This window comes from Heterodontus francisci, chromosome 10 (assembly GCF_036365525.1).
Source record: "Heterodontus francisci isolate sHetFra1 chromosome 10, sHetFra1.hap1, whole genome shotgun sequence".
In the NCBI taxonomy this organism is placed as follows: domain Eukaryota; kingdom Metazoa; phylum Chordata; class Chondrichthyes; order Heterodontiformes; family Heterodontidae; genus Heterodontus; species Heterodontus francisci.
This window is the reverse complement of record NC_090380.1, coordinates 86931588-87003676: the sequence shown is the minus strand read 5'-3', so window position 1 is coordinate 87003676 and position 72089 is coordinate 86931588. Positions and strand designations below refer to the sequence as shown.

Genomic DNA, 72089 nt, shown 5'->3' with positions numbered 1-72089 from the left:
GCAAGCAAAAAAATGCCAGGTATCTCACTAAATCCGTGTCCAACATATTGAAGAGAAAGTAAATCAAATAAATTAATCTTCTCATTTAAAGCTTCTTCACAAAAATGCACATACGTTATTATTTTGGTTAATCATAAGATAAATTTTTAATGTCCTTATCTTTCCAAAATTGTCTCACTGGCCTCCCATTTAAGACAAAATTTGTAATGTGGCTCCCCACGTGAAAATGTTGGGCAACCCTGATCTACAAGATGCACTGCAACAACTCACCAAGCCTCCTTCGACAGCACCTTTCAAATCTACGATCTCTACTATAGAACATAGAACATAGAACAGTACAGCACAGTACAGGCCCTTCGGCCCATGATGTTGTGCCGAACCTTTAACCTACTCTAAGATCAAACTAACTACCTACCCTTCATTCTACTATCATCCATGTACCTATCCAAGAGTCGCTTAAATGCCCCTAATGTATCTGCTTCTACTACCACCGCTGGCAGCGCATTCCACGCACCCACCACTCTCTGTGTAAAGAACCTACCTCTGACATCTCCCCGAAACCTTCCTCCAATCATCTTAAAATTATGCCCCCTGATGATAGCCCTTTCCACCCTCGGAAAAAGTCTCTGGCTATCCACTCTATCTATGCCTCTCATCATCTTGTACCCCTCTATCAAGTCACCTCTCATCCTTCTTCGCTCCAATGAGAAAAGCTCTAGCTCCCTCAATCGTTCTTCGTAGGACATGCCCTCCAGTCCAGGCAGCATCCTGGTAAATCTCCTCTGCACCCCCTCTAAAGCTTCCACATCCTTCCTATAATGAGGCGACCAGAACCGAACCCAATATTCCAAGTGTGGTCGAACCAGGGCCTTATAGAACTGCAGCATAACCTCACGGCTCTTAAACTCAATCCCCCTGTTAATGAAAGCCAACACACCATACGCCTTCTTAACAACCCTATCAACTTGGGTGGCAACTTTGAGCGATCTATGGACATGGACCCCAAGATCCCTCTGTTCCTCCACACTACCAAGAATCCTGTCTTTAAGCCTGTATCCCACATTCAAATTCGACCTTCCAAAATGAATCACTTCACACTTTTCCAGGTTGAACTCCATCTGCCACTTCTCAGCCCAGCTCTGCATCCTGTCAATGTCCTGTTGCAACCTACAACAGCCTTCCACACTATCCACAACTGCAGCAACTTTCGTGTCATCGGCAACCTTGCTAACCCAGCCTTCCACTTCCTCATCCAAGTCATTTATAAAAATCACAAAGAACAGAGGTCCCAGAACAGATCCTTGTGGAACACCACTGGTCACCGAACTCCATGCTGAATACTTTCCATCTACTACCACCCTCTGACTTCTATGGGCCAGCCAATTTTGTATCCAGACAGCCAACTTTCCCTGAATCCCATGCCTCCTTACTTTCTGAATGTGCCTACCATGGGGAACCTTATCAAACACCTTGCTAAAATCCATATACACCACATCCACTGCTCTTCCTTCATCAATGTGTTTTGTCACATCTTCAAAGAATTCAATAAGGCTTGTGAGGCATGACTTGCCCCTTACAAAGCCATGCTGACTGTCGCTAATCAAACCATGCTTTTCCAAATAATCATAAATCCTGTCTCTCAGAATCCTCTCCAATAATTTGCCCACTACCGACGTAAGACTGACTGGTCTATAATTCCCAGGATTATCCCTATTCCCTTTCTTGAACAAGGGAACAACATTTGCCACCCTCCAATCATCTGGTACTACTCCAGTGGACAGTGAAGACGCAAAGATCATCTCCAAAGGCGCAGCAATCTCTTCCCTCGCTTCCCGTAATATCCTTGGGTATATCCCGTCTGGCCCCGGGGACTTATCTGTCCTCATATCATTCAAAATTTCCAGCACATCCTCCCTCTTAACCTCAACCTGTTCGAGCATATCAGCCTGTTCCACGCTGTCCTCACAAACGACCAGGTCCCTCTCACTAGTGAATACTGAAGCAAAGTATTCATTTAGGACCTCCCCTACCTCCTCTGACTCCAGGCACCAGTTCCCTCCACTATCCCTGATCGGCCCTACCCTCACTCTGGCCATCCTCTTGTTCCTCACATAAGTGTAGAATGCCTTGGGATTTTCCTTAATCCTACCCGCCAAGACTTTTTCATGTCCCCTTCTAGCTCTCCTAAGTCCATTCTTCAGTTCCTTCCTGGCTACCTTGTAACCCTCTAGAGCCCTGTCTGATCCTTGCTTCCTCACCCTTAAGTAAGCTTCCGTCTTCCTCTTGACTAGCTGTTCCACATCTCTTGTCATCCAAGGTTCCTTCACCCTACCATCCCTTCCCTGCCTCATCGGGACAAACCTATCCAGCAGTCGCAGCAAGTGCTCCCTAAACAACCTCCACATTTCTGTCGTGCATTTCCCTGAGAACATCTGTTCCCATTTTATGCTCCCCAGTTCCTGCCTAATAGCATTGTAAATCCCCCTCCCCCAATTAAATATTTTCCCATCCCGTCTGCTCCTGTCCCTCTCCATGACTATAGTAAAGGTCAGGGAGTTGTGATCACTATCACCGAAATGCTCTCCCACCCAGAGATCTGCCACCTGGCCTGGTTCGTTGCCAAGCACCAAGTCCAACATAGCCTCCCCTCTCGTCGGCCTATCTACATATTGAGTCAGGAAACCTTCCTGGACACACCTGACAAAAACTGCTCCATCCAAACTATTTACATTAAGGAGGTTCCAATCAATATTAGGGAAGTTGAAGTCACCCATGACAACAACCCTGTTACTTCTGCACCTTTGCAAAATCTGCCTCCCAATCTGTTCCTCCGTGTCTCTGTTGCCATCTAGAAGGACAAGGGTAGGAGATGCTACAAGTTCCCCTCCAAGCCACATACCATCCTGACTTAGAACTATATAGCCTATTCTTCACTGTTGCTGGGTCAAAATCTTGGCAGTCCCTCCCTTACAGCACTGTTGGTATACCTACGCCAAATGGACTGCAGTGGTTCAAAAAGCCGGCTTACTGCCACCTTATCAAGGGCAATTAGGGATGGGCAACCAATGCTGCCAGTGATGCTCACAGCACATGAATGAATAAAAAAATGAATGAGAAGGGAATGGAATGATATGTTGGTGGGGTTAGCTGGAGAGGGCTGGGTCGAAGCTCATGTGGAGCATAATTACTGGCATGGATCTGTTGTGCCAAATGGCCTGTTTCTGTTCTGTAAATACTTGGTAATTGTAACACTTAGCAACTTTGTAATTGAATCTAGTTACTTCCTCTCCTTGGTCTATATTTATTTTTCCTTGTATCTCTGCTAGTTCATACACATCCTGTACTGTGATGTCCGATACATATAGCTTTTTAGTAAGTCTGTCATTTCCAAATACAATATTACCTACATCTGTCATTAACAGCCCACTGGTTCTTTCGTTCGAAAATCTGTGTCTTCTGGCTACCGACCCTTCTGCTACTGGAAACAGTTTCTTAATTTATTTTATTCAAACCCTTCATGATTGTGAACACCTCTATTAAATATCCTCTTAACCATCTCTGCTCTAAAGAGAACAACCCCAGCTTCTCCAGTCTCTCCACATAAGTGAAGTTGCTCATCCCTGGTACTATTCTAGCAAATTTCTTCTGCACTCTCTTCAAAACCTTGGCATCCTTCTGAAAGTGTGGTATCCATAATTGAACACAATACTCCAGCTTAGGCGTAACCAGTGATTTATAAAGCTTTAGCACATTTTTTTCCCTTTTGTACTTTATTCCTCTATTAATAAGGCCAAAGAACCTATATGCTATTTTAACAGTCTTCTCAACTTGTCCTGCACCCTTTACAGATTTATGTACACATACCCTCTCTGTTCCTGCATTCATATTGCCTCTCCTCAATCTTCCAACCAAAATGTGCCACTTCACACTTCTCTGTGTTAAATTTCATCGGCCATGTGTCTGCCTATTTCACCAGTCTGTCTTTGTCTTCCCGAAATCTGTTACTATGCTCCCCATTGTTTACTACATTTTCAAGTTTCGTGTGATCTGCAAATTTTGAAATTATGCCATGGATACCCTGGTTATTAATACATGTCAAAAAGAGCAGTGGTCCTAATAATGGCCCCGAGGGATCGGTGTTCCCGGGACTGAAGTAAGACTTAGCCAAGTTTAGTAAAAGATATGAGACTGCATGCTGTTGAAAACAATGGATTCTTCTTTATTCTTTTACTTTCACTTTTAGCTCCTCTGGTAGCCTCAAGTGCACAAAATGCACAATGCAATTTTCACAACATTACATTGGAGCTGCGGGCTGACAAGTCCCTGGGTCCTGATGGACTTTTTCCTAGGGTCCTAAAAGAAGTGGCTAGTGAGATAGATGATGTTATTTATTATTTATTTATTTAGAGATACAGCACTGAAACAGGCCCTTCGGCCCACCAAGTCTGTGCCGACTATCAACCACCCATTTATACTAATCCTACACTAATCCCATATTCCTACCACATCCCCACCTGTCCCTATATTCCCCTACCACCTACCTATACTAGGGGCAATTTATAATGGCCAATTTACCTATCAACCTGCAAGTCTTTGGCTGTGGGAGGAAACTGGAGCACCCGGCGAAAACTCACGCAGAAACAGAGAGAACTTGCAAACTCCACACAGGCAGTACCCAGAATTGAACCCGGGTCGCTGGAGCTGTGAGGCTGCGGTGCTAACCACTGCGCCGCAACACTGTGTGTTGGTTTTAATTTATCCGAAATTCCCTAGATTCGGGGAAGATTCCATTAGATTGGAAAATAGCGAATGTAACTCCTGAGGGGAGATCTGATTGAAATCTAAAAAATTTTGAGGGGCCTGGCTAGAGGGGAGGTGAAGGGTCTATTCACCTTAGCAGAGAGGTCAGTGACGAGGCGGCATAGATTTAAAGTGATTGGTAGGAAAATTGGAGGGGAGGAGGAAAAACTTTTTCACCCAGAGGGTGGTGGGGGTCTGAAACTCACTGCCTGAAAGGGTAGTTGAGGCAGAGACTCTCAACTCATTCAAAAGGAGTCTGGATATGCACCTCAAGTGCCATAAGCTGCAGGGCTACGAACCAAATGCTGGAAGGTGGGATTAGAATAGGTGGATCGCTTTTCGGCTGGCACAGACATGATGGGCCAAGTGGCCTCTTTCTGTGCCTTAAACTTTCTATGATTCTATGATTCCTTTATTCAAAAAGGAAGGGAGACAGAAAGCAGGAAACTACAGGCCAGTTAGCTTAACATCTGTCATCAGGAAAATGTTAGAAGCGAATATTAAAGATGTTATAGCTGTTAGAAAAATTCAAGGTAATCAGGTGGAGTCGACATGGTTTTGTGAAAGGGAAATCTTGGATTTCTTTGAAGAGTGTAACATGTGCTGAGGATAAAGGGGAGCCAGTGGATGCATTGTGCTTAGATTTCCAGAAGGCATTTGATAAGGTGTCACATCAATGGTTATTGCGGAAAATAAAAGCTCATGGTGTAGGGGGTAAAATATTGGCGTGGATAGAAGATTGGCTAGCTAACAGGAAACTATAAGATGCACTGCAGCAACTTGTCAAGCCTCCTTCGACAGCACTTTTCAAACCGCCTAGAAGGACACATGGGAACACATCATCTGCAAGTTCCCCTACAAGCCACAGACCATCCTGTCTTGGAACTGTATCACTGCTTCTTCACTGTCGCTGGATCAAATACAGAATCACAGAATTGTTACAGTGCAGAAGGAGGCCATTTGGCCCACCGTGTCCACACTGGCTCTCTGAAAGAGCAACTCCCTCAGTTCCATTTCCCTGCCTTCTTCCCGTAACTATGTATATTCTTCCTTTTCATATAACTATCCAATTCCCTTTTGAATGCTACAATTGAACCTGCCTCCACCACGTTCTCAGGCAGCGCATTCCAGACCTTAACCACTCGCTGCATGAAAAAGTTTTTCCTCATGTCACTTTTGCTTCTTTTACCAAATACTTTAAATCTGTGCCCTCTCATTTTCGATCCTTTCACGGGTGGGAACAGTTTCTCTCTATCTACTCTGTCCACATCCCTCATGATTTTGAATACCTCCATCAAATCACCTCTCAGCCTTCTCTTCTCCAAGGAAAACAGTCCTAACTTCTCCAAACTATCTTCATAACTGAAATTCCTCATCCCTGGAACCATTCTCGTGAATCTTTTCTGTACTCTCTCCAACGCCCTTATGTCTTTCCTAAAGTGTGGTGCCCAGAACTGGACGCAATACTTCAGCTGAGGGCGAACTAGTGTCTTATACAAGTTCAACATAACTTCCTTGCTCTTGTACTCTATGCCCCTGTTAATAAAGCCCAGCATACTGTATGCTTTGTGAATACACACTCTAAGTCCCCCTGTTATAGAGTCATAGAGTCATATTGTACCGTTTACATTATATTTCCTCTCCATGTTATTTCTTCCAAAATGCACCATTCTATATTTATCGACATTAAATTGCATCTGCCATGCGTCTATGTTCTCCTGAAGTTTGCTACTATCATGCTGATTTTGAATATGCTTTGTACGATTTGCAAACTTTGAAATTGTACTCCCTGTACTCAAATCCAGGTTATTTTTAGGTGGAGAAATATAACCTGTCTTAAAGCAGAGCCACATTAAGACCTTAGGAATGTGAGTTGTTGTAGTCCGATTCATAATGTAAAGCAAGCCAGGAGTGGAGCAATGTGAAGCAGGCAGTCTCTCAGGCTGAGTCTGAACTGAACTAGAGAATAAAAATTGTGAGGCGAAATCACAGGTCAAGGGGTGAGGTGGGGTGAGGATACTGGTAAGCTTTTAATAAAATCAAAATTAATCAACTATAAAGACCAGATCAATTAATTAGTATAAAAACTACAAACTAAAGCCTATTTGGTAATTTATCATATAATTAAACTCAGTGCTCAATTAATCAATCAGATATAGGGGACAAAGTAAAAATTAAATGGCAGGGTTTAAGTAACACTAATGAGTTCTGAATTTTTCAGTAAATTAGAACCCAAGGTTTTTAGATAATAAGAGTTAAGTAAAAACATTTCAGTTAACTGCCCTACAAAATAGTGATGTCAGCACAAGAGAAGCAGCTGATTGGTGAGTAGTTGGTGAGCCTTTATTTAGTTAAGTGGTAACTTTAATAGTCTGATAAATGGAGGCATGGCAGGGCAGGGCAGCTCGGTCCTGGAAAGTTCGCATCCTGTTCCATGTGGGATCTCCAGGGAACTTCTTGTGTAACCACAGGTGCAGGAAGTGTTGTCAGCTCAAGCTCCAGTTTTTGGAGGTTGAGCAGCAGATGGCGTCACTGCGGCGCATCCATGAGGCTGAGAGTTTCGTATGTAGCACGTTTCTAGAAGTGGTCACCCCACAGCTTACGGTTATGCAGCCAGAGAGGGTTCTGAATACTGGTAAGGGTTATGGTTCCTCTGGGGAGTACAGCCAGAGTCATGTCAATGGCACCACGGCTGGCTCAGCTCTTCAGGGAGGAAGAAGGGAAGACTGGGAAAGCAACAGTTATAGGGGATCCGATAGAAAGAGTTACAGACAGGCGTTTCTGTGGCCACAGATGTGAATCCAGGATTGTATGTTGCTTCCCTTGTGCCAGGGTCGACTTTGAGGGGGGATGGTGAACAGCTAGCGGTCGTGGTCCATATAGGTACCAACAACATAGATAGGAAGAGGGATGAGGTACTTTAGGCAAGGTTTAGGGAGCTAGGAAAGAAATTAGCAAGCAAGACCTCAAAGGTAGTAATTTCTGGATTACTCCTGGTACCATGCGCCAGTGAGTATGGAAATAGGAGAATTCAGCAAATGAATGTGTGACTGGACAGATAGTGCAGGAGGGAGGGATTTTGAACCCTGGAATATTTGGACAGGTTCTGGGGGAGATGGGACCTGTACAAGCTGGATGGGTTGCTCCTGAACAGAGCTGGGACCAATTCCCTTGCAGGGCAATTTGCTAGTGCTATTGGGAGGGTTTAAAGTGAATTGGCAGGAGTGTGGAAACCAGGGGATAATATTAGAGAGGAAAAACAAGGTGCACAGAGAATTGGGAGAGATGATAGTAGGCAAGAGTAAGGTGTTAGGTGTCATAGAATCATAGAGTCATTTACGGCATAGAAGACACTTCTTTTAAAAGCACAATACCTAATTATATTCTGCACCCTTTGTTTAAATCATATGGTTTGAATCTGCCCAGAAAGCTGTCCATCTTTCTTTTGCTTTCTCCGGTAATTTTCCATGATAAAACACTGGTTAGGCCTCAACTGGAGTATTGTGTCCAGTTCTGGGCACTGCACTTTAGGAAAGATGTGAAACCATTGGAGGGAATGCAGAAAAGATTCACAAGAATGGTTCCACTTGCAGGGCAATGGGGATTGAGCCAGGTTGTGGGACTGACTGCATAGCTCTGTTAGAGTAAGAGGGAATACAATAAAGTCTAAATTAGGTTTACTGTGCATGTATGTGAATGTGTGGAATGTGGTAAGTAAGGTGGGTGATCTACAGGGTGCAGATAGCCACGTTGGAATATGATGTCCTGTTGTTAATGGAGACCTGGCTCACAAAAGGGCAGGACTGGGTACCGAATATTCCTGGATACAGGGAGTTCAGAAAGATAATGAAGGAAAGAAAGGAGGAGGTGTAGCAGTATTAATTAAGAACATTGCAGTGCTGAGAGAGAGGATGTCCGAGAGGGGTCAAGAGCAGAATCTATCTGGTTAGAGCTAAGAAACAATATAGGTACCATTATATTACTGGGTGTATTTTACAGGCCACCAGCTAGTGGGAAAGATATGAAGGAACAAATTTGCAAGGAAATTACAGAGAAGTGCAAGAATTACAGAGCAGTTATGATGAGGGACTTTAATTATCCTAATATAAACTGGGACAGTAATTGTGTAAATGGCAGAGAGGGAGAAGAGTTTCTGAAGTGTGGTCAGGAGAATTTTCTACATCAGTATGTTTCCAGTCCAACGAGGAAGGAGGCATTGCTGGATCTGGTTCTGGAGAATGTGGTGGGTCATGTGTCAGTAAGGGAACATTTAGAGTACACTGATCTTAGTATCACGAGGTTTACGATGGCTACAGCAAAGGAGAAGCAGCAATCCAGAGTAAAAATAATTAATTGGGGGATAGCCAACTTCAACACGGTGAGAACAGATCTGGCAAAGGTAAATTGAACTCAAAGATTGGCAGGCAAGTCTGTAATTGAACAATGGGCAATTTTTAAAGAGGTGATAGTTTGGGTACAGTCAAGGTACATTCTCCTGAGGGGGAAAGGTAGGACAAAGAAATCCAGAGCTCCCTGGATGATGAAAGAGATAGAGAGTAAGATGAGGCAGAAAAGGGGTCCACATGACAGATTTCAGGTGGATAATACAATTAAGAACCAGGCTGAATATAGAAAGTTCACAGGGGTAGTGAAAAGAGAAATAAGATCAGCAAACATGGACTAAAGAGCTGAACTCCAGAGGTCGGGTGAGAGTGACTGCCCTTGACATCAAGGCAGCATTTGATCGAGTATGGCATCAATGAGCCCTAGCAAATCTGGAGTCAATGGGAATCAGGGGGGAAACTCTCCACTGGTTGGAGTCATATCTAGCACTAAGGAAGATGGTTGTGGTTGTTGGAAGTCAATCATCTCAGTCCCAGGACATCCCTGCAGGAGTTCCTCAGGGTAGTGTCCTAGGCCCAACCATCTTCAGCTGCTTCATCAATAACCTTCCCTCCGTCATAAGGTCAGAAGTGGGGATGTTTGTTGATGATTGTACAATGTTCAGCATTATTCATGACTCCTCAGATACTGAAGCAGCCCGTGTCCAGATGCAGCCAGACCTGGACAACAGCCAGGCTTGGGCTGACAAGTGGCAAGTAACATACATGCCACACAAGTGCCAGGCAATGACCATCTCAAACAAGAGAGAATCTAACCATCTCCCCTTGATGCTCAAAGGCATTACCATCACTGAATCCCCCACTATCAACATCCTGGGAGGTTACCATTGACCAGAAACTGAACTGAACCAGCCTCATAAATGCTGTGGCTACAAGACTAGGTCAGAGGCTAGGAATTCTGAGGCGAGTAACTCACCTCCTCTCTCCCCAATTTCTGTCCACCATCTACAAGGTACAGGTTAGGAGTGTGATGGAATACTCTGCACTTGCCTGGATGGGTGCAGCTCCAACAACACTCAAGAATTTCAACGCCATCCAGGACAAAGTAACCTGCTTGATTGGCACCCCATCCACGACCTTCAACATTCACTCTCTCCACCACCGACGCACAGTGGCAGCAGTGTGTACCACCTACAAAATGCACTGCAGTAATTCACCAAGGCTCCTTGGACAGCACCTTCCAAATCTGTGACCTCTACCACCTAGGAGGACAAGATGCATGGGAACACCACAATCTGCAAGTTCCCCTCCAAACCACACTCCATCCTGACTTGGAACTATATCGCTGTTCCTTCACTGTCGCTGGGTCAAAATCCTGGAACTCCCTTCCTAACAGCACTGTGGGTGTACCTACACCCCAAGGATTCTAGTGGTTCAAGAAGGCAGCTCATCACCACCATCTGAAGGGCAATTATTGATGGGCAATAAAATGCTGGCCTAGCCAGCGACACCCACATCCCACGAACGAATAAAAAAAGGTATGAGAAGAGACTGATAGCCAACAATAAAAGGAAATTCAAAAGTCTTCTATAGGCATATAAATAATGAAGGTGGTAAAAGGAGGAGAGGGGCCGATTAGAGAGGAAAAAGGGGATTTACGCATGGAAGCAGGGGACATGACTGAAGTACCAGATCACTACTTTGCAACTGTCTTTACCGAAGAAGATGCTGCCCAAATCATAGTGAAAGAGGAGGTAGTTGATAAGTCAGCAGGACAGATGAGATATATCCAAGGACACTGTGGGAAGGGTGGAAATTGCAGAGGCATTGGCCATAATCTTCTAATCCTCCTTGGATACAGGAGTGGTGGCAGAGGACTGAAGAATTGCAAATGTTACAGCCTCATTCAATCAAGGGTGTAAGGATAAGCCCAGCAGCTACAGGCCAGTCAGTTTAACTTTGGTGGTGGGAAAACTTTTAAAAATGATAATTCGGGAGAAAGTTAACAGTCACTTGGACAAATGTGGATTAATTAAGGAAAGTAAGCTAGGATTTGTTAAGGGCAAATTGTGTTTAACTAACTTGCTTGAGTTTTTTGATGATGTAACAGAGAAGGTTGATGAGGATAAAGCGGTGTGTTGTGGTCTACATGGGCTTCCAAAAGGCATTTGATAAAGTGCTACATTACAGGCTTGTCAGCAAAGTTAGATTCCATGGAATAAAAGGGACAGTAGTAGCATGGATATGAAGTTGGCTGAGTGGCAGGAAATAGAGAGTAGTGGTGAATGGTTGTTTTCCAGACTGGAGGAAGGTATATTGTGGGGCTCCCCCTGCTTTTCTTGATATATATTAATGACCTAGATTTGGGTGTGCAGGGCAGAATTTCAAAATTTGTGAATGACACAAAACTTGGAAGTATTGTGAACTGTGAGAATAGTGATATACTTGAAGAGGACTTAGGCAGGCTGCTAGAATGGGTAGACAAGTGGCAGATCAAATTGAATGCAGAGAAGTGTGAAGTGATTCATTTTGGTAGGAAGGTGCAATTCTAAAGGGGCTCCGGGAGCAAATGGACCTGGAGGGTACATGTGCACAAGTCATTCAAGCTAGCAGGGTTTAATAAAGCAAACGGGATCCTGGGCCTTATAAATAGGTTGCATTTGCTGACAACACAACCACAAGGTGGCACAGTACTAGCACATGTGCAAATGCAGCCTCTTCCATGAAGCGTCACTGTCTGGGACGTCTCAGGTAGCTGCCAGGATTAAAGATGGTACTGCTCAATTTATCACAGAAAACAACTTCAACCTGAAAATCCCCTAAAAGGCTGCCATCGCAGCCTCCATCCCACCTCCAACAGTCCCCCACTGCTCCTGCCATTGCTTCATTTGTATAATTTCTTGGATATCTCCTACTCAACTGTTCTGATTTTTTTGACAAAGAAAGAACTCTGGTAAGATACTGCTCCTCGCTCCCCCACCCCCCCACACTCCAGGCTCTGACCGCTCACTCCCCACTCCTTGTTTTCTCCCCCCTCCCATCCTGCTCTCTGGCCGCTTGCACCCCGCTTCCCCCCCGCACTCCCTCCCGCCGCTATGTCCAGGCCGCGCCACTTCCCTCTTCTCAGCCACTCGCTCCCACATTCTATCGTTCCCCACTGCACCGCCTGAAGAAATAAGGTGGGTCGTCAGGGGTGATGGGGCGACGTGGGGTGAGTGGCTGAGAGGAGGGAAGTGGCGCGGCCAAGAGCTAGCAGCTGGAGAGCGGGCTGGTGGGGGTGGGGCAGGCAAGGAATGAACAGCTGGAGATCAGGGTGGTGGGGAGGAGCGGGGGGGGGGTGGGGGGGGGGTGGTGGAGGCGGGAGGTGGGAGCATGGAGCAATCAGCCGAGGGAGAGGGGGAGAAAGCGTCGAGGCTTGGAGGGAGTGGCTGAGGGGGGAGAGCGGCCAGTGGGGTGGGAGCGAGTAGGGGAAGCGAGTACCTGATAATGTTTTCCTGTGCATGCCCAATTAGTCCTGGCAAGTGGGAAGCTGTGCATGCACAGCATCTCACTGAGTGCAGGAGACCGTTTGCACATGTGCGCAGCTTGGAGCGTTCTGAAGACGTCGGCGGGCCGCTGCATTGTCAGGAGTCACTTTGTTATAAATAAGGGCAAGGAGTACAAAAGCAAGGAAGAAATGAGGAACCTGTATAAAACATTGGTTAGGCCTCAACTGAAGTATTGTGCCCAACTCTGGGCACCATACTTTAGGAAGGATGTGACGGTGCAGAAAATACGCACGAAAATGGTTCCAGAGATGAGGATCAGTAACATGGATAGATTGTAAAAATTGGGACTGTTTTCCTTGGAGAAGGGATTAGGAGATTTGATGGAGGTTTTCAAAATTATGAGGGGCCTGGATAGGGTAGATAGGGAGAAGCTGTTCCCATTGGCAGAAGGGTTGAGAACCAGAGGTCACCCATTTAAGGTCAATAGCAAAAGTAGCAATGGCAGCCTGAGGAAAAACTTCTTTTTTGTGCAGCGAATGGTTAGGATCTGGGAGTGTGGTGAAGGCAGACTCAATTGGGGGCCTTCAAAGGAGAATTGGACAATTATCTAAAGAGGTAAAATTCTGCAAGAATATGGGGAAAAGGCGCAGGAGTGGGACGAGGTGCGTCGCTGGTGCAGAGAGTCGGCAGGGGCAGGACGGGCCGAATGACCTTCTCTTCTCCGCCGCAGCCCCTCTATGAAAACAGAAGAAGAACCCGGTACCGAGCTCGATGAATAAATGGAGGGCAATGCAAACTGCTATAATTATGATTCGATAAACCCCGATTAACTTTTCGGATGCTTGCAATCTCCGCATAGCTCTTGCTTGCATGCAAACAGCAGCAGCCAATGCGCAGAAGCCGGTTGCAGGGACCAGCTCCCGCATCCGACTGCAGAACGGTGTGAATTATATTCCGCTGCTTGCAATCTGGTTATTACCCAGCTGGTGAGCAAACGGCGAGGATACAAACGGACGCTTTCAGACGGCTATGATTTTGTTTTTCTGCAGTGGGATAATGAATGAACTGGAGAGAGATTAGCGGTTCCAACACATTATTCAATGTTTCTAGTCGCTGCGGGCACATCCATCCCAAATAAACGCGAGTAGAGCACGGAAGAGCATTACGATCGGCCACTGCCACTGTCAGTCATCCTGCCGGGCCCGCCCCTTATCTGCGGGGGAGATCATGCCTGTCGATCATGATTTAAGACCGCTCTCCCATTGTCGGATTGGCTCGCTGTTGGGACCAACTGCGCACTGATTGGATAAGGGAAAATAACTGTCCAGAGAACCAATCGACGCCGAGCTATTAAAGCGTGATTGGACGAAGCTGTTGCTGTCAATCATCCTTCTTGAGGATGTGGTGCTGGTATAAGATATTGTCGCATGGATTGTAGCTGGTGTGGTTTTAAACGAATATACAAGGAGCTTCCTATTGCAAAGCTTTTATTATTATCATGTGATAAGCAGCACTCTTAGTGCTCCGGGTTTGAAGTTTTATTCCCCATTATTCAGGTCAAATGGGGGAAACATGACTTGAGTTCCGATGATTGCCTTGGTCTGTCTTATCATGGTAAAGTATTCGAGCAAGTGGAAGAAAAACATGTGCTTCTATCTTTCTGTAAATAAAGCTGGGCATTTGGTATCTGGCGGATAAATTTGGACTGTTGACTTCATGCCTGGGTTGGTGACAGTCTTGCTTCGGCTATCTAGGTTCTTCCTTCAGTCTTTCCATCCAACAAGCATTGATTTGTGCATCTGAAAGGATTATGTGCACCCCAAGTTGATTTTAAGTAAGTATTTTCTATTTTTACTGCTAGCCAGCTAAATGTTTTATTTCCATATATGTTTATGTTTGGTTAACTGTCCTCATGTTTTCTGGTCAAAATCACCTGCAATGGCTTCTCTTCCTGCACTGTTACCTCTGGTGCCTCCCAACGATCTATTCATGGCCCTCTCCTATTTCTCTTCTACACGCTGCCCCACAACAACACTATCCAGAAATGTCAGGTTCCGTGTGCAAGCTGACAACGCACAGCTTTACATCACCACTGCCTCTCTTGACACCCCTACTTGCCTCCAATTTAGCACCTAACTTGTCTGACATCCAGTACTGGAGCAGAAATTTCCTCCAATTTAATATTGGGAAGACTGAGGCCCTTGACTTCTGTACCTACCGCAAACTTTGTTCTCTAGCCACCAACTCATTCTTTCTGTCTGTCCAGTATGAGATTAAAGCAAACCTTTTGTAACCTTGGAATCCTGTTTGACCCTCAGATGAGCTACGGACCCCATATCCACTAAAGGCCTGCTCAGGTCAGGGAAAAAAAAACAACCTGAACCCAACAGGACCACATCGTTCCTGAGTCCGACCCAGCCCGACCTGACCACTGGAATGTTCCCTTTACCTACCTTGCGACTCCCAATCTTCAGGAAGCTACAGCATGAGCATGATGATGTCATAGAGACGCTCACTTGCTCATTGTGCAGGCTCAGAGTTTCACTGCTTGACTTCCCGGACTCTCAGCTCAGGTAGGTTTTTTACTTTTAACGCTTCTTGCTGTGTGTGCCCAACCCGGACCTGGCCCGGCCCGGCCCGTCCCGACCTTGAAAGCTGGACCCGGAAGAGTGACCCGACCCGACCCTGCCACATGTCGTCGGGTTTGGGTTGGGTAGCAGGCCTTTAATATCCACCACCCGCTTCCACCTCCTGCCTTTCCCTCTGTCTCAGCTCACCTGCTGCTGATAACTTAATTCATGCATTTGTTACATCCTAGACGTGACCATCCCAATACTGTCCTCTCTGGCCCCCCATCTTCTGTCCTCTAAACTTGATTGCCCATCAAATAGTGTGACAAATTAGAGACAGTGGAGGGGTCGAGTGAAGTGGTGGTGGAGTAAAGCTGGGTGTCATCACTGTAAGAGGACAACATTTCGTAAGTGAATCAGGCTCAAATTAGTTGGGCAGGAAAGCTAGCAAACTGGTGGCTGGCAGTGTGAAATCTTCAAATGTGAGCTGCATCTTGTTAGGTGAAAAGTGCTACACCAAAGAATAGTGTTCCATGGATAAATAGAGAGATGAAAACTAAATTAATAACTATATGGAATGTATTTTAAAAATTAATGCAGGTAAAGTGGATGAAGATGTAGAGTAATAACTGTAGAAAAGGACAATTTTCTGTTTTTAAAAATTAGAGGAACTTATAGTGAATACAGGTGTGGCTGGCCAATTAAGAATTTGGAAGATTTCAAATGTCAATGTGAATGGTTTCATTAGTGTTACGACTGACTGCTCCAGTCAAAGCCCCCAATCAAAATATATGATTCTGATTGTAGTGGGAGAAACGCACTGTTAATTCAATCCCATCACTCCACAGATCGCCTAACATATCATTTAAAACTTTCCAAATTAAAGAAAGACCCAGCCAAATTGTACCATCAGTGTAACCCCCAAATGGCGCTAACCAAACCAGGTCTCTTTAAATCAATAAATTAACTCTTTAATTAGAACTAAATTTTTAAACACTATGAAGATATAAACAACATTTAAAATAGAAAAAATTAGAGTCCTTGCAAATTTACCATCCAGTGTTGCTTGACGTCCTCACAGAATGTTGCTTGAAGTCCTCACAGCCGTCCGATGCGAAAAAAGGGTCTTCCACAGTAGAACAGTCCACAGGCTAACTCCAGCAGTAGGTGATGCTTTCCTTCTTCCGCGATGGATTTCAACAATTAACTTCCGAACTCTTTCAAGAGAATCAATTTGACTTTAGAGTTTTTGAGGGATAAAAAATTGTCACAGTCTAACTTCCCTTCCCTCAGTTTAAATTATCAGAGATCTCTGTTTTGGCTTGACCTTTTTAGAATTTTGAGGGATAATAATTAAACAGACAAAAATCCTATTCCTTCAGTTTAAATGGTTGAGAGCTCTTTTTTCAGGTGCTAAACACCACAGTTGTCTGTCTGTGTCCTCTGTGTCTGTGTTCTGTTAGAACAAACTGTCTTCAACTAAAGCCAGTTCAAAATTGAATTGTAACAAATGTATTGCTTGATACTCACTCCCAGTGGCTGTATCTACAGTAACGAGAATGCACCCTTTGAATTGCAGTCTCCAAATGGTTGTTTTTAGGGCAACAAAAATGCACCTTCCTATAAGTCCTGAGGCTTGCTGGTTCTTAAAGCAATACTGATTCTTTGCAAGCCTTAAAGGCAAACCGCATATTCCCAGAAAAAAAAACTACCGGACCATGACATTAGCACTAGATTATCAGTGTCCCTCCTTTTCCATGTGAATCCCGAAGAATCCTGCATCCTTTCAGAGGAGTCACTCCATTATGGGTGGATATCTTGTGAGCTGGTGGCAAGCACTTGAGGCTGCTGCAGAAAGTAAGAAAGGAGATAATGGAGGCTCTGGTCACAATTTTTCAATTCTCAAATATGTAATTTGTATCATGGTGTTAGGGGTATGAAACAATTGCATTTGTAATATGGCACCCTAAGTCCAGCTCTCTAATATAATCCTAGATCTCACACCGAGACAACCACACCAGACCACAGTATCCTGTAAAACAACACTTATTCATTTTGTCCGAACAAATTTAATGATAAAACCTTAATTATTTGGTTAGCATGAATATCATGACTATATTTAATCAACTCTCACAGTCACATATTTTGACCAGAGACTATATCTTCAATAGAAGTTTAGAATCAAGTGTAACATAAATGACTGAGTGTGGGAAGCCATTTCCTGTTCAGCAGCTGAATTTTCCACTGAATGTCACGGCAATCCAACCTTGTTTTTGTTGAACAGACTTATCTGTGGCTTCAGCTGAGAGCTTTCCTTTATGGTGACGCAAGATACAATGACTGGCCGACCCACCCAGCTAGCAATGTTGGAGAACTTCCTGTTGAGACAAGATGCAAGTGCTGCTACGAGTCGCAATTTTAATAGTTTGTTCTTTTGATTTCAGTTAGGTTACTAGTATCTATTAATAGATGCAGATGACTGAGCACTTAGACAAAAATGAACTAATCTGCAAGCATTTTGGATTTTTATAAATACTCACACAGGCTTATAGTTTGTGTTGCCCTGCGACTTACAAGAGAACAAATTTATGACTTGCTCAAAAAGTTATGCTTAATGGGGTTAGTTTATTCAGGCCAATTGTCATGCAAGCCCCCACTGCCAAGACTGAGGCAAATATTATTTCACCACATGAACATTAAAACTTAAAATTGTGGCTGGGAAGAAAAGAGGGCCTATCCCTAGGAATTGCCAGGCTCCTGACTGGAAATACATTTGCATAGTAACGGACAAAGGGGTCACTCCTGCTCTTATTTAATCCACAATGGACTTTTGATAACCTGGTTTGCTTCAGCGTCTGGTAAACTGCTGAGATGGCCGAATACACAAGAAGACATGGTCAGACCAGTTTAGTCACATGATTGTTGGAGTTTTTTGAATTTGAACTTGCCACAGAGTTAAACCTCAAAGCTGTTTGCTCCTGGACTGAGAACATCTCTGCTGACTCCTCCCATCTCTTTCTCATGGAACTGAAGACCCATTGAGGACACGTGAGCTCAGAGAGAAAAGTGTCCGCGTGAACAAGGTTTAAGAAGAATACTGGGCCTCAACGAAAAGTAAGAGCTGTCTACAATCAAAGAATCTATGGTGAGCTAGAAACACAAACCATAACAAGAAACCCCCTTCAGAGATTGTCTCAAACTTCTCTATTTTTCTTCCCTTTTCTGTCGCTATTTGCTGTGTGATCACGTGGGCATGCTAGTGTGGGCATGTCGTATATCCTTAGGCACTAACTGAATTAGAGTTTAAGTAAGTTTTTAATAAATTTCTCTTTTCTTCTTTAAACCTGAGAAAACCTTTGCCTTATACTTGGAAAGTGGTGAACAAAGATTCACCGAGGGGAAACTCAAAACACAGTGTGTTTAAAAATTAAACCCTGTTACAATAAGACCAGGTGAAGACAGTAAAAGACCCCTAGACACCTTTCTCAATTGGCAAAAGAATCTGTCAGACATGAGCAAAAACCTTTTTACGCAGCAAGTGGTTCGGATCTGTAATGCACTGCTAGAGTGTGTTGCAGGCAGGTATAACCTAGGCATTCAGAAGGGAATTAGATAGTTATGTGAAAAGGAAGAATGTGTTAAGTGATCGGATGAAGTCAGGGGAATTGCACTAAGTGAATCGCTCATTTGGAGAGCCGGTGCAATCTTGCAGAAAAAGATATTTGTATTTTGCTGGAACACTATGTTGTCTAAGCTGTGCTGTCTTCCAAGACCTAATTCCATGTTTTTCCTGATAGTTTGGTTTAGTCTCACAGCTCAAAGTTCAGCAGGTTTATTTTAGAAAGACTGAAATTTGCCCAACAGATTTTGTTTTCAGTCCAGTTCGGTTCGTGTAGGACATGGCAGGTAATATGGTCAAGCTTTTGTTTTGTTGTAAATATGTTTAAAAGAAGCTTTTTTTTTGTCCTACAAATCAGAGGAAGCCAGCAGTCATGTCTAACGAACCTAGTTAAAGATTTGAGGAATTAACTCACATGATAGATAGGGAAGTAGCAATAGATGTTAATTCTAGAACAATGGCTTGAATTTATATAGTACCTTTTAGCATAATAAAACATCCCAAGGAGCGTTATAAGGCAAATTTAACTCCAAGCCAAATAAGGAGATATTCGGGCAGGTTACCAAAAGCTTGGCCAAAGAGAGGGGTTTTAAGGAGCCTTAAAGGAGGGAAGCTAGGTAGAGAGATTTATGGTGGGAATTCTAGAGCTTGGGGCCTTGGTAGGTGAAGGCATGGCCATCAGTGGTGGAGCGATTTTTAAAATCGGGGTTGCTCAAGAGGCTGGAATTAGAGGAGTGCTAAAATCTCCAGAGGGCTGTAGGGCTGGAGAACATTAGAGGTAGGAAGGGGCGAAGCTATGGAAGGATTTGTAAAGCAAAGATACAAATTTTAAACTCAATGTGTTGCTTAACTGGGAGCCAATGTAGATCAGCAAGCACAAGGATGATGGGTAAACAGGACTTGGTGTGAGTTAGGACAAAGGCAGCAGAGTTTTGGATGATATCGTTCACAGTTCACAGGAGTGTGGCTCAGCATGTGTTGGAATAGTTAAGTCTAGAAGTAACAAAGGCATGGATGATGGTTTCAGCAGGGGAGAGCTAGGTGATGTGGAGGTGGAGGCTTGGAAATAGGTGGTCTTAGTGATGGCATGGATATGTGCTCGGAAGCTCATCTCGGCCTGAAATATGACATTAGCGTTGCTAACAGTTTGGTTTAGCCTCTGACGTTTGCCAGGGAGAGGGATGGAGTCGGTGTCTCGGGAACGGAGTTTGTACCCATTTGTTAAGTACAGCAACTTCACATCCTTGAATTTCAGCATTTAAAGTGCACATGCATGGACGCTGGAAGTTGCTGTCTGACTTACTGCATAATAACGGTGAGTGCTGAAAGCCTCACTGCTATTCTTAGCACACAATCTGGGACATGGACTTCAAGAAAGCATCCAATAAGGTTCCATATCAGAGACTGCTCGCAAACATGAGAGCACGTGGGATTGGAGGCAACCTATTGATTGGGGTAGAGAATTGGTTAGGAGGTAGGAGGTTATAGCAGTGCACTCCAGATGGAAGGATGTGACTAATGCTGCCCCTCGGGAATCCGTACTAGAAGCTCAACTTTTCACTATCTTTATAAATGATCCGAATGAAGGAATAGGAGGCCATAACCTGACAACACTAAGTTAGTTGCATACTAAATAGTGTAGATGGGAGTCAGAAAATTGTAAAGGGACATGGATAGATTAAGTGAGCAGGCAAAACTGTGGCAGATGGAGTTCATTATGGGGAAATGTGAGGTCATCCACTTTGTATCTGAAGAAAGATATATAAAAATATTTTTCTAAATGCCGAGAAGCTAGAATCTGTGGAGTGGCAAAGAGATTGGGGTGTGTGTGTGCAGTAACGCTAAAAGCTACTGGACAGGAATTTTAAAAAAAAACTAAAAGGCTAATGGAATGCTAGCATTTATCTAGAGGGGGCTGGAATATAAAGAGTGGAAGTTTTACTCATTACTCATTTACCTGGACTAAAAGAAGTAATTTTGTGAGGACAGTTTGGATAGACTGGCCTCTATTCTTTGAGTATAGCATAGTATTCGTTAAGCAGTGATGTAATTAATGTGTTTAACATAATTAAATGAGTTGTTGAGGTAGACAGAAAAACTATTTCCTCTGGTGGGGAATCTGGAAGAAGAGTGCATAACCATAAAATTAGAACTAGGTCATTCAGGAGTGATGTCAGGAAGCATTTCTTCACACAAAGGATAATGGAAATCTGGAACACTCTTCCTCCAAAGCTGCTAAGGTTAGGTCAATTAAAAATTTCAAAACTGAGCTGGACAAATTTTTCTGATATTTTTTGGAGTTCTGATGAAAGGACACTGACCTGAAATGTTAACTCTGCTTCTCTCTCCACAGATGCTGTCAGACCTTCTGAGTATTTCCAGCATTTCTTGTTTTTATTTCAGATTTCCAGCATCCGCAGTATTTTGCTTTTATATTATTGACAGATTTTTTTATTAGGCCAAGGGTATTAAGGGTTAGGAACCAAAGTGGATGGGTAGAGTTAAGATGCAGGTAAGCCATGGTCGAATTGAATGATGAAACAGGCTCAAGAGGCTGAATGGCCTACTTTTGTTTGTGTTCTTAAGCATAAAAGAATACCTGCAGGCTTGGCTGCCCTCTTGCAGCCCTTTATTTATTATAACAACTTTCTGTCACTCTAGGAAGTTGTCATCTGCTCTCCGTCAGAGCAGATATTAATTTTCCATTTCCCCCAGTTTCACAATGTGACTCTCATTCCCGACTGTCTGAATTAAACTGCCTTTCCTCCTTGTCCTCTTCAAAGTTCTGCTTTTCATGTCCAAGAAACCACGTGTGCAGGAAGTGCCGTCAGTTGCAGCAGCTTGAGCTCTGGGTTTTGGAACTTGAGAAGCAGCTGGCAACATTGCAGTGCATTCATGAGGGTGAGTGCTTTGTGGATAGTACATTTATAGATATAGTCACCCTGCAGCTTAAGACTATGCCAACAGAGAGAGAATGGGTGACTTCCAGAAGGTCAAGAGGAAACAGGCAGGCAGTGGAGGAGACCTGAGTGCATCACATATTCCAAGCGGTATTCAGTTCTGAATACTGAGGAAAGTGATGGTTCACTTGGGGAGCGCAGCCAGAGCCAAGGCTATGACACCACGGGTGGCTCAGCTGAACGGGTGGGGGGTGGGGACAAAGAAGACCGGAAGAGCGATAGTGATAGGAGATTCGATAGTCAGGGGAACAGACAAGTGTTTCTGTGGCTGCAGACATGAATCCAGGATGGTGTATTGCCTCCCTGGTGCCAGGGTCAAGGATGCCACTGAACTGCTGCAGAGCACCCTGAAGGGGGAGAGTGAACAGCCAGCAGTCATGGTCCACATGGTACTAGCGACATAGGTAGGAAGAGGGATGTGGTCCTGCAGAAAGAGTTTAGTGAGTTAGGTAAGAAATTAGCAAGCAGGACCTCAAAAGTAGTAATCTCCTGATTACTCCCAGTATCTGGGGCAAGTGAGTATAGAAATAGGAGGATAGTGCAGATGAATGTGTGGCTGGAAAGATGGTGCAGGAGGGAGGACTTGGATTCCTGGGACACTGGGACCAGTTCTGGAGAAGGTGGGATCTGTACAGACTGGATGGGTTGCACCTGAACACAACTGGGACGCATTTCCTTGTGGGATGATTTGCTAGTGCTATTGGGGAGGGTTTAAAATAACATGGCAGTGGTGTGGGAGCCAGGAGATAATACAAGAGAGGAACACCAAGGTACGCAGAGAGTTGGAAGAGATAGATAGCACTAGAGAAAGAAATAGCAAAGTATTTGGTGGGATCAGAGTGAGATTGTTTGATGTGCTAGAGAACGGAGTAGTTCCATATTGGATGGGAGTGGACTGCAAGAAAAGCAAAGACATGATTACAATGCACATGTCTAAATGCACAAAGATGGTGAGTTATCAGCACAAATAGTATTATGGGAATATGGTGTTGTGGCAATAACTGAAATGTTCAGAAAAGATAGAGAAGGAGAAAAGGGAGGTGGGGTGGCAGTCCTGATTAGGGAAAACATTGCAGTGCTGGAAAGGGAGGATGTCCTTGAAGTGGCAAGGACAGAATCCATTTGATTAGAATTGAAGAGCAAAAAGGCTATGATCACACTACTAGTGGTATTCTATAGACTTCCAAATAGAGAGAGATAGAGGAGCAAGTCTGTAGGGAGATCAGAAATATGCAAGAACCAGAGTGGTGATATTGGGCGTGTGGAGTGTGGGGGGTGGTTGGGGGTGGTTTGTTGGGAGTGGGGGGGGGGGGGTGGGGAGTGGGGGGGGGTGGGGTGGTTGAGGGGGGGGTAGAGGGGGAGTGGGGGTGGGGTGGTTGAGGGGGGGGAGGGGGAGTGGGGGGGTGGTGGTGGGTGGTAAGTGTGGTGGTGGGGGGAGTGGGGTGGTGGGGGGTGGTGGGGGGAGTGGGGTGGAGGTGGGGGGAGTGGTGGAGAGTGGGGGAGGGGGTGGAGGAGGAGGGAGTGGGGGTGGAGGAGGGAGTGCAGTGGGGGGGTGTGGGGTGTGTGGGGTGTGTGGGGTGTGTGGGGTGTGTGGGGGGTGTGGGGGGGTGGTGGGGGTGTGGGGGAGTGGTGGGGGTGTGGGGGGGTGGGGGAGTGGTGGGGGTTTGGGGGGGGTGGAGGAGAGGTGGGGGTGGGGGAGTGGGGTGGAGGGGGGGTGTTTAATTACCCAAATATTGTTTTGGGATAATTTTAGAGTAAAGGGTAAGGAGGAGGAGGAATTTCTAATGTGTTCAGGAGAACCTCCTTCATCATTATGTTCTCAGCCCAACTAGAAAAGGGGCATTGCTGCATCTGGTGCTGGGAAATGAAGTGGGCCAAGTGTCTGTGGGGAGCACTTGGATAAGAGTGATCATTGTATCATAAGATTTAGACTAGTAATGGGGAAAAATAAGGTAGAATGTCTACATTGGTAGAGGGCTAATTTCACCACGATGAGAAGGAATCTAGCCAGGGTAGAATGGAACCAAAGACTGATAGGAAGAGTTGCATTGGAATAATGGGTTATCTTTTAAGGAAGAGATGCTAAAGGTACAGGCTAGGAACATTCCAACATTCCAGGGCTCCTTGGTTGACAAAGGAGATAGAGGTGAAGATAAAACAAAAAAAGAGGGTGTATGATGCATGTCAGATAAACTCATCAGGTGAGATATATACAGTAGGTTGAGTGGGAAGGTGAACAGGAAAATAAGACTGGAAAAGAGAGAATATGAGAATAGAATGCCAGTCAACATAAACGGGAACCCAAAGTTCTTCTACTGGCATGTAAATAGTAAGTGATTAGTAAGAGCAGGAGTGGGGCCTGTTAGGGACAGAGAGGGTAGTATATGCTTAGAGGCTCAGGGCAAGGCAAATATATGTAGTGAGAACTTTGTATCAGCGTTCACTAAGGAAACAGAGGCTGACAAAATATTAGTAGAAACAGAGTAGAGGCAAAGGATAAGACAAAAATTGAGAGGTACTTAGAAAGGTTGGCTACGCTGAAGATAGATAAATCAGCTGGTCCAGATGGCTTGCATCTCGGATTGCTAAAGGAAGTGGGGATGGAGGTAGCAGAAGGGCTTCCCATAATCTTCCAATCTTCCATGGATATGGGGGACGTGCCAAAGGATTGGAGAGTGGCAAATGTGACACCCTAATTCAAGAAAGGATGTAAGAACAGACCTAGCAACCACAGGCCAGTTAGTTTAACATCAGCTGTGGGTAAGGTTTTAGAAACTATAATCAGGGAAAATATCAGCTGTCACTTAGAGAGGTTTGAATTAATTAAGGATAGCCAGCATGGATTTGTAAAAGGCAGATCATGCTTGACAAAATTTAATTGAATTTTCTTTTTGATGAAGTAACGGAGAAGGTTAAAGAAGGGAATGCAGTGGATGTTGCCTAAGTTGAGAAGTTTATAGAATGTTTTCGGGATAGTTTCTTAGAACAGCACGTGCTGGAGCCAACCAAAGAGCAGGCTATTCTAGATCTGGTATTGTGCAATGCAAAAGGATTAATTGATGACCTCATCGTGAAGGTGCCTTTAGGTAGCAGCGATCATAAGATGATTGAATTTTACATTCAGTTTGAGGGATAGAAGAATGGGCCCAAGACTCGGATTTTAAACTTCAGGGCTATTATGAGGGCATGAAAGGAGAGCTAGCTAAAGTGAACTAGCAAATTAGGTAAAGGGATCGTTCAATAGAGATGCAGTGGCAGACATTTAAGGGGATATTTCAGAATACAGAGAATAGATACATTCCAATGAGAGAAAGAATTCCAAGGGGAGGACCCACTATCTGTGGTTAACTAAAAAAAGTTAAAGATAGCATCAAACTGAAAGAAAAAGCATATAATTGTGCAAAGATGTGTGGCAGGCCAGAAGATTGGACGAATATACCAATTGAGAGCACGAGTCGGCCACTCAGCCCTTCGAGCCTGCTGCTGCATTCAATAAGTTTATGGCTGAATTGATTACTCCACATTTCCACCTACCCCCATAACCTTCCACTCCCTTGCTTATCAAGAATCTACCTCTGCCTTAAAAATATTCAAAGACTCTGCTTCCATCGCCTTTTGAGGAAGAGAATTCCAAAGACTCACGACCCTCTGAGAGAAACAAATTCTCCTCATCTCTGTCTTAAATGGGCGACCCCTTATTTTTAAACAGTGACCCCTAGTTATAGATTCTCCCACAAGGGAAAACATCCTTTCCACATGCACCCTGTCAAGACCCCTCTGGATCTTTTATGTTTCAATTAAGTCGCCTCATACTCTTTTCTAAATTCCAGCAGATACAAGCCTAGCCTGTCCAATCTTTCCTCGTAAGATAGCCCGCCCCTTCCAGGTATTCATCGAGTAAACCTTCCCTGTACTTCCTCCAATGCATTTACATCCTTCTTTAAATAAGGAGACCAGTACTGTACACAGTACTCCAGATGTGGTCTCACCAATGCCCTGTATAGCTGAAGCATAATCTCCCTACTTTTGTATTCAATTCCCCTCGCAATGAGCGATAACGTTCTGTTAGCTTTCCTAATTACGTGCTGTACCTGCATACTAACCTTTTGCAATTCATGCACTAGGACACCCAGATCCCTCTGCATCTCAGAGCTCCGCAATCTCTCACCATTTAGATAATATGCTTTTTTTTTCTTCCTGCCAAAGTAGACAAATTCACACTTTCCCACATTATACTCCATTTGCCAGGTCTTTGTCCACTTGCTTAACCTATCTATATCCTTTTGTAGTCTCCGTGTGGCCTCTTCACAAGTTACTTTCCTACCTATCTTGGTGTCATCAGCAAATTTAGCAACCATACCTTCGGTCCCTTCATCTAAGTCATTTAAATAAATTGCAAAAAGTTGAGGCCCCAGCACAGATCCCTGTGGCACACCACTCGTTACATCTTGCCAACCAGAAAATGACCCATTTATGCCTACTCTCTGTTTCCTGTTAGATAGCCAATCTTCTATCCATGCCAATATAAAGAACAGCAAAGAATGACCAAAAGATTGATAAGGAGGGAAAAATTAGAGTATGAGAGAAAGCTAGCTAGAAATATAAAAACAGATGGTAAGAGTTTCCGTAGATATTTAAAAAAGAAAAAAGTTAACTAAGTGGTCCTGTAGAAAGTGAGTCTGGGAAATTAATAAGAGAAATAAGGAGATAGCAGATGAATTGAACAGGTATTTTGTATCTGTCTTCACTATAGAGGATACAAGTACTATCCCCGAAATTACTGTAAATAAGAAATGGAAGGGAAGGAGGAACTCAAGAAAATTACAATCACCAGGGAAGTGGTACTGAGCAAATGGTTGGAGCTGTGGGCTGTCAAGTCCCTGGGTCCTGATGGACTTCATTCTAGGGTCCTAAAAGAAGTGGGTGGTGAAATAGTTGATGCATTGATTTTAATTTTCCAAAATTCTCTAGATTTGGGGAAGGTTGCATTAGATTGGAAAATAGCAAATGTAATTCCTTCATTCAAAAAGGGAGAGAGACAGAAAGCAGGAAACTACAGGCCAGTTAGCTTTACATCTGTATTAGGGAAAATGTTAGAAGCTATTATTAAGGACGTTATAGCAGGGCACTTGGAAAAATTCAAGGTAATCAGACAGAGCCAATATGGTTTTGTGAAAGGGAAATCATGTTTAACCAACTTATTGAAGTTCTTTGGAGAAGTAACATGTGCTGTGAATAAGGGGGAACTGGTGGATGTACTGTACTTAGATGTCCAGAAGGCATTTGATAAGGTGCAACATCAAAGGTTATTGCAGAAAATAAAAGCTTATGGTGAAGGGGAACTCTCTTCCTCAAAAGGCAGTGGAAGCAGAGTCTTTAAATATTTTCAAGGCTGAGGTAGATAGATTCTTAATAAGCAAGGGGGTGAAAGGTTATTGGGGGTAGACAGGAATGTGGAGTCGAGGTTACAATTAGATCAGCCATGATCTTATTGAATGGTGGAACAGGCTCGAAGGGCTGAATGGCCTACTCCTGCTCCTAATTCATATGTTCGTATATGGATTTAAAAAAAAGCATTTGATAAGATAGCATATAAAAAGGCTGGCTAAGAAAACTGAGGCTCAAGGAATAGGAAGTTCAGTGTCCAATTGGTTAAAAAAAATTGGCTTAAGGACAGAAAACAGCGAGTCGTAGCAAATGCTGGCTTTTCAGACTGGAAGATGGTGGACAGTGGTGTCCCCTAAGGGTCAGTGCTGGGACCACTGCTTTTTTTGCTATATATAAATGACTTGGATCTTGGAATGCAAAGTAGAATCTCAAACTTGGAGGTGTGGAAAACACTGCTGATTATATGAATCACCTGCAACAGGACGAAGATAGGCTTGCAGAATGGGCAGGAAGGTGGCAGATGGAATTTAATACTGACAAGTGTGAAGTGATGCATTTGGCAGAAGGAATAGGGAGAGGCAATATATACTTAATGACACAGTTCTAAAGAGTGTGCAGAACAGAGGGACCTGGGGGTGCACGTATGTAGATCTTTAAAGGTTGCAGGACATATTGAGAGAGTTGTTAGTAAAGCGTATGGGATCTTGGGCTTCCGAAATAGAGGCATTGAGTACAAAAGCAGGGAAGTTATGCTGAACCTTTATAAAGCTCTGGTTAGGCCACAACTGGAGTATTGCGTCCAGTTCTGGTCACCACACTTCAGGAAGGATGTGAGGTTCCTTGAGAGGGTACAGAGGAGATTTACTAGAAAGGTTCCTGGGATGGGGGATTTTAGTTGCAAGCTTAGGTTGGAAAAACTGGGTTTGTTCTCCTTGGAACAAATAAGTTTGAGGGGAGATTTAATAGAAGCGTACAAAATTATGGCAGTTATAATTAGTTAGACAAGGAAAAACTGTTCCCATTATTAAATGGTACAAGGACTAGAGGACACAGATTGAAAGTTTTGGGCAAAAGTTGCAGGGGGAATATAGGGAAGAACTATTTTACACAGCGAGTGGTAATGACCTGGAACTCACTCCCCACAAGGGCGGTGGAAGCGGAGACAATAACCAAACCTGAAGTCTGGGGCAGCGGCAGGCAGCGGCGAACCTGGAAGGAATCGGGACTGGAAGCAGACCTATAAAGGAAAGAGCAAGGCTCGAGGCCCTTCACCTATCTGAAGTCCGGGGCAGCGGCAGGCTCTCTGACTGTTTCTGCGCACGCTCTGTTTGGATTTAGTGTAAATAAAAATGAATAGTGACATCACTGTAGTTCTGTGCGCTGATTGGTCAGTGGGCGGCAGCTGTTATTGCATGTGGATAGCTGAGATTGATTGGAGTTTAAAAAAAAAAGGTTCCTTTTAAATTAAAGTCCTAGGATATCTACCTGTAAATTATTAGTATTTACTGGCTATACTAGTGCTGTTTGCATGGAGTGAGGCTGTAAGTGAAGTGTGGGTATTTTCGTTGGCTCTGGGCAGTGGAAGGTGCTCTTTGGTCTTTTTCTTTCTCAGCCTCAAAGGTACAGGGGATGAAAGCTGATTGTAAATAGCTGGTAAGTTATTACGCTAGCTAGTTTTCATTGTCAAGTTAAGTAATGGCAGGGCATCTTGGCCAAGCGGAATGTACCTCCTGTGCAGTGTGGGAAATCATGGATGTGCCATGTGACCTTGACGAACATGTCTGCAGAGAGTGTCTCCAGTTGAGAAGCTTGAGCTTCGAGTTTTGGAGCTTGAGTGGCGGCTGGAGTCACTGTGGCGCATCCGCGAGGTGGAGGACTACATGGATGGCTCGTTTCAGGAGGTAGTCAAGCCGGTGCCTAGGCAAGCACAGTCAGTGGGGGACTGGGTGGCTGCCAGACAGACAAAGACGTCAGGGCAGGTAGTGCAGGAGTCCCCAGAGGACATCCCACTTTCTAACTGGTATTCAGTTCTGAATACAGATGGGAAAGAGGGTTCTTCTGGAGAATACACTGAGAGTCAGAACCGGAATATCATGGGTGACTCAGCTGTGCTGGGATGGAGATAAAGGGACAAGAGGGCAATAGTGGTCGGGGATTCTGCTGTTAGAGGAACAGATAAGTGTTTCTGTGGTCGCAGACGTGATTCCAGGATGATATGTTGCCTCCCTGGTGCAAGGGTCATGGATATTACCGAGCGGCTACAGAGGGTGAGGGTGTACAGCTGGAGTTGTGGTCCACATTGGTACCAATGACGTAGGTAGAATGAGGGATGAGGTCCTGCAAAAAGAATTTAGGGAGCTAGGTAGCAGATTTAAAAAGTAGGACCTCAAAGGTTGTCGTCTCTGGGTTTCCTCTGGTGCCACGGGCTACTGAATATATGAATAGGAGGTTAGAACGGATGAATGCATGGTTGAGGAGATGGTGCAGGAGGGAGGGCTATAGTTTCCTGGATCACTGGGCCTGTTTCTGGCGAAGGTGGGATCTTTACAAGTTGGACGGGTTGCACCTGAACCGGAATGAGACCAACATCCTTGCTGGGGAGTTTGCTAGTGCTGTTGGGGGGTGGTTGGGGGGGGGCGGTTTAAACTAATTTGGCAGGGTGATGGGATACAGAGTGGAGGTACAGTAGAGGTGATGTCTAATCAAATATAAATGAGAAACTAAGTCAATCTGGAGGGCAGAGTAAATGGAGACCTTTTAAGGCTCAAGCAAATAATGCAAGGCTGGATTGTATCTATTTTAATGCAAGATGTCTTACTAGTAAGGCAGATGAATTGAAGGCGTTGATTAACACATGGGAATATGATATTATTGCTATCACTGAGACATGGTTGAGGGAAGGGCAGGACTGCCAGCTTAATATCCCAGGGTATAGAATCTTCAGACATGCTAGGGGAGGGGGTAAAAGAGGAGGTGGCATTGCACTGTTGATCAAGGAGTCAATTACTGCAGTAAGGAGGGATGATATCTTAGAAGGTTCCTCTAATGAGGCCATATGGGTGGAACTTGAAAACAAAAAGGGGGCAATCACTTGGCTGGGAGTGTAATACAGGCCTCCAAACAGTCAGGGAGAGAGAGGAGCCGATATGTAGGCAAATCTCAGAGATGTGCAAAAATAATAGGGTAATAATAGTAGGGGATTTCAACTTCCCCTATATTAGAAGGGATAGTATTTGTGCAAAAAGCTTAAAGGGGGCGGAATTCAAGTGCTTCAGGAGAGCTTTTTGAGCCAGCACCTAGAGACTCCTACAAGAGGAGGGGCGTTACTGGACTTAATCCTAGGGAATGAAGCCAAACAAGTGGTAGAAGTGGCAGTGGGGGAGCATTTCGGGGATAGTGACCATAACTCTGTACGATTTAAGGTAGTTAGGGAAAAGGACATAGAGGGACCGGAAATAAAAGTACTGAATTGGGGCAAGGCAGATTTCAACCTGATAAAACAGGATCTGGCCAAAGTGGACTGGGAGCAGCTTCTTATAGGAAAGTCTACATCAGACCAGTGGGAGTCCACTCAGAAAGGAAATTGCGAGGGTTCAGGTCCAACATGTTCCCGTAAAGGTGAAAGGTAGGACCAACAGGTCAAGGGACCCTGGATGTCAAGGGATATAGAGGATTGGATAAGGAAAAAAAAAGGAGGCTTATGGCAGATTCAGAATGCTGAGAACAGTGGAGGCACTAGAGGAGTATAGAAAGTGTAGGGGAGCACTGAAAAAATGTAATTAGGAGAGGGAAGAGGGGGGTGAAAAATCACTGGCAGGCAAGATAAAGGAAAATCTCAAGGCGTTTTATAAGTATGTTAAGGGCAGGTGGATAACCAGGGAAAAGAATGGGTCCCATTAGGGATGAAAGAGGCAATCTGAGTGTGGAGTCGGAGGACATAGGTGAGGTTTTGAATAATTACTTTTCATCTGTGTTCACTATGGAGAGGGACGATGTTGGTGTAGTGATCAGGGATGTGATTGCACTGGAGAGGGTACAGAGGAGATTCACCAGGATGTTGCCTGGGCTGGAGCATTTCTGTTATGAAGAGAGACTAGATAGGCGGGGGTTGTTTTCCTTGGAGCAGAGAAGGGTGAGGGGGGGACCTGATTGAGGTATACAAAATTATGAGGGGCATTGATAGGATAGATAGGAAGAAACACTTTCCCTTAGCAGAGGGGTCAATAACCAGGGGGCATAGATTTAAGGTAAGGGGCAGGAGCTTTAGAGGGGAGTTGAGGAAAAATGTTTTCACCCAGAGGGTGGTTGGAATCTGGAACACACTGCCTGAAGGGGTGGTTATGGCAGGAACTCACAACATTTAAGAAGTACTTAGATGAGCACTTGAAACGCCATAGCATACAAGGCTACATGCCAAATGCGGGAAAATGGGATTAGTTTGGACGGATGATTGATGGTTGGCGCAGGCACGTTGGGCCGAAGGGCCTGTTTCTGTGCTGTCGAACTCTATGACTCTGTGACTCCAAATGACTTGAAGAGGAAGTTGGATGGCCACCTGAGAAGTAGACTTGCAGGGCTACAGGGATTGAGCCAAGGAGTGGAACTGACTACCTAGCTCCAAGGAGAGCTGGCATGGACTTGATGGGCTGAATGGTCTCCTTCTGTATTGTAAATGACTCTGACTCTAAATTTACGGCAGTTCAGTGTTAATTGGTCTTTTCCTATGAGGAGTTTGTAAAAGCCGCCTACCTCATTAGAGTTGGCAGTTTCATGAATTCTTACCTAACACTTTTCAGTTGGAAGGTATTACTCATATTTTACAGTGTAGGAGGAAGTCATCGCATTATGAAAGTACAGTGCACAAACATTTGTTCTGGCAGTTTCACTTGTTTTCACATTTGTTTCAAAGGCTATTGTTGGTTTTTAAAGTAAAACAGTTAAGCAAATACAAAAGACAACTAATTTAAGTGATATAAAATGCAATTGTGCATTACAACAGTCAATAATGCATTCCACATGCCCCATGACTTACTCGCTTATTATACAGTTTTGGCCTCACTTCATCTTGTTTCTACGCATGTTCACTAATTACAAACAGGTCATTTTTCAGAGCATAATCTGAAATATAGTGAATTCATATTCAATGGAAATTTCTGGAGTGTTGTCTGCTTTGGAGAGTGTTAACTCCTACAGTGGCTATACCTTTACTTTGCAATAGAAAAGGTCATTTGAGGAGCACGTGGTATTTAAACACATTAAAAAAGATGAATGCTCATGCTACTAACCAGATTCCATTATTCAAGGCTATTGCTTGAGTATTATTGCTTGAGATCTATTAATTTTCGCACCACAAGTAAAATCAGTAACATCACCTAGCCCACACATTTTGGAATTTGTGTGTCGTTCTATCACACATGCACGCAAAGCAGAATCCATGGTGGGTGCAGCATCCAAGGTCAGGTTGATAGTATCCTTAATTATGAAGGAAACTGTTTTCAGACCGTATGTCCCACATTAAAATATTCCTACAATGTGGATACCAAACATATCTTTAAATAGTTCTGCACCGTGACATTACCCAGTATTAATAAAATATACAGTGCCATAATCCTTGACCTAGCCAGCTTTAGTATTAATTAGTTTGTAAAGTGAAAACTGGTTATACCTTAGACATTGGCTATCTATTGGCAATGCAAGCGCATATGCAAGATTGTCCAAAGCTGGAATTTCTTTTGATCTTCCTGTGTGTCAATTTCTTAACACTGTTAAATTCTCAACATATCAAGGTAAATTGTGTCACCCAATATAATCTTTGATGTGTAAACAATGTTGCATCAACATTTTGTAAGATGCCACACCATAGGCTCTGAAACCACTGGCTTTATGGTTTTTCTGATCACTTGGAGCAGACTTTTTATGTAATAGTCATAACAGCACAGAAGGAGGAATTTGTCCCATCAACTCCATGCCAGCTCTCTGCAGAGCAATCCGGTTAGTCCCATTCCTTGGCTCTATCTCTGTAGCCCTGTAAGTTTATTTCCCTTTGAATTTCCTTTTGAAATTATTCATTGACTCCACTTCTACCACCCTCCTAGGCAGTGAGTTCCAGGTCACTATCACTTGCTGCGTTTTAAAAAAAATCTTCCTGACATCTTCCCTGCACCTCTTGCCCAAAACCTTAAATCTGTGTTCCCTAGTCCTTGTACCATCAGCACATGGGAACAGCTTTTCTTTGTCTATCGTATTCAAAACCTGCTATAATCTTGTACACCTCTATTAAATCGCCCCTCAATCTTCTTTGCTCCGAGGTAATCATCCCCAGCTTTTCCAACCTAACCTTGTAGCTAAAATCCCTCATCCCTGGAACCATTCTGGTAAATTGTCTCTGCACCCTGTCAAGGGGTGGTAGAGGCAGGAACCCTCAACATTTAAGAAGTATTTAGATGAGCACTTGAAACACCATAGCATACAAAGATACGGGCCAAGTGCTGGAAAATGGGATTAGAATAGATAGGTGCTTGATGGCCGGCATGGACACGATGGGCTGAAAGGCCTGTTTCTGTGCTGTATAACTCTATGACTGTACATGCAAGCCTTGCGCAAAATGTATTTATATCTCGGGAAAAGAAAATCTTGACTGAGGGTGGTATTCAAGCACCAATATCCGGTAGGGAGACTACTGGAAATGCAGTTGCTTGAGTAAATTAATTTGCAGCCTCAAGAGAGAGAGAAGTGGGGGGAGGGATCACCTGTTCTCGGAAACCTGACACAGTAAAAGGCTGTTGTCATGTTTGTGCCTGGACTGAGAAGATCTCTTCTGTCTGCTCCCATCTGTTTCTCACAAGCCTCCGAATCCACGGAAGACACCTGAACCCCAAGAGAGAAAAGTCTGCTACATTGAACAAGGTTTAAGAAGAATACTGGGCCCCAACAAAAAACAAGATGTACCTACAATCAAGGACTCTACTGTGAGCTCGAAGATCTGTAACAACAACTCTGCAGATATTGTCTCAAACCTTTCCACTTTATTTCTGTCTCTATTTGCATGTGTGTATTGCATATGTATGCTAGCGTGGGTGTGGCATGTATCCACCGGTGTTAACCCAATTAGAGTTTAAGTTTAATAAATTTTAACTTTTTTTTTAAACCTAAGAAAGCCTATTTGTGCTTGTTTCTTTGCCTTTATAATTGGAAAGCGGTGAACAAGGATTCACCAAGGAGGGCTAAAAACAGTGTGTTTAAAATTAAACCCTATTACGGGTAAGACCAGGTGAAAGCTGAAAGGGAACCCTAGACCTCTTTCTCACCTGGTCATAACAGAAATTTGGGGGCTACCGTCCTGGATTTTATCCACAGACAAATGAGAGAAATTGGAAGTGGGAAGCCAAATTGTTCCCAATCAAAAAAGAGCAAGTTTTCAATACAGGTTTTCTTGTGGTTGTGTGTGATTGAACACTAAGATGTCTGCAACTGAAGCTAGTAGCTCTCCAAGCCAGGGTGAAGTAACATGGGATAAGTTTAAAAGCACTGTCTGTGGAGGAGTTGAGGAAAATAGCTGAGCAGTGTGGGATCACTGTACGTGGCAAGGCTAGGAAGTCTGAACTCCTAAGGTTAGTGGCCAACCATTTTTCCCTTGAATCTGAAGAATCAAACAGGGTTAGAAGCAGACCCAGAGAGGGTACTGTTATCAAAGATACAATTGGAACAGAGGAAACTTGAATTTGAAGAGAGGGAGAGAGAAAATATTCCGGAAGGATTGTGAAGAGAGTTGAAGTGGCTTGAGTTAGGGGGTGACAGAGTAACCCCAGTGAAAGCGTGGCCAATATGGAGGAGCACAATTCAGGGCTGGGTACAAAATTGATAAAACTAGCTGAACTAATGCCAAAATTCAATAAGGAGGATGTAGAAGTATTTTTCATGTCCTTTGAGAAACTGGCAAAGCAGCTAAAATGGCTAGCTGAGACCTGGCCTCTTTTACTACAAAGCAAGCTAACTGAAAAAACCCGTGAAGTTTATTCCTTGTTGACAGATGAGAATTCATCAAGTTATGAACTGACCAAAAATGCTATCCTCAGGGCATATGAATTAGTACCCGAAGCTTATCGCTAAAAGTTTAGAACCCTCAAGAAGCAAGCCAATCAAATTTATCTGGAGTTTGAAAGAATTAAGCAGCTGTCTTTTGACCAGTGGCTGAGGGATCTTAAAGTACAGCTCAGCTATAAGAATCTCAAAAGTAACTCTGTTAGAGGAATTTAAACACACTCTCCCACTCTCCATAAAGACCCATGTAGAGGAGCAGTGGGTCCAGAAAACCCGTCAAGCGGCCGTCCTGGCCGATGTGTTTGCTTTAATTTATAAGTCGGTTTCCCAGGGGAGAACCTTTGTTGATCACCTCCACACAAGCGAAAAGGACAAAGGGTGGTAAGGTGATAGGAGCCCAAGTAGTCCTGTGAGAGAAAGGAAAGCAGACACAGGGGGCCCTCCTCTAGCCAAAAAGGAAGGTGCTGTGAGCAAGAGTGAGACCCGGAGATCTATGTGCTTCCATTGTAATAAAGCAGGGCATTTAAGAGCTGACTGTAGGATACAAAAGGGAAAACCTGTAGCATTAATCATGGCACACCTGCTCAGTGAAGAAGAGACCCTGATGGAAAGCACAGCAGAACAAGCTGTGGCTTTAACTGCAGTAAGAGTGCAACCCAGGAAGTGTACTGCTGCAAGTGCAGGAAAATTTATTAGGGTTCCTGACGGTTATCAGGGTCTTGTGTCAGAAGGGAGAGTAACGCCATACCCCTTGAGTGGGGCAAGAAGGCCCAGAGTGATTCTCAGGGAGACGGGGGCCACCAGATCCCTTTTACTGGGAAAGGCCTGACCTTTCCCCCAGAGAGTGAACATCAAAATGGTGGTGAATGGTTTTGCAGGGCAGTGTATGCCTGTACCTGTACACCTGGTGCACCTGGAGTGCAACTTAGTTTCGGGACTGGTGACAGTAAGGATTGTCCCTAGTTTGCCTGTGGACGGGGTTGACCTGCTTCTAGGTAATGATCTAGCAGGGGGAGCTAAAAACATGGTGTGTTTAAAATTAAACCCTGTTAGGGTAAGACCAGGTGAAGGCTGAAAGGGAACCCCTAGAGCTTATTCTCACCTAGTTGTAACACTGTGAAGACTTAATTAATTTTCTGACAGTCTCTTTTTTTCCCCCCCTCCTTTTTTCTCTCTCTGTCTCTTTGGCTGTAATTTTACACTCCCCCAAAGAGTGGGCTTGTGCTTGGGGGGAGGGAGTTGGTGTAAAATGAATTGGGAGGCTCAGGGAGCCCTTCCCGACCCACTCCTGCCTCCACTGCCATTTTATGTGGGGCGGCGGCGAGAAACGTACTGCCCAATCCAGGCCAATCGATGCCTTTAAGTGTCCAGTTAACAGCCACTTAAGGGCCTCCACACGTCGCACGGGGATTTTACCTGATAGAAGTGGGTGGCCTTCTGACGGCCTGGGGGGGGCACGGTGGGGGCATCCCCCAATCGAACCCCCTCCTTGCCTCGCCAGGGCCTGACCATTTACCCCCGGCGAGGCCCAAAAACCCGCCGCTTTTTCCAGTACCTTCCTTCCTGTTCATCCTGAAGCTGGGTGTAGTCCTAGCAGTGGCCACTGCTCCCGTTGGCGCTGCTGGGACTAAGAGCAACAGGCTCGCTGGTTGGCCGGCAGCTCCATCAGGCGGGACTTCCTGCCTCAATGAGGTGGAAGTCCCGCCTCAGATCAATTAAGTCCCACCTCAGACCTGGGGACCGTAAAATCCGATCTGGATCCCCAGGCCTGGCGGAGGTGGGATCACAACCGACTTTTTTTGTTGGTAGATGGCTCCGGTCCAGCATATGAAAAATTCTGGCCTCTGTGTCTCTGATAACGGTTGAGGGATACATGTTGGACATGAGACCAGTGAAGCGCCCCTGCTCTTTGAAAAGTGCCATTGAATCATTTATGCTCACTGGAGATGACAGATGGTCCTTAGTTTAATTTCTCATCTGAAAGATGGCACCTCCACTACAATGTCAGTCTAATTTACGTGCTCAAGTCTCTTGGTCCAAATTTAGTTTAGATTTATTACATAGTGGCTGTTAAATGCTTGTGTGGAATTGACTGCTTGGAGAGACTGGAGGTAGATTCTTTTGATAAATTCAGCAGTGAGGTTGTTTTAAATTTTTGAGGGCGGAGTTGAGAGATGTGAGATATAAAATAGCGTACATAATTCAGACTTGGTCTGATGGACAGTAATGGTCTTTTTCCAGACTTCCGTATTCTCATATAATCCTTATAATAGCCACTGGTTCTCTAGTTCTACACAAGAACACACAAGAAGCAGGAGCAGGAACAGGCGATTCAGCTGCTCGAGCTTGCCCCGCCATTCAGTAAGATTATGGCTGAACTGTCCCAGGCCTCAACTCCTCTTTCGGGCCTGCTCTGCATAATCCTCGAGTCCCCGAGATTTCAAAAATCTATCTACCTCTTTCTTAAATACAGTTAGTGACCTAGCCTCCACAACTCTGAGGTAGAGAATTCCAGACATTCACCACCCTCTGAGAAAAGAAATTCTTTCGCATCTCAGTTTTAAATGTGTGCCCCTTTATTCTGTAACTATGTCCCCTAGTTCGAGATTCCCCCACCAGTGGAAACATATTCTCAACATCTACCCTGTAAAGCCCCCTTAGAATCTTATATGTTTCAATAAGATCACCTCTCATTCTTCTAAACTCCAGTGAATAGAGGTCTAACCTGTTTAGCCGTTCTTGGTAAGACAACCCCTTCATCCCAAGAATCAGCCTAGTGAACCTTTTCAGAATTGCCTCCAATGCTTGTATATTCTTCCTTAAATACAGAGACCAAAACTGTATGAAGTGCTCCAGGTCTGGTCTCACCAACCCCCTGTACAGTTGTAATAAGACTTCTCTATTTTTAAACTCTAACCCCCTAGCAATAAAGGCCAAAATTCTATTTGCCTTCCTAATTACCTGCTGCACTTGCATGCTAACTTTGTGTGTTTCCTGTGCAGATTCCTCTGTACTGCAGTATTTTGTCGTCTTTTTCCATCTAAATAATCTGCCTTTTTATTCTTCCTACCAAAGTGGATTACCTCACGCTTTCCCACATTGAACACCATCTGCCAAGATCTTGCCCACTCACTTAACCTATCTGTATCCCTTTGCAGATTCTTTGTGTCCTCATCACAACATGTCTTCCCACCTATTTTTGTATCATCAGCAAATTTGGATACTCTACACTCTGTCTCTTCTTCCAAGTCATTAATATAGATAGTAAATAGTTGAGGTCCTAGGACCGATCCTTGTGGCACCCCACTAGTTACGGCTTTCCAACCAGAAAAAGACCCATTGATTCCGACTCTCTGCCTTCTGTGTGTCAGCTAATACTCAATCCATGCCAACACATTACCCCCAATACCCTGAGCTCCTATTTTGTGTAATAACCTTTTATGTGGCACCTTATCGAACACCTCTGAAAATCTAAATACACTACATCTACTGGTTCCCCTTTATCCACTCTGTTTGTTATATCCAAAAGACTTGCAGGTTGATAGGTAAATTGGCCATTATAAATTGTCACTAGTGTAGGTAGGTGGTAGGGAAATATAGGGACAGGTGGGGATGTTTGGTAGGAATATGGGGTTAGTGTAGGATTAGTATAAATGGGTGGTTGATGTTCGGCACAGACTCGGTGGGCCGAAGGGCCTGTTTCAGTGCTGTATCTCTAATCTAATCTAATCCTCAAAGAACTCTAACAAATTTGTCAAACATGATTTCCCTTTCATAAAACCATGTTGACTCTATTTGATTGCATTATGTTTTTCTAAATATCCTGCTATTTCTTCCTTAATGAGGGACTCTAGCATTTTCCCAATGATGATGTTAGGCTGACTGACCTATAGTTTCCTGCTTTTTGTCTCCCTCCCTTCTTGAACAGGGGCATCACTTTAACAGTTTTCCAGTCCGCTGGCACCCTACCGAATCCAGTGAGTTTTGGTATATTATGACTATCTCTGCAGCCACTTCTTTTAAAACCCTTGGAAGCAGGCCATCAGGTCCTGGCGACTTGTCTGTCTTTAGTCCGATCAGTTTGTCCAGCACCTTTTCCCTCATTATAGGTCTCTTTTCTTGTTCATTGGGTACAGCTGATACCAATTGGCTACAGTAAGTTTATTTTGAGAAGTATAACATAGATACATGCATGAATCTAAGCAGTACTTACAAAATAGAGCAAAAAATTGTATTATCTGGTATGTTTGGGTAGGGATTGCAAGTATCTATTACCTGTTACTTGAGTCCTGTCTGTGATCACCTCTATGCGAACGAAAGCCCATTTGGGGTTAGCACCGCAGCCTCACAGCTCCAGCAACCCGGGTTCAGTTCTGGGCACTGCCTGTGCGGAGTTTGCAAGTTCTCCCTGTGACCGCGTGGGTTTCCGCTGGTTGCTCCGGTTTCCTCCCACAGCCAAAGACTTGCGGGTTGATAGGTAAATTGGCCATTGTAAATTTTCCGTAGTGCAGGTAGGTGGTAGGAGAATGGTGGGGATGTGGTAGGGAATATGGGATTAATGTAGGATTAGTGTAAATGGGTGGTTGTTGATTGGCACAGACTCGGTGGGCCGAAGGGCCTGTTTCAGTGCTGTATCTCTAAATAAATAAAATAATATACCTCTGAAAAGAAAAGAACTGCAGCAAAATACATCCAGTCGGTTATTTCCCTAATGCTCCCCTTATCTTACCAAATCATATGCAGACAGCGTCTTATGACTTATCTCTCTTTTAGCCTCTACACTGTTTTTCTCTTCCTGTCTTCCTGAAGGTGATGACTCAGTGTAGTGACATAATACTAAACTGCAATCTAGTAAAGCTTAATACTGAAAGTAATGAGATTATATTCTAACAAAATGTATCGCAATCCTGATAATTATTGTATTATTTAGTTTTATAATGATGCGTAACCTGTATCCAAACAGCCGCTGCTGCACAAGTACATTTTAATGAATAATCTTAGGAATGGACATAAGAATGGTCAAAGATAAGAAAAGGACATTAACTTTGTCAAAGCTCATCTTTTTATCGAATCATACATTAGAGAAAGAAGCCATTTGATCTATTGTGCCTTTGCCGGTTCTTTGAAACAGCTGTCCAATTATTTCCACTCCTCTGCTATTTCCCCATGGCCCTGGAAATCTTTCATTTTCAATTGTATATCCGTTCCCTTTTTGAAAGTTACTATTGAATCTGCTTCCACAGCCTTTCAGGCAGTGTATTCCAAATTATAAGACTTCTTGCTTAAATATTACCTACCCACCATCCCCAGTTTTTACAAACCAATTATCTTAATACACTAACTTGGGCATTTTCAACATTCTTGCACCTGAGATCCCTCCCTTCAATATTATATAAAAAAAACCTCAGGCCCTCTGCAATACAAGTTCTTTTTTTTCTGTATAAAAATTAGTTATGCAATTAAACATATATTTATTATTTTTGTTTTATGTACTTAAAGTGCTATTTTATGCTCTCTGCCGTGTCACATTTGGAGGCGGGGAAAGCATTTAATCGGGCAGGATGGTAGCCACCATCCTGCCTATACCCCGATTTAAGTCCATGGCGGAAAGCCTGTGGATAGCCTTCCCGTCTTTCCGCCAATTGAGGCCCTTAAGGGGAAATTGATGCCCAATTAAGAGCCTCTTCCCGCCACCACCACTGGTATTAACCCAGCAGTGGGTGTGCTTGTTGCCACGTGGGGAGAATGACATGTGGGGGTTGTGGGGGGGGGGGCATTGTGGGTCCCTTGTTCAAAGACACTCAGTGTCCGATTGAGGGACCCAGCATTGTGTACAGGGGTTTGGGGACGGGTTCTGCTGAGAGCTACGCCCTGCACTTGCTGCCAACCCACTCTACAACCCCCTCACCCACAGCCCCATCGCCCACAACCCCCACCCCTTCTGCCATCACTGTATAAGAAATTGTTTTCAGAAAGTTTCACTGTTGACTGGCATGGACTCGATGGTTTGAATGGCCCCTTTATGCCATATATGACTGTGAGACTTACCTGTGGCCAGTTCTGAAGAAGGGTCACTGACCTGAAACGTTAACTCTGCTTCTCTGTCCACAGATGCGGCCAGACCTGTTGAGTATATCCAGCATTTCTTGTTTTTACACTCCAAGGACCTTCGGTTCCCCTACACTTCTTAGTATCCTACCATTTATTGTGCAATCCTTTGTCTTGTTTTTCCTCCCCCGATGCATTACCTCACACTTCCCTGAATTTAATTCCATTTGCCACTTTTTTGCCCACCTGACCAGTCCAGTCACAAAAACATCCGTCGACCATTACTCATTGCTTCCTGCCACTGAGCCAATTTTGGACACTTTCCAAAATTTGGAACTTGGCACTTTCCCTTTGATCCCATGGGCTTTTAGTTTCCTGACCGGTCTGCCATGTCAAAAACTTTTCTAAAATCCATATAGGCTGTATCAAATGCACTACACTCATCGACTCTTCTTGTTACTTCCTCAAAAAATTCAATCAAATTAGTCAGACACGAACTTCCCTTAACAAAGCCATGCTAATTACCTTTAATTTGCGCCTTTCTAAATGATGATTTATGTTGTCAGAATTTTTTTCCAATAATCTTCCTAGCACCGAGGTTAAACTGACTGGCCTCTAATTACATGATCTATCTCTTCCTCCGTTTTTAAATAATGGTACACCGTTAGCAGTCCTCCAGCACCATGCCTTTAGCCAGAGAGGATTGGAAAATGATGGTCAGAGCCTCATCAAATTATCCTTTTTCTTCCCTTGTTTCTCTTAGCAGCCTGGGATACATTTCATATTGGTCTGGTGATATATCTAGGCTTTCTGCAGTATTGAACTCTTACTAGCTGGCATAAACCTCCCTTTTTAGCATTATCCTACCCTGTAAGCTCTTTGACATCCAGGGACCTCGGGAGTCCATCCTTTTTCATTGTGGGAACATATTTCTTCTGAACCCACTCTTATCTCCTCCTTGACTACCTTCCACTGCTCTGACACTGATTTACCAAATCGCATCTCAGCTGAGTAAAATTGGCCTATCCCCCAAGTTAAAACTTTTACTCTTGGTCTATCTTTGTCCTTTCACATAACTATGCAAAATCTAACTAAATTATTATCGGTGCCAGCAAAATGCTCTCACACTCGTGCCCCTTCCACCTGCCCAGCTTCATTTCATAAAACTAAATCCAGAACTGCCCTTCTCTTGTTGGGCTTGCTACATACCAGCTAAAAATGTTCAGAATGCATTTTAAGAATTCTGTGCACTCCATACCTTTTAACACAGATTTTATCCCAGTTTATATTAGGGAAGTTGAAATCCCCCATCACTGCTCTATTGTTTTTGCACTTCTCAGCAATTTGCCTACATATTTGCTCTTCTGTCTTCCTCTGACTGGGGGTCTATAATATACTTCCAACAATGCCATTCCTTTTTTGTTCTTCAGATCAACCCACATAAGCTCATTTGATGATCCTGCTAGCATATCACCCCACCTCACTGCTGTAATTGTTTCTTTGATATTGCTACACCCCCTTTTTCATCCCCTTTTGATCCTGTCTGAAAACCCTATAACCAGGGATGTTGAGCTGCAAGTTCTATGTGCTTCTCTAATTCACTTAAAATTCTGCCAATTAAGGTATGTTCCCTCTTCTTTCAAAACATATTAATTCACATTTTTCTACTTTTGTCAATGAGCTGTTGATTGTGCTATGTCCTCCCCTACTGTTGCACAACAGACTACTGTTCTCTCCTGGGTAGTGCTACCGCTCCTGTTTATTTTTACTAAATTTTCCGAAGTATCTCCTGAAACTCAGGCCTCAGCTTAAATGTTGTCCATACAACAAAAAGTGAAACCCAAAAAGTTCCCAAGACCTTCTATTTATGGCTGAAGCTGTAAGCAGCATTGTGAAGAACTCCCAGCAGTGATTCCGAGCTTACGTTTCCCTGACACCAGCTACATTTAACTATAAGTGGTTAATCGTGATCATCTCAAATCAATTTGTGCCTCCTAAAATTGTAGCTGTCCAACAAAAATGACCCCACATCCGATAGTCCATGGAGGAGGGAGGGTGGCAAGCAAAGTCTGGAAGTGCAGGAAGTAATCAGACACTAACAATCAGTTATGTCTCCTCATGGCGCCAATAGAAATCGATCAATAACACCTACTGGCAAACGTTTAAGCAGAAAGTGGTAATCACAGGAACTTAGTTCAATGATATCTGATCAATGCCCTTCCCCTCCCCCACCACTCCACAACTGAGAAGGAAATCGGGCTTCTTCACCTTCTTCACCACCACCCCCCTTCACCCCACCTCACCTCCCGATGAGAAGAAATTCCAGCCTCCCCTGCGCACTGTGTTTAAAAAAATAAACTACTCTGTTGGCCCTCCAACCTCTTAGAGCAGGGCAGCATGTGGCTCCCAACCTTTATTGACCAGTTCTCAGACAACTCTGTGAGTTTTTAACTGAAGTATAATATCACTACTCCAATCTTGTTCTTCATAATAAAGTATGTTGACTATCTAGAGGAAATGTTTTAGCTCATGTTTGATATCACCAACTGTTTAAAAGTCCCGAACAGAAAACTACAAGGACAGGGAGCCATAGCCCTCCTACTTTTGGAAGAAGTGCTCTCTTGAGCAAAAATTGGAATTAATTTGCAAAAAAATATAGGGAGGTTGTTTTGGTGCATTTTTCCAATGAAAGAATCTTTTTTAAAAAAATGCATCATTAAGATCTTTTTCAAAAGTGCAATACATAAAATGAAAGAAACCTTTGCTAGTCGATCTCAAGAATTTAGAAAGATATAAGAAATGCTAAATTTTAAATTAAGACCTCTTGATTCAGATACAACATCATTGAACTTTTCAACATTTAAGTTTTATATTCTTATAGGCACCGGAAAAAGTCAGGCAGTTGTCAGTTTACAGCACCAGACATCTCCATAATGTTCATTAGATTCTTGATAAACAATTTTATCATCTTAATTTGTGCTAATTCCTTCACTCTATCTTTTTTGTCTTGCGGCTCCCAACGATTTGTATTTTGGGCAAATTTCTTCAAAAAAAAAGCTCTTTAGGTTTTAAAAAAAAGGTTGCTGACCCTGTCGTAGAGGGGTCCGCATTGAAGTAATCGTGCCTTTGAGTCTGAAGGGCATCAGCCAGGCTGACATTTAAGTGCAGTACTGAGAATGTTTCACTTCCAGAGGTGCCTACTTTCAGATTGGATGTTAAAACAACGTCTTGTCTGCCATCTCAGGTGGATCGAAAATATTCTTTGGTACTACTTTGAAGAAGAGCGGGGAATCTTTACCATCCTATCTGATATTTATCCTTCAATTAACAGCACAAATAAAAGCAAATTATCTGGTCTTTTATCGCATTGCTGTTTGTGGGACCTTGCTGTGTACAAATTGTCTGCCCTGTTTCCTTGCAACAGTGACTACATCAAAAAAAAAGTATTTCATTGGCTGTGAAGTGGTTTGGCGAAGTTTGTGAAAAGTGCTACATAAATTCAAGTTCTTTTCATTCTTAACTTGGTTCTTTGGAGGCAAACCACTCCTGGCATCACTCCCTCACCCCTTCCTGCACAGAGAAAGAATTAATGCCTTCTATTATCTCTCTTATGCCCCCCCTCCCCCACCCTGCCCCCAACTGCACTGTAAATCTGCTTTCTGAAAGACCTTGCCTCCCCCCCCCCCCCCTACCCACTGAGCAACACAGCACCACATATGAAAACAAGCCCTGGACCAGTCGAGTTCCCTCCCTCATTGAGAAGGAAATTTACCCTGGCCAATGTAATCCACCATTTCCCTGTCTTCCCCCATGCCTCTGATACGTGTTTTCCCTCCCATCCTTTAACCTGTCTCTATCCACATGCCTTCCTCTCTATACTACCACCTACCCCCCTCCACCCCCATGGTCTCTACCTCTCCTCTCCACCTGCTGAATACCATTTTGGCCCTCCTACAGCCTCGCCTCCCTCCAACCTAGAAGGAATTCGGGCCCTGAGAGGAAAACCTCCTGGAACCCCATGGCACACAAAGAAGGAACTGGGGTCTGAACTCTTTTTGTTTTTTTCCCCCTCCTCCCACATCCCTTCCCCATACTGAGCCAAAAAAACAACCTTCTGCAACCGACCCCCCCTCCCCCAGCAACGCCCTGGTGACAAAACCCACCATTTCCCACTGTGTGGCTGTTAACCTTTCTCACCCTGTTTCCTCCTCTTCCCCCTCCCCCCCCACCACCCCCACCCTTGCAGTCCACCAATTCTACTCTTGTCTTCTACCCTTTCCCCAACCATCAATCCTATCTGCATTCTCCTTCCTGCGTCCATTTGTTCCAGAACACGCCACCCCAGCCTTCCTATCTCCTAACCGTGGTTGAACTAAATAGTGTGCTTGGTTTTGATTCCCTTGTGTGATGCCATGAAGCTCCAAAAAAGCTGCTTGTGAAATGCCACTGATCACATCTTTTTAGTCTGAGAACATTCTTCTTACTTCTTTCCTTTGTTTTCTGGTCTCTAAGCATCTCTCTGTGCATGTGGCCAAGTTCCCCTAAGTCCATGCCTTTGCTATAAGTTTCATATGTGGTATCTTTTCCAGTGCATTGTGCAACTCCATAGAAACCATATAACTACATGCCTTTTCTTTTATGTCGTGAGCTCTCAGCTATTCAGTTATTCTGTTAGGTCACTGAAGCATGAATTGTTTAAGAAATCAGGGCTGACGGGTGCTGTAAACTTCTGTTTCTCGAAGTGCTGCATTACATAGGTTAGTAATTTACTAACAGCTGAAGTATGACCGTCTGGTCTATAACTGCCTGGTTTATCCCCATCATTGTTTTTAGGGGGTTGCCACATTTGCCACCCTCCAGTTCTCTGGCACAATTTTAGTTTCCAGGGGATTTTGTGAAATTATAATCAGAGGCTTCCCTCATGATATGAATGGAAATACTCAGGTCACAGTGACGTCTTGATGTTAAAGTTGTTTAGTTTTTTTTGTTACAGATTTACAAAGCAGACGTGCACACAGGCTGATTATGCGCTGGTGCACAGTGTCGTTCCAATATGGATGAACAAGCCACAAAAGAAACTGCTCTTTCTTTCTCCATACAACGGGGCTTTTTCATGTTGATGATACTGATGACACTGCTGATGCTGATTCTAAACTTGCGTAATATAAAGGTTTGTAGAGTGGAATAACCAACATGTTTAGAGTAAACCAATCACTTTTTTACCAAGGTTGAAAGTAACAGTGTTTAAAATGTGATGGTTTGCGTCTCATGGACTACATCTTGCAAACTGAAAGAATTGATATGATTATATTTCTGTTGTTGTCTTTCTTTAAACAAGGACTGAGTCATTTCCTAGTTTGAGTCCTGCTGGGTTATCTATTCCTATTATATGGTGAGCATTGTGTTCCAGACCTCTGCCTGTGCTCTCTTGGCCACCTGCCAGAAGGTGAACAACAGTAGTCTGGTGAGGACAGTTTGTCCTTTTTCACTCCTCCCCTTCCCCATCACCCCTCCATGTAGATGTTGTAGCTTCAGCTGCATCCGCTGCAGTCACATTGGAATCTGAGCAGAGTAGGGGTATGGACTTTATATCTTCCTCCTGAGTGCTGAAGCATCAATAAGATATTTCAATTCAAAGTCCCTGGCGTTTTTAGTGCTGAACTTAAACAGCAAGTTACCTAATTTTAATGAGATGATATTATCCAATTTTAAATCTTTTTAAAATCATAGATGTTGCTTCTGCCTTTCTCTTTAGTAACATGTAAACAGCAAGGCAGATGTGTATTAGAGGTGAGATTGTGTCAACTGGTCGAATTCTACAACTCTTCAGTCTGCTTACCTATCCCCAGTTTTCTGCACAATTTAGCTGTTATTCACTGGTGGCAATGTTCTTGGGGCTTATTAACCATGACTGACTGAGAATGCTTCAAATTTTTAAGGACGCTCATCTAACAAGAACTGAACTACTTAAAGCTGTCAAGACTATGAATGGAGTTATGAAAACCAACTTTGCTGGGATACAGTTCCATGGGCATCCAGTGCTTTCCAGTACTTGCATCAAAGATTTATTGTTATTTAGCCATTGACAATAAGTGTTAGTGGGTCACCTGACCTGTCGAAGGCCATCATCGTGAAGCCCACTCTGTTCTCACCCTTTCCCATACATGCTGTTCCAACAGGAGTCATTAGATAGTGAGCATGAGTGGAAACGCTAACTGATTATAAATTTTTCCCCTCACTAACTCAGCAGTGTTGATGCTAACTCTGCACACACTGGGGATTAAACCTGGAACTTGCCTGGTCTGGCAAGCTTAAGGCACTGGCTGGATAAGCTCACTTAGCTCTCTGCAACTCCCTGGCCAAGCTTTCCACTGACTTTTCTTTCCTTTAATTATGGTTTAGCAATCTTGAAGTCTGTGATCTGAATTACCTTTCCTTGCTTTTTGACTGAAAGAGGATGTGTGTTGGAAAATAACGTGGCAATGGAAAAAATATTCAATAACATATTGTTTCTTTTATAGTATGATAAACATTTAATTTCTGGATCAGAAATCAAATGGAGGACATATCCTGCAATGAGGCAGAACATGGAAACAAGGAAGCTCCCTTGGACACACAGATTGGTGCAATGTGGCTACCAGAATCACAGCTTCACCCCTGAAGAAAGGTCAGAGGGAACATTCCTTATGAAAATGATCGAATGGCCAAAACCACCGAACCCTGCCCTGCCCTTCTTGAAAAGCAGCGACCCATCACATGTTCGCTTTGTTATTTTAAATTCTGCAAAGACTTTCTATGTTGGAGATCAGTTACAAGTGATGCTGCGAATGAATGATTTTGAAGGACACCCAAAGCAATATGGTGGTGACTATCTCCAAGGCAGGATCCACACCCCAGCTTTAAAAGCTGGTTCAGCAGGAACAGTTATAGATAACCAAAATGGATTTTACTATATAAATTTCAATTTATCTTGGCCAGGAAAAGTTGAAGTGTCTGTTTCCTTGGTTCATCCCAGTGAAGGGATCCAAGTACTTGAAAGGTTACGTGAGGAACGGCCAGGGAGAGTGTATTTTAGAAGTACCTTCAAATATGGAGATACTTCAGAGACCACTGTATGTAATCTTTATTTGCCTCAAACTAAACCGCTCTGTAACTTTACCGATGTCAGGACTGGGGAGCCCTGGTTCTGTTACAAACCAAAGAAACTTCCCTGCACTGCTCGTATTAACCATGCTAAAGGAGGATATGAGAAAGGCCTCTTAATTGGAGAAGAGAGGCGTTATTTCCAAAGGTATGTCAATTAATTTTTTTTTAAATTTATGTTTTGATTTTCCATCTCTCCTTCTGAACCAGATTGTAATCACAGAAACACCGAATTGCCAGAATTGTTGCAGCACGGAAAGAGTCATTCAGCCTGTCTTGTCTGCGCCGGCTCTCTGAAAGAACAGTTTACCTAGTGCAACTTCCTCGCCTTCTCCCCGTAGCCCTGCACAGTCTGTCTTTTCAGATAATAATCCAATTCCCTCTTGAATGCCTCGACTGATTCTACCTCCACCACATTTTCAGTCAGTGCATTCCAGATCCTAATCACTTGCTGCGTGAAAAAGTTTTCCCTCACATTGCCATTGCTTCCTTTGCCAGTTACTTTAATTCTGTGCCCTCTTGTTCTCGATCCTTCCCCAATGGGAGCAGTTTTTCTCTATCTGCTCTGTTCGGACCCCTCATGACTTTAAATACCTCTATCAAATCTCCTTTCAACCTTCTCTTCTCCAAGGAAAACCGTCCGAACTTCTCTGGTCCATCCACGTAACTGAAGTTTCTCATCCCTGGAACCATTCTCGTGAATCTTTTCTGCACCCTTTCTAATGCCTACACATCTTTCCTAAAGTGTGGTGCCCAGAACTGGATGCAATATACCAGTTGAGGCCGAACCTGTATTCTACACGAGGTTAACGTAACTTCCTTACTTTTGTACTCTATGCCCCGATTATTTTTTTAAATTTGTTCATGGGATGTGGGTGTTGCTGGCTAGGCCAGCATTTATTGCTCATCCCTAATTGCACTTGAGAAGGTGGTGGTGCGCTACCTTCTTGAACTGCTGCAGTCCATGTGGGGTAGGTGCACCCATAGTGCTGTTAGGAAGGGAGTTCCATGATTTTGATCCAGTGACGGTGAAGGAACGGCGATAGAGTTCCAAGTCAGGATGGTGTGTGGCTTGGAGGAGAACTTGCAGGTGGTGGTGTTCCCATGCATCTGCTGCCCTTGTCCTAGGTGGTAGAGGTCACGAGTTTGGAAGCTGCTGTCTAAGGTGCCTTGGTGAATTGCTGCAGTGCATCTTGTAGGTAGTACACACTGCTGCCACTGCGCGTCGGTGGTGGAGGGAGTGAATATTTGTGTATGGGATGCCAATTAAGCGGGCTGCTTTGTCCTGGATAGTGTCGAGCTTCTTGAGTGTTGTTGGAGCTGCACTCATCCAGGCAAGTGGAAAGCATTCTATCACACTCCTGACTAGTGCCTTGTAGATGGTGGACAGGCTTTGGGGAGTCAGGAGGTGAGGTACTTGCCACCGGATTCCTAGCCTCAGACCTGCTTTTGTAGTCACTGTATTTATATGGCTACTCCAGTTCAGTTTCTGGTCAATGGTAACCCCCAGATTGTTGATAGTGGGGGATTCAGTGATTGTAATGCCATTGAATGTCAAGGGAAGATGGTTAGATTCTCTCTTGTTGGAGATGGTCATTGCCTGGCACTTGTGTGGTGCGAATGTTACTCAAAACTTAGGATGCTATCTGCTCTATTATCTGTGCTCTCGATTTGTCCTGCCACCTTCAATGATTTAAGCACATATACACCCAGGTTCCTCTGCTCCTGCACCCCCTTTAGAATTATACCCTTTATTTTATATTGTCTCTCCGCGTTCTTCCTACCAAAATGAATCACTTCATACTTCTCTCCATTAAATTTCATCTGCCACTTGTCCGCCCATTCCACCAACGTGTCTGTCCTTTTGAAGTTCTGCACTATCCTCCTCACAGTTCACAATGTTTCCAAGTTTTACATCATTCGCAGATTTTGAAAGTGTGCCCTGTGCACCAAGGTCTAGGTCAGCAAGGGTCCGTAACACTGACCCCTGGGGAACTCCACTAAAAACTTTCACCCAGTGCAAAAAAATCCATTAACACTACTCTCTGTTTCCTGTCACTCAGCCATGTTGCTACTGTCCCTTTTATTCCATGAGCTATAACCTTGCTCACAAGTCTGGTAAAAACATGAGGTATATAATCAGATTTCCGAACACTGGCGTGTCAATGGAAAACTTGAATATGAAATAACTCCAAATGCATGCCATTATTTAACAACAACATCTTGAATTTATCTCGCATCTTCAACATAGTAAAATGTCTCAAGGCTTCACAGGAGCATTATCGAACAAAATTTGACACTGAGCCATCTGAGAGAAATTGGGGCAGATGACCAAAAGCTTAGTCAAAGAGGTATCTTTTAAGGAGCATCTTTAAGGAGGTAGAATTGGTGAGGTTTAGGAAGGGAATTCCAGAGCTCATGACCTAGGCAGCTGAAGGTACGGCTGCCAATGGTGAAGTGATTAAAATCGGGATTAAAACGCGCAGATACCTCGGACAGTTGTAAGGCTGAAGGAGGTTACAGAGATTGGGAGGGATGAGGCCATGGAGGTAATTGAAAATAGCGATGAGGATTTAAGTCCTTTTTGGACCATTGATTTGGTGTCCTAATTAATTTAAGAAATTCAGATGCTTCTTAACAGTGAAAAATGGAAACTTGAATAGCAAGTTTTCAGAGATCGCTCTCATTATTCTCTAAGGGTTCTTGAGACCAAATGTAGTAGTGGCAGAGCCATAGAACTGACCCACAGATCATACTGGGAATGGTATGTGATAAAGAAAGTGTTAAATGTCAAGAAAATAATAAATGGAATATTTTAAATGTTCCATTAAATGTTCCGTACCACAGATATTATTCCAAGCCAAAATGGCAAAAACCCTTAAATATTAATGATGTATAATAGGTAATTGCATAATATTTTGTCTTCTGGTAATGCTAACTTTATAATGCATGAGTGGTAAAGTTTCAATTCAGTAATTTTTCTTGATACGTTAAACAATGAAGGCAATTAATTGACTGTGTTAGGATAATCGAATATTCTAGGATCTTAAATGTCTTACAATTCCTCTAAGAGTTGCCTTTTTACCCTCTGTTTATGTTTAGGGCATCAATTTACATTTTTTCCCTCCTATCCTGAAGGCAGCAACTCATACCGAGGAATGGTTTCAAAAGGTCTCAAAGCCTTCTCCATTACATTCCAATTATTAATGTCTGAGCTTTCAAAGAAATTCACCACTTTGGAACAGAATCATTTGATAATGATCAGATGGTAGGCTTCATGTAATTGAGAGAGTTTGTTACGAGTAAGGAGACCTGAGATTTATTGCATGGCATTTACAATGAATTTTCAATTATATCATAGACTTTGGTTCAGTAGTATTACCTCTAACTGAGGACAGACCTACCGTCCCATGTGGCTCAGAGATGGAGACATTGGCTGTCGTCTTAAACACCAGGATGTCTGAACCCCAACCCCACCAGCCCGATTTTTTTTTCCCCCAGTGATCGCCAACTCCCTGAATCACTACGATCTCTTCTACCAAGACCACAAGCAACCCCCTTTCCTGTGATCCCTCCCTCTCTCTTTCCCCCACCCCCATCTGTTGTCTGATCCTTGGCTGCAGCCTCGTGCCTCAGGATTTCCCGCCCAACAGGCAGGCTGCCTGTTTAACTGGCTGGCTGTCTTGCAAGAAATCTGGTGCAAATTTCAAAGACAGTCCAGCTGTGAATATGTGCAGGATGTCCAGGAAATCTATACTGCCTTCTACCTATAAATATTGGGGCCATAGCCTCTGACTTATCAGGATGGCTAACTTTTAAACCTTTCCATCAAAGTAAATGAAGTTCGAGGGTTTGATATTAAACCATCTTGAGGAATAGGCTTTTCATTTTAAAATTAGTTTTGGGCTATCTTCTGTATGTATTCAGCTTTTATATTGATTCAATGGTTTAATGTACAACACATTTACACTTTCAGTGAAGTCAACATCAAGAGGCCAATATTAGCCAGTTCTTCAAGCTATGTGACTGTGCAGGGTTCACCTCAGCCAGGTAAGATATATGTGTAAACTCAAGACTAGTAAATTGAAGATCTGCTATATTAGAAACTGTGAAAATATATTGGTTATTTAGGGTATAGTGCATCACGACTTCTGTACCTTGTTTCTTTTTATTTTCAGCCACAGTTCTCAGAAAATGTATCCGGGGAAAGCCTTTGGTATCACCATCTGGCTTTTATTATGAGGACCAGTGGATGTCAACGACCTGCAATATTCGCCGCTTTGACACACCTGCAAGAATTACATTCTGTCTTCATAGGAAAAAAGTTTATCTGTTTGGAGATTCCACTTTACGTCAGTGGTTTGAATATTTGAACGAATTTGTTCCAGGTTAGGTTGGTTAGTCTATGTATTTAACCTAGTTAACGATCTATATCTATCATCTTGCATGTAGCATGCATCGCAGATTAAACACACATCTGACACTTGAAATTGGTCAATTATACTTTTATAATTGGCTCAAGTACAAATTTGAACTAAAGAAAGCAGTTAGGAAATTACTGATGAAAAACATCTCTGAATTTATGAAAATAAATCTTAAATAACTCACCTACCAATAAAAGAAAGGAAAAGGTGAACCAATCAAATAAATCGGAATAGTCTTAGAAAATTGTTTGTTCTGCCTTCTTACCCTCTGAGCCTACTGATTCAGGCTTAAAGATAAAAATATCATATGTTTAAAAAAAATTACAAAATAACTTTATTTAAGCTTAACCGTAGCATTGTCTTCTATCTTTGTGTACCTTTATTAACACTTTTATTCGCAACTCTCGTCTTAACTTGAACTTAATACAGTAGATTTCTTTGTCCTTTGACCCCAGGGAATGGTGCTGAGAGTAGGAAAAATGGGTGGAGATCCATTTTGAGGGGTCTATGGCCCTTTTAATTACCCCACAATTTCCCTGGTGAGAGGAGCTGGGTCAGTGCCTGCAGTAATGCACGCCAGCAATAAGTCTGTTAATGAAGTGGGAGACCGGATTCCCACTTTCCCTGTGGAACATTCACTGGACACTCAGTGAAACATGGAACTAGATCTGTGCCTCGGACCCCAACTGATCAGAAGGACAGTTGTGGGGGGTGGGGGGGTGACGGGGGGTTGCAGGGGCAGGTCAAAGACAGGCAAGTAACATTCAGTTCTCCAGTTTTTGTATACCCTTGATGTTTTGTGGCTTTTGATGCCTCATCAGGGATGAGAAGGCCCTGATTGTGGAACATCATATCCAGTTGCAGGCCTGGCGTGGGCCAGGCTGAGGGATCACGGGTCATGTACAGTGCTGGGCCTGGGCAGGAACATTGCACTTCGAGAATGCTGCTCCGTCCAGCTCTAGAGTGGACGGGTGCCTGAAAGGTTGGGCTGAATTTTACCAGCCCTTTGGCGATGGGCTGGGAGGTGGAGAGTGGGAAGGCTGGCAAAATGGCGTCGGAGGGCTTGTCTGACATCTTTTTGCTGTCATGCCATTTTGCCAGTGGTGGGAAAGGTGGCAGATGAGCTGTCTGCCCGGAGCCCAGTTGAGCCACTTAAGTGGCCAATTAAGGGTCCCTTCCCACCTTGACGGGCGTTGTGACTACCTTGGAGGGGAGCCCAATGATTCGTGGTGAGACTATCCATCCAATGAACCCCCCCCCCCCCCCGCCAACAATAGCAATGACGCTGCCATCTTCCTCATAAACCTGCAGCTGGAACCTCAGCAATGGCCGCTGCTAGTGATAGAGCTGCTGAGCTTCTGGCTCTTTGATTGGGCTGCAGCTCTTGGGAGAGCGTTGCCGTCTTTACTATAGACCGCGCTGCCTGCCTAAGCATGGTCGCCTCCCGCTTTTGGCCACGGCGGTGGGACCTCAACCATGATGGCAAAATTCCAGCAGTCTTCCCTAATATATTTCTCTTCAGCTATCATCTGTTAGCCAAAGGGAAATGCCACAGTATGCAAGTGTGCACAACTTCAAGTATTTATTAGTACAATTTTGTCCAAGTGGAAAAGCATATCTCTTCAAGTTGGAAATCTAATTGAGGTCCTTTGCATTCAAAGTGATCTAGAGAAACTCAATGTCAGTACATTTCTAACAATGTCAACTTGCAAAGACAGATTGCCTGGATTTTATCCAGCTGGGATGCAGAGGGGCCCACAAAATGGTGTGCGGTGGCGTCATGCAGCATGCCTGACTTTGTCCTTATCCTATGCCATTCCGCCTTCGGGCACTATGGCGAATGGGAAGTCCATTGGGAGGCCAATTAAGCCACTTAAGTGGTCCATTTAGGGCCAATTCAGGGCTGCCTCCCGCTTCTGGCATTTAGCCAAAGTTGGAGGGGTCCTCTGCCGCATGGAGATGCTACCAGCTGAGACGTGACAGCCCCCTAGCGAGCTTGACTATGTGTCCCTCTTCTCCTGGGGGCAATCCATGGCACATGGAGGGTCTCTGGCGGTGAGACCCACTCCTCCAGTCCTCACCAACCACCAACGGCACCCCTCCCCCACCCACGCTGGGGCCTACTTGACTGGCGCCGGCGACCCCGACCCCACTTACCTTGGTTGGAGGGATTCCTCCATTCTCATTGTTCCGGCCTCCTGCAGTACTGGCAGTGGCCACTGCTCCTGGTTGTGCTGCTGAACTGCCGACCCTCTGGCCAACAGCTCTAGAAACGGAATTGTGTTCCTTAAAGGGACGGCACCCCAACAGCGGGCAGTTAATTGCCGGCCTGCTGTTGAATTCGGCCAGGGGACCGATGGAGGGCTGAGGTGAGGTCGCCCCTTTGCCTTCTGCTCCGTCGCCGGAATCCCCATTGCCGAAATAAAATTCAGCTCAGAGATTCAGATAATGTTTCATATTTTGTTACCAGTCATAATAAGAGGCTGTGAAATCGGCCTCTGTAGCACTGCTGGTGAAGGTATTGCAGAAGCCTTGACGTCTGCAAAAGTGCGTGCCACATGTCCGGCCACTTCTGACACAGCCTGTGTGGCATCCCATGTTTGGAAGGGCGCTAGCAAGGGCATGCCACGCATGTGCCGCGGGCATCATCAGCGGTCGGATTGCGACGCCAAACAGCTGCAGAAGGCCACACCCACCACAGGTTTTCAGAGAGAATTTCTCAAACCTTCACCTCATCTAGGAGCAATGCTTGAGGCAACTCAGATTCAACAAAGAGGTGGTCACAGACTTCAAGAGAGCCTGCAGTCTCAGAGCAGGGAGGCCATTGCCAGTGGCCATAAAGTTCACAGTCATGTTAACCTGCTATGTGACCAGATCATTCCAGGAAGGAGCAAACAACATGGTAAGTATCTCCCATTGCGCCACCCATCTTTGCATCCAGGATGGAGGATCTATATGCAAAGTGAGACTATTTCATTGTGTTCTCTCTCAGCAGGGAGCATCAATATGAGCAAGCACATGGATTTGACAGGATAGTGGGATTCCCAGTGCTGCAGGGAGCCACTGACTGCGCGCACCTGGCTTTGCAGGCCCCTTATGTCAGTGGAGAGAGAGGTAGAGGAACCGCAAGGGCTACCATTCCATCAGCGTGCAGTTTGTGTGCGACTGTGCACAAAAGCAATATGTCGGTGAATGCCCGCTGTCCTGCCAGCAGCCTTGATGCTTTCATTCTGAGACAGTCTGCTGATCCTGCCATCTTTGTGCCTCCAAGAGGGACCAGAGGATGACTGCTCGGAGACACCTGGCTGATGACTCTCCACCTGCCCCTGACCACTTGAGGATAATAGGCGTATAGTGAAAGCCATGCAGCTATCCAAAAGATTGTAGAGTGGCAGCGGTGGCAGCATGAATGCTGTCATCCTGAGGGAGGGCAGCAGGATTGTGCTCGATAGTGCCACTGCCACTCCTACGAGGCAGCACCAATCCTTGTAGTCTGTTGGAGCACAGATGGCTGGACTGCCCCTTTGAGCACTGAGATCTGGAGTTATGATGGCAGCATTCTGAACCTGCAAGGCAGGAAGCATGGATCTCATGATGTCTGTCTGAGCTTCCACTGTAGCACTGAGACGTTGGGTGGCTTCTGCCTGTGCAGCATTGGAAACTGAGACAGCGGCCACCAGATGCCGCATCATGAGTGGGCCACCAAGTGCTGTCATGGAGCTGGCCAGCACTTCCATGCTGGAAAGAATGGGCTCCAAGCTCAGCGTGATGCCTCTTCCATGTTGGAGCCAGACTCCACCATGCTCTTTGACAGTGGTAAAACTTTGGCAAATGGAGTTTTATTTATTTATTTATTTTTATTTATAGATACAGCACTGAAACAGGCCCTTCGGCCCACCGAGTCTGTGCCGACCAACAACCACCCATTTATACTAACCCTACAGTAATCCCATATTCCCTACCTACACTAGGGGCAATTTACAACGGCCAATTTACCTATCACCTGCAAGTCTTTGGATGTGGGAGGAAACCGGAGCACCCGGCGAAAACCCACGCAGACACAGGGAGAACTTGCAAACTCCACACAGGCAGTACCCAGAATTGAACCCTGGTCCCTGGAGCTGTGAGGCTGCGGTGCTAACCACTGCGCCACTGTGCCACCCACAGTTCAATGCAGGCAAATGCGAGTTCTTCCACTAGGATAGAACAGGGTACTTTCTAAAATGGTGAAAAGTTAGAAACAAGTGGAAGTCCAAGGAGTCTTAATACAAGGGGGTAGAAGCCATGCTTCAGCTGTACAAAGCCCTGGTTGGACCACACTTGGAGTATTGTGAGCAATTCTGGGAACACACAGGATATGTTGGTCTTGGAGGGAGTGTAGCATAGATTTACTGGAATGATATTTGGACTCCAAAGGTTAAGCTTTGAGGAGAGATCAAACTAATTATGGTTGTATTCCCTGGAATTTAGAAAGTTGAGATGATTTGTTTGAAGTTTTCAAAATATTAAGGGAAACAGATAGGGTAGATTAGGAAACTATTTCTGATAGTTGGGGAGTCTAGGATGAGGGACCATAGTCAGAAAATGTTGGTGAATTATAGAACTGGAGCCAATCTTTACACCGTTTATAAGCATTTATTTTTACACATAACAAGCATATACTTCCTAAGCCAGAAAACACAATTTTAGATTGTGCCTATATTTATAGTGGCCCAAGTGAATGCCCAGCACCTGCATAAAATGAAACACAATTAATATACAATTAACAGATTCCCTTCTCAAAAATTAAAGATTATATGTACAACCAAAATTTCAAAACATTTTTTATTGTTTTCTTGGGATGTGGGTGTCGTTGGCTAGGCCCATCCCTAATTGCCCTTGAGAAGGTGGTGAAGAGCTGCCTTCTTAAACCACTGCATTCCTTGGGTTGTAGGTACACCAACAGTGCTGTGAGGAAGGGAGTTCCAGGAGTTTGACCCAGCGACACTGAAGGAACAGCGATATCGTTTCAAGTCAGGATGGTGTGTGGCTTGGATGGGAACTTGCAGGTGGTGATGTTCCTATGCATCTGCTGCCCTTGTCCTTCTAGGTGGTAGAGGTTGCAGGTTTGGAAGGTGCTATCGAAGGAGCCTTGGTGAGTTGCTGCAGTGCTTCTTGTAGATGGTACACACTGCTGCCACTATGCGCAGTGGTAAATGTTGAAGATGGTGTATGGGGTGCTAATCAAGCAGGCTGCTTTGTCTTGGATGGTGTTGAGGTTCCTGAGTGTTGTTGGAGCTTTACCCATCCAGGCAAGTGGAGAGTATTCCATCACACTCCTGACTTGTGCCTTGTAGATGGTGGATAGGCATTGGGGAGACAGGCGATGAGTTACTTGCCACAGAATCCCCAGCCTCTGAATGCTCTTGTAGCCACAGAATTTATGTGGGTGGTCCAGTTCGGTTTCTGGTCAATGGTAACCCCCAGGATGTTGATAATGGGGATTCAGAGATGGTAATGCCATTGAACATCAAGGGGAGATGGTTAGATTCTCTTTTGTTGGAGATGGTCATTGCCTGGCACTTGGTGTTACGCGAATATAACTTGCCACTTATCAGCCCAAGCCTGAATGTTGTCCAGGACTTGCTGTATCTGGACACGGCTTCAGTGTCTGAGGAGTGGCGAATGGTGCTGAACATTGTGCAATCAACAGTGAACATCCCCATTTCTGACCTTCTGATGGAGGAAAGGTCATTGATGAAGCAACTGAATTAGGTTGGGTTTAAGCCAGTACCCTGAGTAACTCCTGCAGTGATGTCCTGGGACTGAGATGATTGACTTCCAAACAACCATAATCATCTTCCTTTGCGCTAGGTATGACTCCAGCTAGTGGAGAGCTGTCCCCCTGATTCCCATTGACTCCAGTTTTACCAGGACATTGTGAAGTCTCCCTCTTCTAGGACCCCTAACAATTTCTTTGTACATGTATTTCGTTTTGGAAAACAATCAAAGACAGTTAATGACTTGCATCCACCCATTTAATTTTGGAGATTCTCTTACTCTCCAGCACTTGTTTCAAGCCAGCAAGGTCAATTGTGACCTTTTTTTCCCTTACACTTTCCAGAGAGTGTACATTATCCCACAGTGAATGATTATCTACGTAACATTCAATGGATGTACAATCTTCAGTATCCCTATTGTATAGAATATGATTACTCTTTTTGACAAATAAGATCTCAGACACCCATTTCCACTGCCTCCACAGGAGCCAGTGTTTCATCAACGAAAGTACTTTTAACAACCCTTTTTATTAATTTCCCAAGCTAAAGGACAATATTTCCCATTTTCTCCCATAAGAAATACTATGAAACCAGCTGGACTACAATGCTCATCAGGAAGATTAGCATTTGAATCTTGCAAAATTTAACTAGTTTCATGTTATTTGGGTCACTGAAGGATGGTAACTTAAGTAGGCATTTCTCCAGGTTTAATTTTTTAATGTTTTATTTGCTCTTAAAATATTCCACAACTTTAGGGTATTTCATTGCAGTGCTTAACTTTAACACATCAAAACTAGCATCTGGTCTGAGTGCCCAACCAATGCAACTGACCAATCAAGCTTCGCAATTTCTTTTGTCTCTTTTTAAATATAACATTATCTTTCTGTAATGACATAATATGAGTAACTGGGATGGGAGTAACACTCTTGACAGAGGATTGTTGATTTAAAGTTATCCCAGACCTACTCTGCCTAAGAGGCGAACCAATATATTTAAATGCCTCAAGCCTCATTTCCAATTTTAAATTCTACCCTAATCTTATTAATAATGTATTTCTCAAATTCCACAGTATCATCCCATAAGACATCATCAATATGCATTATGAAGATGCCTGAAAGTTTTCCTTCATGACACCAATAAAATATAGCAGGATCTGCTTTCAGCTGAACACAACATATTTTCAGCAAAACCGATCTCACCAAAATATAATACACCATAGAGGCATCATTCAGGCCATAGAGGCATTTGTTTTTCATGGTTTTCCTTCTGCTTCTGCTGCCTCTTCAGGTAGTTTCAGAAACACTCCTCTCTGAAAAGTATTGCTCTGCAGAAATGCGGCTTTTGTTCGAGTGATCTCCAATCCCACGAATATGTGGCCAAAAGAGCAAGAAGGATTTTCAAGGTTACTTTTTCAACTGTGGGAGAGTCCATTCTAACTTCTGTATCACCCAGTTGCTCATCGAACCCCTAGCAACTAGCCTCGTTGTAGCCTTATAGATCCCATCTGCAAGGACTTTTTCAGTACAGATTCACCTATGTGACAAAGCTGACTGTCCGTTTTCGGGTACCTCAGAATAAACTCCAAACTCTCTCCAACGATCTAATTCCTTTTTGTTTTGCCTCTCATTAGTTTATCCTCAAGTTTATTGGCAGCCACCAAAACTTCACGATCATGAGGACTTCTAGTTATGATCTGGGTCTGCTCTGTGGCCTTTATTTCATTGTGTAATCTATTCAAGCTACAGCCTCTACTTGCACTTTTATGTCCATCGGGACTACTACAGTGAGATCTCCATTTTGCACTATCAAAGGGTCTTTGTCTGGTACGCGATTGTTTTCTGGCACAAGAGTCAAATTCGGACTCACCAGAAGTACTTGCACTGAGCTTTTTTTTTTACTCTTCACTCGTTCACCCCATTCTGTCAGTCCGTGGACCTCGCTTCTTGGCCATCATCCTGAACATATTTGATAAGTATTATCTTACCATTATGACCTATTACCTTAACAGGGCATTTCCATTCCCTATAACTCTGTCTGTCTCTGTCTGTCTGTTTCCAAATAGTCTGAATTAAATTCTGTCGCTGATGGTCCTATAACGATGCCTCAGTGTTTTCTGAATTTTCTCAGACCTCAGGTTTAATGAAAGCCTGCCTCCTGCATGTGAACCATTCAAATGTGCAGTAAAATTGGAACTAATTGTGGTACCTTCTAGAGCAGAAGAACTATCACACAGCACAGAAGGCATTTTGGGATTTTGCCCATTGATGGGGATTATATCCTCCAACCATCCAGAGTGAATTCTTCGCATGAAACGCCCAAGCCAGGGCAGTTGTCAGCTTGTAGTCTGGTTAAACAGGTAAACATTTATGCAGTATTTCATCGATAAGCGCATAATTCCTTTCACAGAGTCCATTGCTGAACTGGCTTTCAGCTGTGGTATTCATGACCATGACACTCATGTTTTCACACAAGGTTCTGAACTAATCAGTGGCAAATTTCTCTCCATTATTAGTCAGAAACTTCGTTGGGTGCCCCAAGTCCAGTCCCTCTCCATTTCTCCATAATTTTGTCCTTCCTAAGTATTATTGTAGAAAGTCTAAATCTGATTGCCAGGTCTACACAATGTAGACTAAAAATTATTTTTGTCTTTGCCATGTATCTAAAGGAATGGGACAACTACCTTGTTAAAGTCACATGCCAGCGGCAGGGTTATAATAGTATGTCATAGTGTCCTCCGATACTTTTTATAGATTTCACACTTCTCACTAATCTCGTCTATTATCCTTTAATACGCTTCATCAACCACATCTGCATCTTTTAGCAGACTTTTAACCTTTACAAGTAGGGTGAGCAAATTATCTCAGTAAATTTAAGGCAGTTTGCATTTTTTTCTTTATTTTTGCTATCATGTGATGTCATTAATAATTGTCTGACACTCTGATGGGAGACATTAGGTTTTGTTAAGGGGATATAATAAGGTCCTGACAGGATAAATTACAGATCCACTGACATGCCAGAAATAATTGCCTTATCGTGCTCTATGTCAAGTTTTATTTGTGCCTTTTTCATAGAAGGTTTACTCAACAGCATGGTATTTCACTAGAGATGACATCAGTACTGCTAAAATGGCTTACTCTGGCTAGTTTACGTGGCATTACAACTCTCTCTGGTGACCTCAATGTGTTGTCATCACCAAACCTAAAGCAAGTAATACTTTCATATTTATTAACCTTGCATCGATCCTTACTACTTAGTGAATCAAAATAACATTTTAACCAATCTGTTCCAAAGTCTGTTGAAGTGCAAGCACTATCTAATTAAAGGAGTCTGCAACTAACACATTGATCACAGGACTAAAACTCCTTGTGACCAGTATAATTTGTTTGGATCATCATTACTTTCATTTTCTTCCTCAGAAGTCTCTTCATCATGTGTCCTTTTGAGGACCCTGCCTTTCCGCTTTGTACAGTTCACCGCATAATGATACTTTGAGTCACACCTGAAGCATCTATTAACTGTTCCTCGGGCATTCCTGGGATTCATTTGCCTATTGCTGTTCCAATTCTGTCTTCTGCTCTAAAAGCTAGATCTGCTAAAGGTGCTTTCATCCTCATTCTGCCTATCTTTAATCCTTCCATTGTATTGACGCTTATGTCCAGTATCTGGACCATTTTGAAATCTGGAAATCATTGACTCCTCTATTCTTTGTGTCACTGTAGAATCTCCCATTTGTTCCACTGGTCATAAGATTCTGGTTCTGAGAACATCTGAGGGTAATCACATCCTGACAATGTATACTGGCTTTTTCACATTTTCCACAATGGCCATTGGGATTGTACTTTTCAGTCTGAAATATCTTTCTTAGTTTCCAACCTGCACCTTTAGGCAACTGTCCTCTGCTACCATGTTATATTTCAGAAAGCCCGTTGAAGGATAGAACTGGAGCTATTCTTTACACCGTTTTATAAGCAATTATCTACAGAGTTACACATTTTCAGCATACATCTCCTAATCCAGCAACCACAGTTTCAGTTTGTGTCTATTTATAGGGCACAAGTGAATCCCCAATTAATGCCCACCTGCTGTCTACAATTAAATGCAATTGATATACAATTAACACAGACATTACAGAAGTGAAATTAGAAAACACTTCACACAAACTGTGGCACAAGTTTGGAACTCTTCTTCTGCAAAGGACAATTGATGAGAGATCAATAGCTAATTTTAAATCGGTGATTGATAGATTTTTGTTAGCCAAAGGTATTAAGGGGAATGGGGCAAAGATGGGTATATGGAGTGAGGTCACAGATCAGGCATGATCTCATTGAATGGTGGGATAGGCTCAAGGGGCTAATTGGCCTAATCCTGTTCCTATGTTCCTAGTGGAAGAATGCAGTCTGGCAGGCCTCCTATTGCACCAGGCATCAAGGTGTGCATCCTCATCAGCATTCTCATGTATGCAGCTCCATCGAAGTTCTCATCTGAGTCCCCTGTAGCAGAACCTGTCCGTGACCTCACCCTCTACTGAGTTGGCACATGAACTATCCTTTCCCCCTGGCGTGGCTGCAGTCTACCCGTGCCCACGTGCTGATCCCGACTCTCTACAAGCCTCTAAAGTTCATGCAGTGCCAGTATCTCTTCTGGTGCTTCTTCATCAGTGCTGCACTGTTGCTCTCTCTTCCTCCCGGAGACTGTTGTGGCTGAGCAGGCATCAGTTCTTTGCTATCTGAAAGCAGAAAAATCAGAAGGGGAGGGTTGACGGATTGGTGGGGGAGGTGAATTGGAAAGCAAGAGGTTCATGGTTACACAATCTGCAGCTTGTGCTTCATGCCAGATAGCAGGATAAGGGGAAGTGGGATTTGAGAAGGGGCATAAGGCTATCCTCAATGTCACTTGAAGCCGGATACATCAGGTTGTGTTACAGCTGACCCCATGATCTGGAGCACTATTTCCCCTAGAAAGTTCAGCTTCTGCTGTGCTACCTTCTATTGCGTGCCACCTTATTCTGCAGATAGAGGGAAGGAAGAATATCAGTGATTTTGTAGCATCTTGTTTAGGTGATGTGCCTACCATAGATGAATAATTGGAGGTATGGAGACAGCAAGAGGTGGCTGTGAGGCTGGCATCATTGGAAGGTGAGGCCAAATATCTAAATGTTTGCCGAGTCTTGGTTGCTGATGGGTGAGTGATGGGTGTGTGATGCATTGTCTGATGTGAAAGGTATAATCAATTCAGCTGTTCAATTAAAAAGGTTTCTATCCTTTTCCAACATCGGATTTGTTAGCGATAACACACTTGGCAGCTTTACTGCTCTGTAACTCTGATGCAACCTCCCCACTGCTTCTATGTCACTGTCTTAGGTTCCAGACCCTGGCTTCAACCTCCCTCCCTATGACAGACCCCAAGTTTCTTTCGCCTGTATGTCTTGCAGTGGGTCCCACATGTCAGAAGCAGTTGTAGCAATTGCTCTGATCCATTTTGGTAGTGACACAAAGATCTTCTAGTCCCTTCCCCTGGCCCTGATTCCTGCTCTGTCTCACTCTGTGCACGGCCTCTCCCTCCCAGCCCAAGCTTCCAATTTCTCTCATTAATGTTCATTGCTGGAGCTCTCGGTCCACTATCTCCTTTCCCCATCCAGTCTTGCCGTCTCCCTGATTGGTCTGCGTATCAATATCTGACCCAATCTATATTGTCAGCCACGTTGGTGATTGTCCTGGGCTTTAAAGATGCTTAAACATAGGACGTGTATAAATCAGTAAGTGATATGTATGAAAAGTAAGCCAAATGGAAGGGAAAGAGAATTGCAGTAAAAGACTTGGTTGCAGACAAAGTAAAGGAGAAATGACAACGAAAGCATAAGCGAGGAATATGGAGAGAGAGAAAAGGGAGTGCAAGGCAAGCAGGAAAACCGAGAACAAAGGAATTATAAAGTGGGGGATAAGCAGACTAACAGTTGCAGGAAAAATGACAATTTTTTGTCTATAAAGATCAACTAGCGTAGATAGAAAAGTCTCAGATGACATGAGGAACGTATTGAATTCCTGGACGCACTCTGTCTAAATAAATTTTCATTGAACATAGCCCAAGTAACAGTGATGTTCGCCAGGGTGTTTTCCCTTCTGTTTCCACAGAGTGAGCTTCTAATCTCCACTCGCTCATTGGATAAAAGTATTTCTCAGAGGGAGGAAGAGAATAATCTGACACAGTAACTCACTGGTCTTGCCTGTTACTTTGAGGTCAGATAGACCAGCATTGGCAGAGCCCTGGGAACAGGTCATCAGTCTGCCTGTCCCTCAGTTATAAAATTATGCATTAGTTTAAGATGAAGAAACATAGAAGAATAAATAATTCACAAAATTGATGGCAACAAACTAATATGATTTAGGAGGTACGCTCTTATTTGCCAGTTTCAGGCTGTTCTTACTGCAAGATCCCACTGTAAGATGTCTCTTACTCATCTATTACATTAGCATGCTGGTAAATCTGTGTCTCCATTTTGCCGTTCTGCTGTTTGAAATGATGTGCCTTTCCAGTTTATATCTGTTAACATCAGGAATATTGTGAGTTAGCATGTTAATTGTTATTATGTTTTCTATTTTAGGTCTCAAAATATTTGATCTTGGCAATCCTAAAAATATTGGCCCTCATCTTGCTATGGACTTGGAAAACAACATCATGGTAGAATATCGTCCTCATGGCCCACCGATCCGATTCAACACTGTTTCGAGTCAGGACTTACACTACATTGCAAATGAACTGGATGAAATTAAAGGAGGAAAAGACACAGTTATAGCCATCACCTTATGGTCCCATTTCAGCACTTTTCCAGTAGAAGTGTATATCCGGAGACTACAGAATATCCGGAGGTCAATTCTACAGTTACTAGGCAGGAGTCCAGATACACTGGTTGTAATAAAGACTGCCAATGTCCAGGCCCTTCCAGGGGAAGTCAGTCTCTACAACAGTGACTGGTATTCCTATCAGCTTGATTTAGTGATGAGAAAGATGTTCACAGGCATCAAGGTGGCATTTGTGGATGCCTGGGAAATGACAATAGCACATTACCTGCCACATGAATTACACCCCCGGCAAGTCATTGTAAAGAATGAAATAGATGTGTTTCTTTCATATGTGTGCCCTTCTGAAAAGTGATCAATACTGTATTAGATCAGTTCAAACCAGGTTTTTTGGTTATCATGTGATTCAAAATCTAAACAATGTCATCAGAACTCTTAGATTTGTGTAATTGCCTTCAATTAATGGACATTTTCAACATTGTTCTCAACTCTATTTTCAAAACAAATGTTTTTTTAAATTATTCACGTATGGGAGTATTTATTGTGATTGTAACCAAATGAGCTTTTTGCTTTTGTGTATAAATGATCCATTATAACTGGAGCAAGGGTGATGGAGTTCCTTTAAAGGAACTGTCGTACATTGTTAATTATTGTATTGCAGAGGGACATTGTTCAAAGCAAGGGAGAGCAGAACAGTGTTTTGTGGTTCTGGGAGTGTGACAAATTCCACCTCACTTATTATCAATGGGATACTGCCTCAGTTAAATGAGGAGAGCTAATTGAAAGCCCAGGATACAGAGAGTGAGGAAGGAATGCATTGAAGACTGAGGATACAGTAGAATCTGAACCTAAGGCTAAAGATTGTGAGAGACAGGAGACTGGGAAGAGCTGTGGAGAAGGAGAATGAGAAGTGAGGCAGCTTTGGCTTTCATATTGGAACATTGAAAGAAACCTGCAAAGAATGAAAAGACTGGTGAGGGAGAAGAGAAAATTTGTGGGTGAAGAGAATGAGAACATTTGTTGCTTGATTTATTTTCCACCCATACACACAAAAACAGGGAAAGAAAGTGAACAAAATAAAATAAGCAGCCACCATGTCTGAACCAACTTAAAGGCTTCAACCTGTGATGAAACGATGCCCTGAGTCTCCTTTCTTGTCCATCTGTCCTCACAGAAATGAGGTTGAAGTACGTAGGCAACCTTGATCATGAATTGATGAGTAGGAACACTACCTCCAATCTAGGTCTAATCCCTGTAACTCTCTAGCCTTTGGCCCTTCCATGCTCAACACAACCTTTCTGTCGCAACTGGTTTACTCAACCAAATCCTCACTTCAACCTTTGATGCCCTCGTCCTGACTAAAACCATTAGTGTAGATGGGAGCAGAAAGTTGTAAAAGGACTTTAAGTAAGTAGGAAAATCTGTGGTTGATGGTGTTCAATGTGAGGAAGTGTGATATCCACTTTGGATGTAAGAGAGCAAGAACAGAGTATTTTTTAAATGATGAAAAGCTAGAAACTGTGGAAAGCAGAGTGATTTAGGGGTCCAAGTTCAGAATTCACTGAAAGTTTAAAAAAAAATAATTAAAAATGCTAATACAATGTTGGCTTTTATCTCAAGGGGACTAGATGTTATGTTACAATCATATAAAGCTTTGATTAGATATGATATAGAGTATAGCGTTCAGTTCTGGGCACTGCACCTCAGGAAGAATATATATGGCCTTGGAAGGGGTCCTGTGCAGAATTACTGCAGAATCATACCTGGGAATAAATGGTTAAATTATGTTGCATAGATGAGTCTTGTATTCCCTTGAGTTAGAAGATTAAAGGTCATCACACCCTTCCTTCCACTTTTGATGCCCTAATCCCGACTAAAATTATTATTGACTCTCAACCTGGCCATTCCCCCTGCAATGGCCCTCATCTCCACTCTTTTTCATTCAAGAGACATGGACATGAAAGGATATGGTGGACAACTGGTTTTGCTATTCACAGGCGGATTTGGCTGGACCACATAAAGCACTATCGGGTCCTGCTGTCATCTGCTATAACTGTTCATGACTCCTGGAATATAAAGGTGTTGTTGATCCTTTTTCTCTGCACGGTATCAACTGACGTGAAGGACAAACATACACTGAAAGTAAAGTCTCGTATAACTTCACTTTATTAGTACTAAAATCACTTAAAGCATACAAATGCTTACAACAGTTTATTTAGGCACCAATTAAGTACAAGTCTCACTTCTTGTACAAGATACTACCCATCAACACAGAGGTGATCAGTCTCTTGTCATGGTTGACTACTGAGCCTCCAGACTCAGGGTCCTGCCTTCGAGAGTTGTTCCCGGGTTCTAGCCGAGAATACCCTCCAATGTTAACCCTTATATATTCTTTGAAGGCTCCTTGTTCAACCCATGATTCACATGATATTGATTTGCACAAATCTTCAAGCATTATCTCATGTTTGGCAAGCATTAACCATTTAGCCACCTGGACAGAAGTCCAGACTTGTTTACAATAACCACCATTCATTCCCCTATATCTGTTCCTCTTTTATCTATTCTTGTTCAACAATCTAGTCTAATGGTCACATATCCCTAACCACAAGCTTCGACATGTCTGCTAGTTTACTTCAGCAAGTTCTGTGCTTATCTTTAGTTGCTTTAGAGCATGCTGAGTATAAAGTGTTCCTTGACCAACTTTTCAGGGCCTATAGTCCCGCCTTTGATCCTTATAAATTTTCTAATTTATTATGGATCACATAACGCATTCTTCTAAATCGCGTCCTTGTACTGTCATAATTTCATTTCTAAAGTAAAAGCATACATAACACAATGTTAAAGAAAGCACAATTTGAGCATCACTATCACATAAACAATCGCTTGTGCCAACATAATACAGTCGCGATTTTGTTTTAGAGTGCAATGATCATTCATTAATTTAATTTTAAGTATTCACTCATAGGTTATACAATTATCTTTGTGTTACATAATCAATTGTCTATCTTTTTATAGAGCAAGTTCGAATACTGATTGCCTTTGAGGTAGCTGTCCAACCTGTGTTCATACATCCTCTCACATTTCTTAATTGATTTATTTTTAAGTTTCCAAATTAAGTGTGTCACATATAACACCATGACACCCAAAACCACTATCAGGACATGGGAGATAATTCTAAACCAGGGGTGTATCTGCACGTTTGACTCCCAGTTCCATAAGTCCTCCCACCAAGTAGAATCATTTATCTCGTCAATTTCATCTTGTAGCTTCTTCGACTGTTGTTCCAGATGTTATACACTACACCAATGGCTTTTAGCTGCTGTCTGTCTTTACCCAAATGTGTGGGCAATGGCTGAATAGTATATTGGTATTCCCAGAGGTAATTTATCAAGTCCTACGTTCTGTCACAATTATCCTTTCTGTCTTCCAATTATGTATGTCTACCAACTCCATCTTCCCTACTTTAGTTGGTATTTGTGGGTTGAAACAAAACGTACTGTTGCTCACTGGGCAAGTTCGGTTATGTCCATACTGGTATTCCTTCGCCGTGGTGGTTAAGCAATATATGGCCCTTTCCCATATAAGCCACATGGGTTAGCCCTGATAATGCTTTCCTATCCTCCATGATGCATTTTACAGTGGCATTAAATCCATATTTTGACTCTGCTGTTTTATATATAGGATGAGGACATATGACCACCTGGTATTCCAGACTAGACTTAGACAATGTTGTCCCAATTATCTCTCTTCCAATTTCCACAGCATAGGGTAATATATCATAGTATTTTATGTAATTTCTTCCCCTTATATTTTCTACTTCGTATAATTGCATCCCTAACTTATCCCTTGGAATTACAGGTATTCCCAATACTACTCCAATACTCATAGATTCTGTATTTACACACTCCTGAACTTTCCATACCTTAACAAGTTTTCTGAGTTGGCACCTGGTAATTTTATCCTTTGTGTGACGAGCTAAGTACTCCAACTGGGTGTCATTTATCCAAACTGGCACCTGTCCCGCACCAATTTGCCTCAGATTTTCCCAAGTTTGTTCTAACATCCATGAACCGTATGTATACAACCCTCGTGTCTTCTCAGGGCACCAGTCAGGTAGCTGGCTATCTGAGATATTCCGTATTACCGGTACAAACTCATGCTGTATGTTATCATATACAATTTTATTAGTTCTTCTGTTCGCAAGTCCGTTTCCTGGTCCTGCAGTTAAGGTAGGGCAAGGGAGATCAGTCACTCGTTGTTGCTGGGTTGGTAATTCGGATGCGGGGGTAAACATGGTGGCTGATGCTTCTTGCCCCCATATGCCCATGGTACAGAGCCAAGGAGCGTCGACGTCATCTTTTGCAACACAATAGAGCCAAGAGCCCCCAATATTGAGTGGTTTCACACATGTTGATTGGTTTCTACAGTCTTTATCATCGCACTGCCATATGGGGAACTCGGGGCTCCCATCTTTGCCAACTCATCGGCCCTCCTATCTCCTTCAGGGATCTCCTTACTATGAACCTTGACTTTGATGATCCCGTACTGACCTTCCCCTTTCTTTGCTGTGTATACTATTCTCTGCAATAATGGAGCAGACGGCAAAGGTTTTCCATCTGCCGACACAAAACCTCTCGCTTCCCACAGAGGCAAGTACTCGGTTAAACTGTTACACACATGCATACTGTCAGAATTTATATCAACTGGTGGGGGAAACGTGTGGTTGTGTCAGCACAAAAATGCCCGCAGCTAGTTCTGCACCCTACGCACTTAGACTCGCCGGTAGCTGTAAGGCAAGGTCTTTATTAGATTTTCCACTATGATCCTGTACATGTATTCCACACCCTGTCTCTGTAATCCTGTTCTCCACTGTAGAGGAACTGTCAACAAAAATTTTTATAGTGCTGGTTTGATTGCTGGCTTCTTCCCTTGTACACCCCCCAATGATTTTGACACAAAAGGTCCCTTGAGGGCCTTTGCTGTCAAAACCTGACACTCATGGGGTTCGCCCTGGTATATTAAGTTGTCCGCCAAGCACGTAGTAGTTCTTTTTCAGGAAATCATATAAAGGGGCTGCCTTTAAGGCAAATCCATCAATATGGTTCCTGCAATACCCAACAAGGCCCCAAAATGATCTAGAGCCTTAATATCTTGCGGTAAGGGGACTTTGAGGGTTATCTGTACTCTCATTTGCTCTATCTCATGTTTTCCCTGTGTTATTACTATTCCCAAATAGGAAAACTTTTCTTTCAGTGTCTGTGCCTTTTTAGGGTTAACTTTCACTCCAACCTCCCAGAGAAGTCCAAGGAGCTCCTCCTTACTCTGTGCCAACCGCTGGTGGAATATCGATGGACTATTATGAAATCCTTGGGGGAGACACGTCCAGGTGTATTGTCTCTGGAATGTAAATGCAAATTTATATTGACACTCTTGAGCCTGCAGTATGGACCAGAACCCATTGCTAATGCCCAACATAGTAAACCACTGTTTTTGTTTTTTTTTGTGTTTTCTAAAACTTTGTTCTCTTAAATGTCAGATAAATTTCCCTTTGAGTGCTTTAAATAACCACTCATATCAATTCAATTTTGTTTATCAATTCCAATTTCTTATGCCCAAACTTGGTGGTACTGTTTTTTTTACCTCAAAGACAGAAGTGCTTGCAGCTATCTTTCCTTCTCAAGCACTTTGTCTCATAGATAACAGATGCTGTGACATCAGAATCCATTGTGGCTCTGCCCCAAGGCCCAATGGGTTAATTTTACTCTCAGCAATGCAAAAATTGTCTGGTGGATTAAATGGAAAAACAATAGCTGCAGCGGGGTTAACTTTTTTTTTTTGCTCGTCTCCAAGGGGGTGGAGCAAGACATTCTCAGCTGCGTCACTTTATGTAACTTTTTTTTTGATCGAAAAGAACTACTCTCCATTTTAATCCGTATTTCTTTTTCAATTCTTTTGGTATCCTTAGAGTTTGAAAACAAAAAAATCATTAGCAATATTATCAACTTCAAAGGAAAACACCTCCATCAGGAAAGACAGCATTTTAGATTAAACTCCAATTGTTTCCAAACTTTTAGCATCTTTTGTAAAAGGTTTCTAATCCAAGGATTTTTTTTTAACAACAAAGATAATTCCAAATTCCAATTCATTGGCAATAAACAATTAAAAATCAAAACTGCCAATGTTATATGGGTGTATTTTATGTCTGGAATTAAAGACTCCCCCAAAACTTGACATAATAAACTTGAAAGTTCATTGTGGCCACAAATGAAGTTTCCAGTTTTCTCAACTTAACAGGTCAGTTAACTTTTATAGTATAAACTTAATTCAGACTTATAAACTTAATAATACTTATTAACTACACACAGAACAGAATAGCACGTGCTTATTTTTAAAGATAGGTAAATTATATAATTTTTCTTGTTCTTTCTTCAGGCGCCTTTTCAAATGACTGTAATAAAACCAAAAACTAAAGAAAAAGTTATTTAACATTCTTAAAACAGAAGATTTAACACCAGCATCTTAAACAAACTTTAAATAGGTATAATCTTTCCCATATCTCCTTTGTTTATCCTTCTCTTCCTTAAACCAATATCCAATTCCTGACATTTGCTACTTAAAACAGTCAGTAAAACATGTCTTTAATTTAAACTCCAAAAATAAAACAAAAATGGATTTTAAACTGGAACTCCAATTAAAGCAGTATGTTAAAC

General features: G+C 43.4%; 1 protein-coding gene across 6 annotated transcripts; it reads left to right on the top strand.

The window, feature by feature from the left end:
* The first annotated feature begins 13999 nt into the window (after nt 1-13999).
* Nucleotides 14000-67185, top strand: LOC137374598 (NXPE family member 3-like). 6 transcript variants are annotated; one of them, XM_068040937.1, is made up of 8 exons: nt 14000-14465; nt 14950-15204; nt 18235-18346; nt 46250-46426; nt 47778-48547; nt 52376-52449; nt 52578-52787; nt 65184-67185. In XM_068040937.1, exons 4-8 carry the CDS (start codon nt 46310-46312, stop codon nt 65732-65734), a joined length of 1722 nt encoding a protein of 573 aa, XP_067897038.1. In that variant the 5' UTR covers nt 14000-14465; nt 14950-15204; nt 18235-18346; nt 46250-46309; the 3' UTR covers nt 65735-67185. The 6 variants fall into 6 exon arrangements, with proteins under 6 accessions (XP_067897038.1, XP_067897037.1, XP_067897039.1 ...); XM_068040936.1 differs by having other exon boundaries at nt 17486-18346; XM_068040938.1 differs by lacking the exon at nt 14950-15204 and having other exon boundaries at nt 17486-18346.
* The last annotated feature ends 4904 nt before the right edge of the window (nt 67186-72089 follow it).

What these genes read in the sequence shown, in the direction of transcription:
- LOC137374598 (XM_068040939.1), top strand. Translation starts at nt 46,310, where the DNA reads ATGGATGAACAAGCCACAAAAGAAACTGCTCTTTCTTTCTCCATACAA. An exon ending in GAGAGGCGTTATTTCCAAAG is followed by an intron (nt 48,548 to 52,375) that starts GTATGTCAATTA and finishes TTACACTTTCAG; the next exon opens with TGAAGTCAACATCAAGAGGC. An exon ending in GCAGGGTTCACCTCAGCCAG is followed by an intron (nt 52,450 to 52,577) that starts GTAAGATATATG and finishes TTTTATTTTCAG; the next exon opens with CCACAGTTCTCAGAAAATGT.